Source organism: Zingiber officinale, chromosome 5A (assembly GCF_018446385.1).
Source record: "Zingiber officinale cultivar Zhangliang chromosome 5A, Zo_v1.1, whole genome shotgun sequence".
NCBI classification, from domain to species: Eukaryota; Viridiplantae; Streptophyta; class Magnoliopsida; order Zingiberales; family Zingiberaceae; genus Zingiber; species Zingiber officinale.
Genome location: NC_055994.1, coordinates 23,194,127 through 23,266,215, shown reverse-complemented (window position 1 = coordinate 23,266,215; position 72,089 = coordinate 23,194,127). Strand labels below are relative to the sequence as shown.

General features: G+C 37.8%; 1 protein-coding gene and 1 pseudogene across 2 annotated transcripts; one reads left to right on the top strand and one right to left on the bottom strand.

The window, feature by feature from the left end:
* Positions 1-41,618: 41,618 nt before the first annotated feature.
* On the bottom strand, positions 41,619-71,166 carry LOC121980318 (probable serine/threonine-protein kinase At1g54610). Of its 2 annotated transcripts, none has more exons than XM_042532309.1 (8): positions 70,493-71,166; positions 67,894-68,178; positions 67,400-67,717; positions 63,824-64,051; positions 57,818-57,918; positions 46,727-46,841; positions 43,761-44,204; positions 41,619-42,159 (listed from the first exon to the last, which is right to left on the bottom strand). In XM_042532309.1, exons 1-8 carry the CDS (start codon positions 70,943-70,945, stop codon positions 41,890-41,892), a joined length of 2,214 nt encoding a protein of 737 aa, XP_042388243.1. In that variant the 5' UTR covers positions 70,946-71,166; the 3' UTR covers positions 41,619-41,889. The 2 variants fall into 2 exon arrangements, with proteins under 2 accessions (XP_042388243.1, XP_042388242.1); XM_042532308.1 differs by having other exon boundaries at positions 41,619-42,162; positions 70,493-71,165.
* LOC121982553 lies at positions 55,539-57,363 on the top strand (annotated as a pseudogene).
* Positions 71,167-72,089: the final 923 nt, after the last annotated feature.

The window sequence follows — 72,089 nt, the reverse complement described above, 5'->3', positions numbered from 1 at the left end:
AGTTGGAGAATTCGAAGATGCCAAGGAGCTTTGGAGCAAATTGGCCAAGCTTCATGAAGAGATCCCCTCCACTGTACAAGATCATGAAGAATCCAAAGAGGGTGACTCTTTGGAGCAAGACCAAGAGGAGGACCCCGAGGTTGAGAGATACTCAACCTCCGAAGAAGAGGAAATCCAAGAAGCTTCATCCTCAAGGGAATGCACCGAAGGGAACAAGGAGGGAGCATACTCCTTGTTTCACATTCAAGATGATGAAGCCTCCACCTCTAGGATTGAGGGGGAGCAATCCTTGGTGACGCCGGATCAAGAAGAAGGAGAAGCTTCTACATCCGGGTCAAGTGAAGAAGAAGAAGATGGTGCCACCTCCGAAATTCAAGAAATAGCAAATGGAGGAGCAAGTGCCATCCCTACACAAGAAGGTATAAATGTTTCAATTAAAAATAAAAATCATATAATATGTTTTGAGTGTAGGGAAAGTGGGCACTACAAGAGCAAGTGTCCCAACTTGGCCAAGAAGAAGGGTCAAGTGACGCAAAAGGGCAAGGAGAAGCCCAAGGAGACCACCCCCGGGACAAAGAAGAGCAAGGAGCACATTGTGTGCTTCTTGTGTCAACAAAAAGGGCATTACCGAAGTCAATGCCCCAAGGGGAAGAAGATGGTCAAGGCTCATGGAGGAAGCTCTAGTCAAGGGGGAGCCTCTAAGGTAAAGAAGAAGGTAACATTTATTGAGCCTACTCCTCTACATTATGGTAAAAAGCATGATAGTTCAAATTTATATCATTTTAATGCTATTTACCATGAAAATAGAAAGCATGATAGTGTTAAAGAAAAACATATAGCTTTTCATGCTAAAACTACTACACCTAAGGCTAGGATTGTAGGTAAAAATCTAGGCGTAAACTCTAAGGATTTTAGATACAAGCCTAAAAACAAAAATGCTCATGGGTCAAATACTAAGGACTTAGTGAGAGAAAATCAAGTCTTGAGGTCAAGACTTGATAAAATGGAAAAGACCCTAAAAAGGATGGAAAATATCCTATTAGGGCAAAATGAGCATAACCTAGGTCTAGGAGCACAAAGGTCATCTAATGGCCATAGAGGTTTGGGATACAAACCAAAGGCTAAGAAGGATGTGCCCTCTTACCATAGAGTTCCATATAGCTATGGAACAAACCCTAGGTCTAGTGGTCAAGCCAAAAATACTAGGGAAGTCATCCCTAAGAGTATTTTTGCAATAAATGTGACTAAGACTTCTAAGAAGTCTAAGAAAGTCACAAACAAGGTCACAAGGGAGGTTATCCCTAGAGTTGACCTAGAAAATGTGACCAAGGCTTCTAAGAAGCCCAACAAGGTCACTAGGAAGGTATCTAGGGAAGTTATCCCTAGTGAGTACCTAGAGCATCCAAGGAGCACCAATAGGTGTTGGGTTCCTAGGAGCATCTTCTCTACCCCATAGATGGGTTAGAGAGTGTCAACTCCGATTAGAAGGGTAGTTAACCCAACTTTGAGGAAATTGACACTCAAGGAGCATTTTCAAGGTTTAGTTAACCTTTGAAAATGAAATGGACCTATTATTTACTCCTTGAAAGAGTAAAATGTGCCTAATGGTGGAAGATTTGATTTTAATCTTAAATGGCACATATTGGAAAATTAATAAGAACTATCAAGTTGGGTTTTTGGTATGTTCTTAGGCAATTTAAGGTAATCCGGGCCTTAAATTTAAAAGTGCTGCTCTTGAGGAAAAATGGAATATGCCAACATTTGAGGACATGTTCATTTTAATAGGCATAAATTAATCAAGGGAATAAGAAATGCAAACTTAAGCTTTGGCATTTTCTTGAAGCACTTTGGGCAAGCTAGGGTTTAAGTCTTAGGATTAGCTAAGATTAACGATACTTAGATAGGTAATCTAGGTATATTTTATTTATGCTAAACCTTGCCATGATTGTTTGCTCATAATATGCCATGACATCATATTTTATCTTATTTGTATTTTGCATTCATGACTTATCATGAAAAATACAAAAATACCATGTCATGTCATACATACATCATGTAGTTATAGGAATCTTTCTTTTGAAAGCTATTTTATTTTGATGTATGCCATAACATTATCATGCATTATGTTTATTTCCTTAAAAAAAAAAAATTAAGGACATATGGCATTAGTTAAACAAGTGGCATTTGTTTACAACAAGTGGAATAAACAAGTGACATTTGTTTAACAAGTAAATCAACAAGTAACATCCTTTGTGGATGTCTACCTCTCAAAATGCCTAGATAGATATGCATGATCCCTAGAATAGGGCAAAACCAAAATCTTACATCTCACAAAGACCTATAAGGTGACTTATATGTGTTTTAGTGCATATTATATACAAGTGAGATGTTAGGATGATGAACAAAACTCAAGATGTTGATTTAGTGCATTCTTTTGAGTTTTAAGTTCATCAAAACACATAGTTATGTGTTTTCCCATCATTGGGAAAGCTAATGTACAAGTCATGTGCATTATGCCCAAGGAACATGATGGGATATTGGTTTTGAAAATGTTTTTAAAATGTTTTTGGAAAACCTTGGTGAAGGCTATCTTTTGATAGTAATCACCATTGAATAGTTAGACACAAACTTGAAGAAAAACACTAAAGTTTTTGCAAGCTTTCAAGTTTGTGTCAATCTTTGAAAATATGATGTATTTTCGTAGAAAGCTATTGTTCCATGCTTAAGTATGCCGTAAATAATGTCTACACGAAATTGCATGATTTTGGATTTTGTAGAATTTTCTAAGGGTTTCGAGTTGGTGAAATGGAATTTCAGCAACTATCGAGCTTCGATCGATCCATGGATCGATTGGAGTGCCAATCGATCCATGGATCGATTCAAGCACTTCAATCTGAAGCTTGTGGATCGATCAGCCGATCGATCCGGAGTCTGAATTGATCCGTGGATCGATTGAAAGGTTCAATCGATTGGAACCCAACTCCATCGATCCAAGTTGCTGATTTTGGCTGGGAAGGCCTGATTTCAGCATCTTTGAACCTCTTTGAGTCTAGGTAACCATCCCAAACCCCTTAAATACATTTGTATACATACAAAGGGTGTTTTCATGTTGAAAACAAGGATGGATTGGTTAACGAAGACTAAGTAGAAGTTTAGGTTGAGGTTGTTTCAAATTTTGAATATTTGAACCTCAAAACTTCTAAATTTGGGTTTCCTAAAGGTTTAGGGATTCCAAGTCATTGTTGGTGCAATGACAGAAGTTACCACCATGTCTTTAGGGGGAGGGACTCTTTAAAGACATGAAAATTATTTTTCATGAACCTTGGAAGGTGGTTAACCTTCTGTTGTGAACTTGCTCAAGGTTGAGCATTTAAACTTGAAATGGGGAGAAATAGGGAGTGGATATCCTCATTATTTCAAGTGGACACTCAAGTGGTAGATAATGCTCAAGGTTGGGTAGTTGTCTACATTGAGGGAGAAGTCAAGGATAAATGAAGGGTATGGGACCTTCATTATCGTGTTGATCACAACGAGTGATGTTGTGAACAATGATGAGCAACTCTTCAGGGGGGGAGTCTTCAACAAATGGATTTGTTGAAGTGTGCCCAGAATTGGAGCATAGGTTGATGTGTGTCCAACGATGGGTTGATGTGTGCCAATAGGGGGAGAATGTATGGTTAAGCTTAGTCCTTCATTACCTATGGGAAAGTCATAGGGGGAGAATGAAAGGACTCATGAAAGGGAGTAAGTTAGGCTTTCATTACCTAGAGGGAGTTTGCCCTCTTAGGGGGAGAATGAAGAGCTTAATTTAGGCTTTCATTACCTAAAGGGAGTTTGCCCTCTTAGGGGGAGAATGAAGAGCTTAATTTATGCTTTCATTACCTAGTGGCATGAAGAAGGAGGCTATGGGATTAGCCTAACTTACATATGGGATTGTAAGTGTTATTGTGGTATTGTCAAACATCAAAAAGGGAGAGATTGTTGGTGCAATATCCCTCAGGTCAAGGTTGACCTGGGTAACCAAGCTGAGTCTTGGTTTAGGTTTAGATGTTTGACAATAAGATATTGATTGAAGAAGAGTCAAGTAGGTCAAGGTTGACTGGATACTTGACTGGGAAGTCCTAACTGGGATGTTAGGCAAAATGAAAGTCCTGGTGAGTGAAGCCAGGCAGAAGAAAAGTCCTGGTGAGTGAAGCCAGGCAGATGGAAATCCTGGTGAGTGAAGCCAGGTGGAAATCCTGGTGAGTGAAGCCAGGTGAAAATCCTGGTGAGTGAAGCCAGGTGAAAGTCCTAGTGAGTGAAGCTAGGTGAAAGCCCTGGTGAGTGAAGCCAGGCAAGGGAAAATCCAGATGGATCAAGGATGATCGGACATCTGGTGCTGGGAAGTCCAAGTAGGTCAAAGGATTGACTGGATACTTGGCATGAAAGAAAAGTCCAAGTAGGTCAAAGGGATTGACCGGATACTTGGCACAGAGAAAAGTCCAAGTGGGTCAAAGGGATTGACCGGACACTTGGTAAGGGAGTCCTAGCAGGTCAAGGGAGTGACTAGATGCTAGGCATGACATACCAACAGGTCAAGGTTGACCGAATGTTGGTTAGGGATGTTTGGGACTTGGTTTTGGACAAAAACCAAGTGCTGGATCGATCCGTGGATCGATCCAGATGTCCCAATCGATCAGTGGATCGATTGGGACGCAGCTGCTTCGCGCGATAAGCGCTGGATCGATCCGTGGATCGATCCAGGCGCGTTTCCAGAGCACAGAGGCGCTCTGGATCGATCCATGGATCGATCCAAAGCCTCCCCGATCGATTGGGAACATTCGAATCGATCGGGATCCGACCGTTGCGTCGGGTTTAAAGCCGCAGGCGAGCGTGGTCTTCGGCATCTCTTTACGAGCTCTTCTCAGATTCATTCCAGCTCCTCCACAGCTCTCTACAAGCACGTGATCGCCAGTTCTTGAAGGTTCTTGGAGGCTTTCCAAGTCAAGAGGCGGATCTATTGCAAGAGGAAGAAGTTAGGGTTAGGGTTTTTACGGCACATCTTGTAAGCTTTTGCTTAACTTGTATTTCCCTTTCTTCTTCTTGTATTGAGAGTGTTGTAGGGCTTCTCCGCCTTTGGTAGTTACCATAAAGGAGTGTTATTCATAGTGGAGGGTGTGTGCGTTGGTGTGGATCCTTGGATTAGTCACCTCTTGTGAGGTGGATACCAAGTAAAATCCTAGTGTTAGCGTGTTTGTGTTTGTTTCTGTATTTTCCGCTGCACATCCAAGAAGAAACAAGCAACGAAGAGCATCGAGCGAACGCGACGAGCTATTCACCCCCCCCCCCCTCTAGCTACTTTTGGTCCTAACAGTATGAACATGTCAGAATAATAAATCCTTATAAACAACATGTCCTTCCAAGAATATGCAAATGGAAGTGGCTAAGCTCCTGTGTGGAGATAATAAAGTCTAGGATTACAAAACTACCTACTGCTAAAATAATTGTTGATTTAAGTTCATCGGTTCTAGAGACACATCTGCTCTCAAATGATTCCCTAGAAGATGTTGTAGAGCATATAAATCAACAAATTGCTGAGAGGTTTATATAATCAATTCTCAAAAAATTCTTGAACAAGTTCTTGAGCAATTTCCTAAACAAGCAGTCGAAGCTCAGGAACATTTTTTAGAATGTGTTCAGGGGAAAGAGTCTTGTACATTTTGCCAAGCAAGGGAGGATGATATTGTTCATTTGGAATCTTTGGTTGAGGGTAATGTCTAGCTTAGTAAAAAGATGGAGATCAAAATTAGTGAGTTAATTGATGAGATTACAATCTATGCAGTGATTCAGAAACTACACTACCTGTCAAGGACAAAATAATTAATGCAAAGGGCAAAATTATATCTGTAAAAGATACAATTATAGTATAACAAGCGAGAATAATCAAAGACCTTTAAAGTCAGTTGTTTATCAAGGATATAGAGGCATTACTTGCTAATCGTCAAATAATAATGGCAAAGAGGACTGCTACAAAGAGAATCACACCCCCACCTGTAAAAGTGATTGAGGGAGTGCTCGTGCCTAAAATAATTTTAAAAAAAGTCAATTTCTAAGATGAGCATGAGACATAGGTGACCAAGGGCAAAAGGAGAGGAAATTATTGAGCATCATATTAAAGTTTAAGAAGCCCCTGTCTCATATGCGGATGTAGCTGCCATATTTTCATTATCTAAACTCTTGTATATGCTTATCAAACATAAATCCAAAATCATGAAGGTATGATTTAGGTTGGTTAAATATTTTATCTTTTATTCCTATATCACATATAATTACTCATGGAGAAAATTTTTTCTATGTATTTATTCAGCAAGCGAAGTCATATTTTAAGAAAAATAAAGATGATTTGGTGGTAGAGACATTATTGAAACTAAGTCAGCTAGAAGTGAGTCAAGTGTTCATTGAGTTATACACTTATTGTAATGCAAATATATGATGAATTATGTTAATAATTATATTGTAAATATAAGAATAAATTATATTGGAATTGTCTTCTTATTGTATTATCAAACAAACATTTTATAATGTTGAATAAAATTAACCGTGTATATTTAAAAGTTACTATAACACATATAATTTTTGTAGCTACTATAATTGTAGCAGCAATAGGCACTAGTGTTGTAAAACATAATTTATGGACATGTTTTATTTTTTATTTATGTAGGAGTACGACAAAGGTAATATGGTCCAACAGAATGATTTCATTGAATATGGCATCTTTCATGACTATTTTTTATTGGACCATAGCCATAGATGGTAATTGCATAAATGTATATTTTGCAATTATTGCAGAGGAAACCAAAACCTTTGGCATACCATATTGGCATAAATGTATAATTTCCTCACGTGTAATTGACTGACAGATTCTCCTTCCTATATTTTAATATTAAATAATTTATTTAAAAATAAGTCTCTTTTTGTTATCTTTACGTCGTTGGTTCCTTCATGTAGTTCTATGAGCTTATCTCATAGCTCCTTTGCGTTTTCGTGTGGACCGACGCAGTTCAGCTCCTCCTTTATTGAAGTCGATCTGGGCCTTCTTCTTCATTTCTGGATTCTAAAATTTTGGGTCCATTGGAATTCTGGCGTTGTCGACGAGACTCCTGTATCCTTTAGTGACGCTAAACCATTGGTCGAAGTCAATTTTCAGGTACACCTCCATCCGCTTCTTTCAATATGAAAAATCATTTCCATTGAAAAGTGGTGGATGAATGGTATTGTATCCTTTATTTTAGTCTATTTAGAACTAAAATAGAAAACTAGAAGAAGGTACCAAGACTTGGTCTTGGATTAGCAAAGTTTTAAGAAAGAGATATCGAGGAACTCGATGGTGTTGCATTGCCTTCGAGTAAAAACTGAACGAGAAGAAATTATTTGAAAAGATAAACTTTTACCAATTCAAATAAAATGTGAAAGACTGAAATCCAAAACTGAAATAATTGGCCCCTGGCTTGATTGGTGATTGCATCAGAGTAGAATCTACTCTGATATCACTTGTTGGATCGAGTCACACGTGAGAGGGAGGTGAATCATGTGGTTTTCAAAACTTGTCTTTTCTTTTCAAATTTAAAAGCAAAGTACGCAGTGGAGAAAGAAAGTTAGAAAGTGAAGTAAAAGAACAGGCAAACAAAATACACAACTCGGTCGGTTTACTTGGTTCAGAGCCTTCAACGACTCCTACTCCATGACCCAGGTCCTACGGACCTATCGATGGGTAATTCACTAAAATACCTTATATGGTACCTTCAAAAAAGAGAATCGGGTACACAGAAAGATGGAACAAGTATAACACACTGCACTTGTCCTTTTGCAAATAATTAAGTACACAAATTACAAGTTTGTTACCTAACACCTTCGAAGATTGTCAGCTTAAGCTCAGTGTTGATCTACTCCTCGACAGTAGTCAAGTGCAACAACATCATAGCAGAGTCACAGCAGGAAGTTGGAGTAGTCAGAACCTCAAATGGATGTGTGGAAGCTTGTATGTAAGTTGTTATAGAAGCTTAGGTTGAGAAGCCCTTATAAAGGCTATGGAAGGTACCTCCAACCCGATAAATTTGATCCCGAACAAACTAGCACTTATCCGTGATGAGGTATGATTTTTATCCTGCAGAAGGTACCTTCCATACATTGAAGGCGCCTTCTATGAACAGTGACAAGGCACCTTCCACTGCTTGAAGGCGTCTTCCATCCCTAGAAGGCACCTCAGGTACTATTCAACCGAGACTTTTTGTGCTCTTCTTGCCCTGTAAAAAACATTAGTCCCATAGACTAAATAATAACCTACAAGACAAGTATTAGCATAATGATACTGAGCAGTAATTAGACTCTATCTCTCCTGAAACAAAGATCTAGTCAAGATCTCAATTTAGGAATATGAAATGGACCTAAACTGGACTGACGTCTATTATCTCATTACCGGGAAGCATCCTCACCGAGTCACTCTCCTCCAGTGACTTACCTTCACTTACTAATTTGCAACCGATTGACTAACCTCACGGTCCATTAGGTCTTCATGCCAATTGTTAGGTCTGCAGACCCAACTAGACTTCTGCCAGTTGTCCACCGGATTTCCTGCAAGATATAAAGTTGTCCTGTTGACCTATCTGGACTTCGCATCAGCTATCTGATCCTGTGAACCTAGCTGGGTTTTAGCCTAGTGTTAGGTCCTCTAGACCCATCAATTCTTACACACTTGGTAAAGTACTTAAATCACAAATACACCTAACTTAACTCATTTGTCATTCATCAAAACCTGAGTTAACTCCTAAGATCAGGGCTCTATTTATAACCTATTGCTTGAATTTATTTGTTGACTAACATGGTAGCTTCAGACACCTAGAGTTTCCACGTGCACCCCCAGCGATGCACCTTATCCACTTTGCAACGATTCTTCAACAGTTTGATGATAATATTTTATCCTCATCGAGTGTCTGGATTGGCGCTAACATAGATTCCAAGAGTTATCCTAGCCACAATAATCCAAAGAGGCGCATGCGTTGTACCAGGCTGGTTCGGGCACATGATTCCCATGCACCTAAACTTGGTCCAAGCACATGGACAAGTCAACTTCGTGATGACTTGTCCAGCTGCTTCTCTGGTCGTTTGTGTGATTCTCCAGCCATCAAGAGTTGAGCTCACCCAAACCCAACTATCACTTCTCCTCAAGCAGTCTTCTGCTCTGGTTTCTCGACCCTCAAAAGTGTCACACGCATACTTCTTGTTTGCCAGTGTACTCTTCCACAGCACCTTGTCCTTTGGATGTACCGAGCTTGTCGACACACTTCCCATACCATCCTTCTCGCTAGCTGTGTTTTCCGCTAGACTTCTTGTGTTTCTAAGTTCCTACATACTTAGACACAAGGATCAAACATAATAGGACCTAACTTAACTCGATTGACTACATCAAAACTATCTCGGATTACTTATAGATAATACTAATTGAACACCCTAATAGACTCTGGATCATTCTGTTCATTATTTGGCACATCAGTCGATTGGTATAATTCACTAGTCGACTGATGAACGATTATCACATTTTTATGGATTAAAATGAGATTGTGAACAAAATTAAATCCTAGGTTTTCTTATGCCAAAACTCAACGAACAAGGATCAGTTTCACTAGTAGATCAAAATCTAGCATAAAATATTGAAATTCGACGAAAGCCCTAACTTGATCACTATAAGATCGATGAAATGACCTGTGACTCTGATATCACTTGTTAGAAACTAGGCTCATCATGAGTTCTAAATTAAGATTCTATAAACCTAATGAATCCAAAAAAGAAAACATGCACCGGATCTAGTAACATCAAAATTTACAATAGAAAAGGAAATTGTATAAACTTAATCACGAAGAACCTAAATACAACAGAATTGTCATTGTTTTTCGTGTCGTCCTCTTGATCCAATGATCCTGTGGAGAAACAATAGGCACGGATCTTCCATAGGAATCTGGGTGACAATTCCATACTCTACTCACCAATGGATAGTAGAGAGATCTCGAATATGCTCAATCCTACAGGGACCACGCCCTATGTATAGATGGGCCTCCGCTACCAGGCCATCAGTAATAATGGATCAGGTTAACGTGTTCTACATATATAAAATCACATCCAATAATACAAACTCATAATAAACATTAGTTATATCACTTAATGGCTTTGTTTCTTAATGACATAAATTCGTATGTTACAAAATAACATGTTAGCCCACCTAATAGAGGTAATAATCTAACAATTACTACTTTATAGAGTTTTAAAGGTGACTCATAGCCCCTGAGGCAATGGTGTGGCAGTAGTGTGCCTTCTTAGTTTCTTAGGCATTTAAGAATCGAGTCCCAGCTTAAGTGAATTAATAGATAAATTTTCCTTAATGGGCAGTTAACTTAAGAATGTTGGGTTGATGGATCGCTTACTATGAGCACTTTTCGATTTATGCTAATGGCTGGTGGAAAATTTCTGTAGGGTCGAATCGGTCATCCTAGGATTAATCGAAATAAGCTAGATATTTGATGCCAACTAAAAAAATATGATTTCATATGACAAGAAAAAAAACATATAAGACTAGATTGCACAACGCATTTCAAAATATGATATAGTGGAGAGATCTAGGGGATCTCCCTTTCTGCATACCACTATTGCAAGGTCAATTACATACATACTTGACTCAGGTGAAGTTAGATATATAAATTAAATAACTTTCATGTGTGTGCAAAGATGGGGCCAATCTAAAAAAGTAAAATCACTTTGGGGTTTTACTTTATATTGTCAGATGAACTAATGGAGTAATCTCTCTTTAAGACATAGATTTGTTGGTTAGTGAGTGTGTCATCCGAGCCACTTGCATAGTTGGCTCTTTACACCTAATGTTGTACCAGTTGAAATTTAGATGCAAAAAAACCTAATTTTGTTGATTTTTTTAGTATGTTTTGGATTGTGTTAGCTAAAATTGTCAATGCTTTGTGTGTTTGGAGACTAGGAAAGACCAAAATCATATAGAGAAGAGATTTTTTTTTCTTCTTAGAAAGAACTTTTAATGTCTTAGAAGCACTAGAGCTTGAGTTTTCCACTTTTCTTTATCAATATTGAAAAAGGAGTTTAGGATGGCTTGAGAAGAACAATTTCTAAGGTGTGGACATCAACTTGACCCGTGTACGCTTCTCTCTCATTTTTACAAACTCAAATTCCCTCTGTGGAGATATGCTTATACACAAATCATATAAATTGTTTATTTTCCTTTGTGTTTATGCAATTCTAGTAAGGAAGACAAATTTCATCAAGTGGCCTTGTGATGGAAGTTGTTTCACACATTTTAAGATATATTAGATTTGAATCTACAAGTGTGGTGTGGTTTGGGACACCTCCATTCAGTATCAAAGATGCTTGTGATCCCAACACTATCAAGCTGCACCACTGTTTCAGTTAATGGAGTACATGTTCCTTGTTGCTGCTAATTGTGCAGAGACAAGTTTCATACCTGGATGACTGATGAATCCTAACCTCACTTGTTTGGCCACTTATGACACAAGTGGACCTCAATTGTTCTACGAGCCTTCAGTTCCACATCTTTTTGTTAAAAATCATCATTTGGATGAGGTTATCCTGCAAAGTGGGTGTCTCTTTTGAAATACAAGTGCTATTAGTCTGCACCTTTAGCTGAAAAAGAAAGTTCCAAACTGAGATGCTTTGTCTCTTCGTAGTATGATGAACGAAGTGATACTGCATCATGTCTCTGTTCACCTTAAAATTGCCATGAGAGAGTGGCACAAGGTCCCATCAGTTACATGAAATGGATTCTTCAGGAATGGACATAGAACACATGAATAAGCCAATGGATTTGCCCCACGAACTTTTACAGGAATTGCTTCTCCCCTAAATCGAGATAAATACAACAACAACAATAACAATCAATTCTTATCCGACTAGATGAGATCGGCTATATGGATCTTTTTACGCTATTGAATTCTATCTCCTATTATATCATCATCTATACTTAAATAAATTTTATCTTATTTTATTCTTACTAACCAAGTTTTTTTTGGTCTTCTTCTTTCTCGTTTGATATGTGTGTTTATCCTAGTTTCACATCGCCTAACTAGAGCATTTATTGGTCATCTAAGTACATGCCTATACCATCTTAAATGTGTCTCTCGGAGTTTTTCCATAATTAGTGTAAAAAGATAGGGACTTAGAGCTGATCCTTGATATAACCCTATCTTTATTGAAAATGCTTTAGTTACTCCACCTAAAATCTTTAATTTAGTCGTTACTGTTGGATCGAAAAGAACGCTAGAGGGGGGGATGAATAGTGATCGTCGAAAATCGAGAATTAAATCGAATACGTAGCGGAAAGATAACAATGAAAACAACACTAACAAACTAAGTTTTACTTGGTTTAGAGCCTTCGTCGACTCCTACTCAAAGGCCCGCACGTGAAAGTGCTTTCGGTGGCAATTCACTAATAATTCGCAAATCTTTTACAAGAGAAATACAATGAATGTATCATTTAAGTGCAAAAATAAACAAGTATACCAACAACTTCTTAGAGATATGGAAGGTTGTGCTTTCAGTTGTTGGAGTCGGGTCACTCTGTCGTCGGAGTTGTGTTGCTCAGTCATCAGAGCAACATTACTTGGCCATCAGAGTCGCGTCGTGGAGTCGCAGGAACTTCTTTGGAGCAGCGCGCAAGAGGGCAATCGCAGAAGAAAGTTATGTTCTGTGCTCCTGGTGGAAGGCTACTTATATAGGCATTTCCGAGCGCCTGGACCGTGACATTAGCCAACCAATCAGCGTGCTCCAAGCTGGTGAGCAGATAAGCCTTGGGCATTCCGAGCGCACGGATCCCTTCTGGGTGCCCGGACCACCTTTTCTAGCAAATCATTTTCCTGCAAGAAAAAGTTAGTCTGAGGTAAATAAAAATTATACTACCCTACAAAACAAAGTTAACACAATATATAACAAGTAGAGTAGTCATTAGATTCTATCTCCTCGAGACCAGAATCTAGTCAAGATCTCAACTTAGACTTCCAAAATGGATCTAAGTTGGATTGGCGTCTATTGTTCCCTCAAACGGGAAACGGGTCCTCACCAGGTCACTCCCCTCCAGTGACTTACTTTAACTTACCGCTTTGCCAGACATCCGATCAACCCGTCGAGCTGTCTGAACTTCGTGCCAGCTATCCGATCGGCCCGTTGACCTAGCTGGACTTTGTGCCAGATATTCGATCAGCCCGTCAACCTATCTAGACTTCGTGCTAGCTATCCGAATGGCCCGTTGACCTAGCTCGACTTCATGCCAGATATCTGATCAGTCCGTCGACCTATCTGAACTTCTCCTGCACACTTAGTTAACTCGTTAGATTACAATAAATCCAACTTAACTTACTTTATCATTCATCAAAACCTGAGTTAGACCGTTAGTGCAACCTACACCAACAATCTCCCCCTTTTTGATGTAATGACAACCTGGGTTAAGTTAGAAAAAATATGCAAAAATAAATGGCATGGTTAAATGACATGGCTTAAGTGGTCATAATGTATTTTTCTAACTTAATCCACCTAACCCTCCCCCTTTGACTTTCATCAAAAAATAGAAATAGATAATTCATGGAAAAATTTGCTAAGTAAAGTAACCAAAAAAAATTTGACAATAGAAAAAATTTTCAGGATTACTTGGGGAGTTAACTTAGAAAATAAGTTAATTAACTTTAACGAAATGTTGAAAGGCATCTTATAAAGTGATTTACAAGAGCAAAAACTTTATGTCAGGATTTCCAAAAATAAGATGATTTTAAAATTATTTTCAAAATCTACTAAGTTTTCCAAAAAAATAAGATTTCCAAAAGATATAAAAAATTTGATAATTCTAAATTTTACAAAAATAACTTTAAATATTAAAAAAATTGAATTATTTTCAAAATCTACTAATTTTTCACAAGGTTTTCAAAAGAAAAGCTTTTGCAAAAATAACTTTAAGGTTAGAAATTTTAAAATTATTTTTCAAAAAATATTTTGAAAAAATAGCTAGGTTTTTAAGATAGCTTTTGAAAACATTTGAAAACCTTTTTCAAGAAATGTAATTTTTGAAAAAGACATAAGGGATGAATAAAATGGTAAAACTAAAGTAAGGCTAAATTCCTTGAAAATTGTGCCAAGTTGAATATCTTTTAAAACAATATTTCATAAACTTAAATAGTTGTCAAATTGATTTTTAAAAGTTATCTTTTTAAAACACTTCTGAAATTTGTAAGGCTAAAACTTTATAATTTTGAAAATGCTAATAAAAAATGAAGCAGTTTTTAAATAAAAATTTTTCTCTTAAAAAAATATTTAAAGATATTAATCCTCCCCGTGAACCTGACATTATTTCAAAATAATCAACTAAAAAGTGTCCTTAATTGTCTAATCATTTGTTACTTACTAACTATCAGAAGATAGCAATTTTCACTTGGTTAGTCAGGTTAAGATAATTTATCCAGTTAGTGTTTGACTAAGCTGAAAAACTTAACTTGATTACTGTTAGTTTGGTTTTTTTTAACACCCAGGCTTGTATTGATGTACTGAAATTAGCATCTTAAGTCTAGGCAATTTGCCTATACATCTCACCCCTTTCTAAGTTTAGTAATACACAAACAAGGTAGCCCTAGTGTTGGTGAGATGTGTTAGGACCGTTGGCCGGCTAGAAGGGGGGTTGAATTACCTTGAACAAAATCAAAACAAACCCTTCTCGAACTTTAAAAGAACACTTGCATAAAACTAATTAAATAAACAAAAAAGGACAAAGGCTTAAAGGATTTACTCGGTTACAACCGGGAAGATTGTTAATCCAAGGAATATAGTAGCACTAATTTCTCCATCAGGCGGAGAAGCCTCTTTACAGCAGTGTAAGCACAGAAAATGAGAAGCTGAATGAAAACTAAGATGTGTACAAGTGTTGATGTAAGAATGTTTGTTGCTCTCTAGCTTCTGGACCAAGGCTATATTTATAGCCTTGGTCGGGGCGCCTGGAAGCGTTCCAAGTGCCTGGAGTGGGATAGAATTCTATCCCCGACACAACAGTCAACATCCACGTCGAAATGGATAAAAATGAGGTTCCAGGCGCCCGGACCCCAAAAGTCAATAGGGTTGACTTTTTCGATCCAGGTCCTCTACTTCGGTGCTGCTCGCCTTGGTCTAGGTCTTCTGCTCCGGCTCCACTCACTTGGGTGATTTAGACCATCCGGAATAGGGTTTACCCGAACTCAACTTCCAACCTTCTCGAGCAACCTTCCACTCTGGCTTCTCGTCCCTCAGAAACGTCACGTGCCTCCTTCTCGTCCGCCCGTGTACTCTTCCGTAGCACTTCGTCCCTCAGACGCACCAAGCCCGTTGGCTCTCTCCCGTGTCATCCTTCACGCTAGCTATGTCTTTTGCTCGACTTCATGTGCTCCTAAGCTCCTGCACACTTAGACACAAGGTTAAACACAACAAGACCTAACTTAACTTGTTTGATCACATCAAAACAACCTTGGGGTACCAACAATTTCTCCCTTTTTGATGTGAGCGACCCAGGTTAAGTTAGGGTAAACAAATATAAAATAAAAACAATAAATTTGCAATTCAAGTACAAAAAATAAAAAAATAATAATAAATCTACCTCCCCCTAGACTTAATCTTCCCTTCTCCCCCTTTAATCACATAAAAAAATGGGGTACCAAAAAAAAAATCTAAGGGTAATGTTTATAAAACCCTAATTTTCAAATAAGTTTAAAAATTCTATCAAGATTTTGAAAATTTTGAAAATAATTTTGATAGAACTAAAAATGTAATAATTTTAGAAAAAATTTCTAAGTAAGAAATTTTTTTGAGAAACAATCAATAATTTCCTCAGTTAAACAAATTTTAAAAAAAAAACTAATTTTGTAGAAATTTTGATAAAGTAAATCTAATACTTAAAAAAAACTTTAAGTTTTAAAAAAAATTCTAAGTAAGAAAAAAATTCTTAAAAAAAAAATCTAAATTAAGGATATTGTAAAATATTTAAGTAACTATTAAAGTATTATTTTATAATTAAATACTTTATCAGTTATTCAATTAAATATTTTATTTCAATATTTTACTTCCAGACTGTGGTGAGGTACTAGGCCTTCTTGGTTATTGGAGCAACAACCACTTTCTAGATAAAGCCTCATAAGGAAATTAAACGTCTAATTTTCTCTCTGAAAGCGCTAAGTCTAATTAAAATTCAAGTTAAACAAGACTTTGGAACCCAATATATGTTCCATCCAACTGTATTAATTAAGAATTTCATTGGAATATATTTCTGAGAAATTTTCCTAATTTTTCCTTTGTGATATTTAAAATACCAGTTCAAATTATATCTGTAACGACCCACCTTCTGGGTACTGGCTGTAAGGCCGGTCGCTACAGTTTCTACTGTCTATATGCTGTGCGGAAAACTGGGTTTATTAAAATTTTGCTAATCTAATTACTAGGAACGCTGAAACTGAATGTTCTACATGTACCTAATAGTTGTACACATGCTAGGGGAGGTATTTACCACTGCTACCAGACTTCTGATCGGTCCACGGACCGGTCCACTGACACTGGCACGGGGAAGAACCTTTGGATCGGTCGGCTGACCGATCCATGATTCACTAGAGTTTCTGCACGCACCTGGATCGGTCTGCCGACCGATCCAGGACCTCACTGATCGGTCGGACTGACCGATCCAGTGAGCCTCCGTGCGTCTGATGCGTTGGGCGCAGCTGGATCGACTACCGACCGATCCAGCTGTAAACAGAGAGTTAGGACTGCCGAAACCAGCTCCCTGATCGGTCTACCGACCGATCCGAGACCCCCTGATCGATCTGCTGACCGATCAGGGGTTTCTGATTTCGTATCCGAAACTCTGATATCAGCACTGCTTCGTGCCAAAACCTCACACACAACTATCTAATGCATAATAACTATTCTAATAACATGTAGTAACAATTCTAAACCTAAGCTTAAGCAAGGTTTACTGGTTCATGACATTTTAACAACTTAAAGTGCATGAAGGTATAAATTCTAAAAGTTCTAATTGTTTAAATTTGCTAATGTTCAAAAGTGCATAAGACATGAAAACTGAAACTAATAACTGTAAAGTGCTAAAGTAAATGCTAAATCCCCAGAGGGTCTTTTATTCCAGTTCCTTCCACCCACATCTTGATCTGCATTGACCTCCAGCCTCCACTGCTAGTCCACTTTCCTTTTTCCTGTATGTGCAGTATAAGGAAAATAGTATCTGTAAGCTAAAAAGCTTAGTAAGAAACCATCTACCTCACTAAAACATGCAACGATACCAACATGCTTTTAAAGAATGCTATTTGAAAACATGTACTGGCATAGCATGCTATGGTTGCAAGCATAACTGAAATAACTGAACATGTAAACTGAAGCATGGCATAGCAACTAATCATATGAATCAATAAAGATAAACTGAACGAACATATAATAAGCTAAACTGATACTGAATTTAAACTCATCTAACATAACTAATTCTGAGTTTTGAAAACTAATTCATAATAAGTGAAAATACATAATCATGCTGTTTGGGCCCGGCAACTGTACTTGCTGTGCGCGCATCCCTAACTAGACCCGGGTTTGCAAGTCCCGAATTTAGTAGGGTTAACTAGGTTATCTAAACCTAGGGACGACTGTGGGAGTCCAACCCATGGATATCTGATCCAGTACAGTGCCACTAAAAATAAAATACTGAATATAGCTAACTGTTTTAACTTGCTGTTTCTAGGTTATCTGAACCTAGAGCTAGGTTATCTGAACCTAGAGGCGACTGTGGGAGCCCACCCATTGGACCGTAGTCCCATAAAACTGAACTAAACTAATGTGCTATTTTAAATGCTCCTAATGCATTTAACGGAGCTATTAAACATAACTGAGGTGGCATTTAGCTACGCTAACGTTTTACCGAACACTTAGTGTGCTCAAACTCTCTCCTCTAATAGGGAGATCACCTCTAGGCACCCGACAACGTCTAGAATCTCCAACTCAAGGAGAACAACGTGTCCGGCCCATCTAGAGGCGCTCAACTAGATCCCTAATCCTCGAGGAGGGTTAAAACACACCCTATGTGCCGAAAAAAACCTGCATATAGCTAAAACTAAAAGTATGCAATCAAACGAAAGCTATTATACTGCAGGTGAGGGGTTTCTTACTTGTGTGCTAGATTTCTTACAAATCTAATAGCTAGAAATTCAGGTGGAGGTGCCCCTTTCGAGAGACTTCTTGCGTCTATGCGTTCCTCTCGCGAAGGAGTGCGCCCTCGTGTCGAAATCGTCGCCGGAAAGTGTCCTTGGGGCCCTAGAGAAAGAACCCTAGGTCTTCATTGGTGTGGCGCCGAAAGAAGGAGGAAGAAAAGGGAGAGGTGGCGTGAGAGGGTTTCGGTGGAGAAGGATGTGCCGAACCAAAATAAAATGAATCAAACCCTCTTTAAGTTTCCTATTTATATTAAGTGGGTATTTTGGCCCAACTTAATTATAATTATCTTTGGTTCTCCTTTCTCTCAGCACGGCCCTGCTGGGTTCACCGGTTACTAAGGCTAACTAAAGGTTTAGCGGACCCGAGAGGTCCCGGGTTCGATTCCCGCTGAAGCCTTTTTATTCTTATAATTATTTTTGCTATTTCTGCTACTCGAAAAATTCCGGAAAAATATCTAAAAATTTCAGAAAAATCATAGAATATTTATAATGCAAGTTTTAGAATTTTCGGGCATTACAATATCTTCTAATACTTGTACTATATGTGCATGTATGATTTTTCAAGTTTTTTATTTATTTTTGTAAATTATCATTTTCTAGCTTTAATTTATAAAAAAATTTTAATGGACAAAATTTTGCTAGAATTACTTTTAATTCTTTAATTTCTTTTTCTAATTTGCAACAATCTTTAGATAATAATTTAATGAATTTAAATATTTTATCGGAAGGAAGAGATCGTACCTGACTTACCTTGTCGATCTTGTTGTCCGTGGCTCCCCCTGAATTGTTGCTTTCTTCCGATGTCGCTCCCCCTTCATCGATGCTCTCGATGCTCATTTTGGAAGAGCTTTCTTCATGTTCGTCTTGATGACTTGCCATCAATGCAAGTCCGGAGAAAGCCTCAACTTCCGATTCGGATGACGTTTTGTCCCACGTCACCTTTAAAGTCTTGTACTTGTTCATTTGGACAGGCTTCTTTCCTTTGTCATTATCCTTATTCCTTAACTTAGGACAATTGTCTTTAACATGTCCTTCTTCATTGCAGTGGTAGCATCTGATTGTCCTTTTCTTTCTACCTTGCGGATGGTTAATTTTTCTTGATTTAAATAACTTTTTAAAACACCTTACCATTTCATCGTCGTCGAGAGAGGATTCTGACTCATGTTCGTCCCTCGTTGCCTTGAAGGCGATGTTGTGCTTCGCCTCCTTCATACCTGCACATCTCGATTCATGCACTTCAAAAGTTGAAAATAATTCTTCTAAGGTAATAGATTCTAAGTCCTTAGAGATATAGAAGGCATCTACTAGTGATGCCCATTTTGTATTTCTAGGGAATGCATTAAGAGTGTACCTTAGCGAATCTCGGTTGCTTACCTTTTCTCCAAGATTCGAAAGTCCGGTGATGGGCTCCTTAATCCTCGAGTGAAGATGTGCAATCATTTCATCTTCTTCAAATCATAGGTTGGTGAGATGGTTACGAGTAAGTCTCGTCTCGCGAGCTTGGCTTCGGATGTCCCTTCGTGTAGCTCAAGGAACTTCTCCACAAGCTCCTTTGCTGAGTCGTAGGTGCCGATCTGGTTGACTTATTATGGCTGAAGGATGCTCAGCAGATGGAACCCTGCTTTGTCGTTTGCCACGTAGTCGGCCTACTCCTTCATCCACTGGTATTCCTCCTTGCCCTTGGGTGCTACAAAACCAAACTTCATTATTAAAAGTAATTCAAAGTCGATTTTAAAAAATACTTGCATTCGGTTTTTCCAGCTAGCAAACTCCCCCGTGAATTTCGATGGGTATATGCTCGGTCCGGCCATTGATTCGATGCTTCGATCGGCGGTTAGTCCTCCTGAAGCGTCCTGGCTCTGATACCACTTGTTAGGACCGTTGGCCGGCTAGAAGGGGGGTTGAATAGCCTTGTACAAAATCAAAACAAACCCTTCTCGGACTTTAAAAGAACACTTGCATAAAACTAATTAAATGAACAAAAAAGGGCAGAGGCTCATAGGATTTACTTGATTACAACCGGGAAGGTTATTAATCCAAGGAATAGAGTAGTACTAATTTCTCCTTCAGGCGGAGAAGCCTCTTTACAGTAGTGTAAGCACAGAAAATGAGAAGCTAAATGAAAACTAAGATGTGTACAAGTGTTGATGCAAGAATGCTTATTGTTCTCTAGCTTCTAGACCAAGGTTGTATTTATAGCCTTGGTCGGGGCGCCTGGAAACATTCCAGGTACCTGGAGTGAGATAGAATTATATCCCTGATGCAACGGTCAACTGTTGAGATGTATACTATAAGCCTAGCTTTTGTATGAACATATGTTTTGAAATATTTTGAAATGAAAATCACTTTGGTCAAATGTCTGCATTTTATATTTATATATATGTCAATGCAGTTATCCATTTAATTTATATTATAGATAATATGGTGTGTGGTGCCACACAGAAGATCATGTTATCAGTTCCTTATAAATTATAAATAGTAGCTCACAACCAAGATGGATTGGGACAAACCATTAGAGCGGTTGTAATGTAATTTGGTATTAGTTTGTCTTGACTATAAAATTACACTAGTACACTATGTGTGTATTGAGCAGGACCATTTGAAGTTGTTCGATTTATACTGATTATATAAAAGAACAGAACCTCTGTTATTATGGATGTGTGTCCTCTTAATCCCTATATAATAACAAGCACATATACTTAGTATTTATTTCTTTAACTTATCAATGGGTGAGATTTATTCGTTAAATCAATAGGCCCAATGAGTTAGAAGATAGTATTATTTATATGGTGTGTTGTTGATTATAGAAGGAATCTATATCCTAATTATTTAGACTGATGATGTCCCCTTGAGGAGCTCATAAGGATTATCATGTAAACCCTACAGGTAGACTTAGTCCGGCATGATAATAAAGTTGAGTGGTACTACTCTTAGACTCAGATGTTAATTAACTGAGTTGTCAGTAACTCATTTAATTAACAGACATACAATATCTTAAACACGGGGAGATTAACACACTCATAATAAGAAGGAGCCCATATTGTAATATGGGATTGGTGCGGTAGTTCAATGATAACCCTTTAGTCGTATGGGTTATTATTGATGGACTTGAGTTGGGTGTTCGGGGCGAACACGGAAAACCCAAGCCCATCGGGAGACCTAAACCAGTTCCTCCTCTAGGTCCCTATTATAGCCTCTATATATAAAGTCTCGCATCCACCCATCCATAACCAGGTTTGGTTTAACTTGGTTTGGTCTAACTTAACTTGGTTTGGTTTAACTTAACTTGGTTTGGTTTAGTTTAACTTAACTTGGTTTGGTTTAACATAGTTTGTTTAGATTTTTTTTCTAAACAAAATTTTGTTAATTTTTCTTTCCTTGTAACAGACGACAAGTCTATAAAAAGGAGTAGGATGTGACCCCTAAAACCTAACTTTCTATTTCTCCACAATCTTCATCTCTCCTTGTGGTCGGCGCCCCTCTTCCACCTAGTGTCGGCGCCACATCCACCTCTTCTTCTCCTTCTGGTCGGCGCCACCTTCAACCCCACCTAGGGTCGGCGTCACCTCCACCAAGGGCCGCCCTCTTTCCTCTCCTAGCTAGGGCCGGCGGCACTTCTTCTTCTTGGTGGCCGGCGGCTTAAAGAAATGGAAGAAGAGGAACGCAAGCAAGAAGAGGAAGGAGAGGAAGGAGAAGAAGAAAATTAGAAGGTGTCCCATCCTAGAGACTCCGTTTGTGGCCGGCGATTTTGGAAGAGAAGAAAAGAAGGGTCGTGTTGTCTTGGTAGATCGTCGCCCACACGACGTCCAATAAGAGGAGAGGAATACAGCAGAAGATCAAGAGGTCTTTAGCTACAAAGAAAGGTACAACTGGTCCTTTAATTCCGCTGTGTTATCTAGTTTCATTTTTCTTTGTATCAATTTTGCGTATCAATATTGAATACCAACACAAGAGGCCAGCGATCTTGTAATTCGATCAAGGTGTGATTAGATCATTCAAGAACTTGCTTGTTTGATCAAACACATGTTTGATCGAAAATGCGGGTTGCTAGGAAAAGTTCTGTTCTTGTACAATTTTTTTTTACAAGGAAATTTAAACAGAACGGAATTCCAGCGCCTTTATCAACATTCACGTCGAAGTGGATAAAAATGGGGTTCCGGGCGCCCAAACCCTAAAAGTCAATAGGGTTGACTTTTTTAGTCCGGGCCCTCTGCTCCGGTGCTGCTTGCCTCAGTCCAGGTCTTCCGCTCCGACTTCGCTCACTTGGGTGATTTTGGCCATCCAGAATAGGGTTCACCCGAACCCAACTTTCGGCCTTCTCGAGCAACCTTCCGCTTCGGCTTCTCGTCCCTCGGAAACATCGCACGCCTCCTTCTCGTCTGCCCGCGTACTCTTCTGCAGCACCTCGTCCCTCAGACGCATCGAGCCCGTTGGCTCTCTCCCATGTCGTCCTTCACGCTAGCTGCGTCTTTTACTCGACTTCCTATGCTCCTAAGCTCCTGCACACTTAGACACAAGGTTAAATACAACAGGACCTAACTTAACTTGTTTGATCACATCAAAATAACCTTGGGGTACCAACAAGATGCTCAAGTCCTAGATCTATAAGAACATGCTTTCTAAGGATTTGATCTAGACTAAGGCTAAAGTAATTTTGAAAATTCTAAAAATAAGAAAAGTTTTGAAAAAATAAATAAATAACAAATTTTACCCTAGAATTTTAAAAAAAATTGAAATCAATTTTGAAATTAAGATTCCTAGTCTATTAAGCACATTCCTAATTATAACTGTGAAAAACTTACTGTAAATAGTAAGTCAAAAATGTACAATAATCAAGGAAAATACAAGTAGACAATAGTAACCTAATCTACTGTGATGATGAGGAGGGTGGTCTAGAACCCAGAGAACGCAACATCTCTATCAACTCAGTGTGACGAGTCTGGTCATCCTCGCGAGAGCTGGACAGGTCCCGTCGAAGATCGGAGACATCTTGCCGCATGTCCCGTCCAAGATTAGAAATCTCCTGTCGTATATCCCGTCGAAGATCGGTGACATCCTACTAAAGGCTAGTTACAGCTAAATCAAGGCCAATAACTCAGTCAACTAGAGTGCGAGGGGTGGGACATATTACAAGGGGATCGCCAAAAAGCGCAACCATGAACTCATCCACCCCTGCCTCCTCCCCCTCGACATCTGGCTGTGGCTTGATGTCCAGGTCAAGCTGCTATTGGGGCCCCCTCTGCCAGGACAAGACACCCTCATCATCTGTATAAATACCACCTAAAGAAAAGTTCCTAGATCCTACCATGTCAAAATCAGTCAGGGCTCTGACATCACCTCTAGTGACATCAATACCTAAAGAGGCAATGTATGCGGTCAAGATGTGGCAGTAGGTCATGTGAACCCATCTGCTGATGATGAGTCCAGTTGAATAAATAATGGCATGAAAAATATGTATACTAATATCTATATCTAATCTATGATAGAAGGTATACAGTAAGAATGAGTGAAAGGGATGCATCATCATGACATCGTGAGTGGTCAACGGTAAAATGCAAGAGACTAAGACCCTATAAAGGGCATAGTCTTGAACTCTAAGGAAGACCGATCTAAATAGGGTAACTGTGGGTACTCGCTCGCCTCTAAAAAATACTAGTAGATCGTGTCTAGTGTAATGCGCAAGTAAGAATCACCAAATGGTGGATCCCTAGGGGGATAGCATTGAAAAGTGCATGCAAATGGACGTAAACCTAAAAAGGTTTGAATGATAGTAGGGGATAGCATGATATCAGTCCCTGCTACCCTAGTAGTGTATGTAAGGTCATCTACTCTAACTAGGTTGTTGTATAGTTTAGCACATAAACCTATGTTAACTGAACTGGTACAGTAAACCAGACGCTGCAAGTTATAATAGTCAATGATCTCTACAGCAGGAATACATGAACGCATAAAAAATTGTCTATCTAAACACCTAGTCTATATAGGCATGTAGATAGTAGTAGCAAACCTAATCCTAAGTTCCTCAGTAGGAAACCTAGGGTCAATACTAGCAGTAGAAGACCCAACACACTGATTAGAACGTTTCCTAATTTATCAAAGAAAACTAGACTAAGCATAAAATACTAAAATTAAACAAATTAAAAACTTAGGAAGGGAAAGAAAATTTATCGAGGCATCGTTAATGAAAATAATAGAATTGATGACCTCGGTTGTTCCGCAGCGGTGTAATAACCGGAGAAGGAAGAAAAAATTTAAAGTTTTATTTCTTTTGCGTTAAAACCCGGTGAAGGCCTTTGTAAAAGAAAAAGGTGGAGATGCAAGTCTTTGGGAGTGCCCCTACCGCCCCTTTTATAGGGCGGTCCGAGCGCCCAGAGCAAGGTGGCGGGGCGGGGCGCCCGAAGCATGTTCTACTAAGCCAAATACTTTTGAAGGGTAGCTTGGTCTAACTAGTTAGGATTCATAGGGGGTAACTTCAGTTGTAAAGAACTAGGGCACTAAACACGTAAAAGCGCAGCGAAAAACATCTAGTTCCTTATCAAGAGGATCCATGTGAAGGGAAGAATAAATAACCTATATACTAAGTTTCATGATAGTTATACCTTTGGTGCGTGCACACGATCTCCCGACAGCTAGGATCTCAACACGATCAAGCGTTCACGCTTCTGACGGTATCCACACGAACAAGTGTCTCCGTTTGTCTCACAAACTCTCAAAGTGGAGAAGAAAACTACCTTTGGTTGTGCTAGCAACCAAGAAGGTGAGTTTCGGCCAAGATGAGGAAGAAGGAAGAAGAAGAAGAAGAAGAAAAGTTTTTCATCTAATCATTATGAAAATTATCATCCATAATTTTCATTTATATCCATCTCATGAATAACAAAGGGTTTTGCCCTTTCATCTTCCAATCCAATGGCTCAAAATTAACCATTCAATCCAATGGTTCAAAATTGACTAGTCATCTTCCTTAGTGACTATTCATCTTCCTTGGTGAACTCAAGTTCACCCAATGAGTTTAACTCATTAAACCATCATCCAATGAGTCTAACTCATTGAACCATATCAATCTAAATTAACTCCATGAACATCAATCCAAATTGGCTCCATGAATCTAATTCAAATTAGACTCAATCCAATAATCCAATTGAGTCTAACTCAATGAGTCTAATTTAGATTAGATTTAATCCAATGATCCATTATATATGAATATATCTAAAAATTAACTTATTTTTTGTGTGTGACCCAATAAGTTCTTGTAACATTGGCAATGTACCCAAATCAACATTTAGATATATAAGCAATGAGTGGCATCTAGCAAGGCATCATTGCTACCCAAGTGACGAGAAAGTCGAGATCCGACCTAACCTGTCTGTGGCTATTATCTTGTATGACTTGGTCCCTCTATCCTTGATATCTAGATTGATCAATGAGGCATAGACCGTGTCATCCTCTTATCAACCTTTGTATTTCTTGATCTCTAAGTAGACACACTCAATCAAATAAGCTCAATATCTCATTTGATTCAGCAGAACTTGGCAATAAGTTCTTCTTTCTCCTAGTGAACATTTTTCTTACCAAGTTCACCAGGTATTCTTCATCTTCTGAGTCTTGGTTAAACTCACCTTCAGGTTCAAGTTTCGTTATTGACTTTTCCTTTGAGGAACCTACAAAAAGGGCAATACCTTTCTCGACCTATTTTGAGTTAGTCTGCTCATGGAGTTCGAGTTCACAAAATAATTCGTCAAGTTTTGATTTAGAAAGATTCTTTGAAATATTGTAAGCATCCACGATAGATGCCTACAGTGCATTTCGAGGAAATGCGTTTAGAGTGTACCTTATCAAGTCATGGTTCTTCATTTGGTGGTCGATGGTGTGGAGCCCGTTGAGGATGTCCTTTATCCTCGCGTGGAGTTGACTCACTGATTATCCTTCCTACATTTTTATATTAAATAATTTATTCAAGTAGAGGTATCTTTTGGTTACCTTCACGTCGTTGGTTCCCTCATGCAATTCGATGAGCTTTTCCCACAGTTCTTTTGCATTTTCATGTGGGCTCACACAATTCAGCTCTTCCTTCATTAGCCCGCATTATAGTGTGTTGAGAGCTTTGAAGTCAGTCTAGCCTTTCTTCTTCATTTCCGGATTCTAATGTTCCTGGTCCATTGCATTTCCAGAGTTGTCGACGGGAGCCTTGTAGCCTCTAGTGACGCTGAACCACTAGTTGAAGTCGGTCTTCAGATAGACCTCCATTCGCTTCTTCCAGTATGGAAAGTCGTCGCCACTGAAGAGGGGAGGACTGACAACATTGTATCCCTCAGTTTGGGTCATTGCTCTTGCATACAATAAAGACAAACAGAGATGGTCCCAAGACTTTTGGTCTTGGATTAGTAGTGTGGGATAAAAATAAAAATATTAAAACTGAATTGGTGTTGCACCAATTCAGATTGGTTTGCTACGAGAAAATGTTTCCAATGAGATAATGGTACCAATTTGGATTATGTCCAAAAACTTAAAATCGAAAAAAAAAAAAGAGAAAATAAAAAATTTTACCCCCTTTGCTTGATTGGTGGTTGCACCAAATTAGAGCGGTATCAGCTCTGATATCACTTGTTAGATTTGAAAGAAAGCTAGAGGGGTGAATAATGATCTTCGAAAATCAAGAATTAAATCGAGTATGTAGTGGAAAGATAACAATGAAAACAACGCTAAGAAACTAAGTTTTACTTGGTTCGGAGCCTTCATCGACTCCTACTCCAAGTCCCGCACGTGAGAGTGCTTTCGGTGGGCAATTCACTAATAATTCGCAAATCTTTTACAAGAGAAATACAATGAATGTATAATTTAAATATAGAAATAAACAAGTATACCAACAACTTCTTACAGATCTAGAAGGTTGTGCTTTCTATGTTGCTCGATCGTCGAAGCAGCGTCACTCAGCCGTCGGAGTTGCATCGTGGAGTCACAGGAACTTCTTTGGAGCAGCGCGCAAGAAGGCAATCACAGAAGAAAATTGTATTCTGTGCTCCTGGTGGAAGGCTGCTTATATAGGTAGTTCCGGGCACCTAGATCCCTTTCGGGTGCCTGAACCGTGACGTCAGTCAACCAATCAGCGTGCTCCAAGCTGGCGAGCAAATAAGCCATGGGCATTCCGGGCGCCCGAACCACTCCGAGCGCCTGGATCTCTTCCGAGCGCCTAGACCATCTTTTCCAACAAATCATTTTCCTACAAGAAAAAGTTAGTGTTGGGACCGCGTCGGCCAGCTAAAAGGGGGTTGAATAGCCCTAACAAAACACAAACACAAAACACCCTTCTCGAACTTATAACTTAAACACTTGCATATAATTAAATAAAGAAAGCAATAAACTAAAAGAAGAGGCTCACAGACTTGACTTGATTACAACCGTGGAGGTTGTTAATCTAAGGAAAGAATCACATACTAAAAGATTTCCTTCAGACGGAGAAGCCTCTTACAGCAGTGAAAGCGTAAAAAGAAAGAAGCAAAACTAATAAGGAAGCGCACAAGTGTTGAATGCTAGATTTTCTTGTAGTTTTCAATGAATCAAAAGCTTTTGGACGAAGACTGTATTTATAGCCTTGGTTGGGGCGCCTGGAGGGTTCCAGGCGCCTGGGAGAGGATAAAATTTTATCCACTTCACAATGGATCGCGGTCAAATGCGATCCGGTCAAAAATCGGGTTCCAAGCGCCCGGACCATAAAAGTCAACCTAGTTGACTTTTGGTCGGGGCCCTTTGCTCCGGTGCTGCTTGCCTTGGTCCGGGTCTTCCACTCCGGCTCTACTCGCTTGGGTGATTTCATCTAACTGAAATAAGGCTCACCCGAATCCAATTTCGGCCTTCTCGAGCAACCTCCCGCTCCAGCTTCTCATCCCTCGAAAACGCCGCGCGCTTCCTTCTCGTCCACCCGCGTACTCTTCCGCAGTACCTCGTCCCTCAGACACACCGAGCCCGTCGGCTCTCTCCCGTATCGTTCTTCTCGCTAGCTGCGTCTTTTGCTCGACGTCCTGTGCTCCTAAGCTCCTGGACACTTAGACACAAGGTTAAAACACCACATGACCTAACTTAACTTGTTGATCACATCAAAATAACCTTGGGGTTCCAACAATTAGTCTGAGGCAAATAAAAATTATACTACCCTACAAAGCAAAGTTAGCACAATATATAACAAGTAGAGGTAATTAGATTCTGTCTCCTTGAGATCAGAATCTAGTCAAGATCTCAACTTAGACTTCCAAAATGGATTTAAGTTGGATCGACACCTACTGTTCCCTCAAACGGGGAACGCGTCCTCACCAGGTCACTCCCTTCCAATGACTTACCTTAACTTACCACTTTTCCAGACATCCGGTCAGCCCGTCGAACTATCTAGACTTCATGCCAGCTATCCGGTCGGCCCTTTGACCTAGCTGGACTTCGTGTCAGATATCCAGTCAGCCTGTCGACCTATCTAGACTTTGTGCCAGCTATTTGGTCGACCCGTTGACCTAGCTGGATTTTGTGCCAGATATTCGATCAGCCCGTCGACCTATCTGGATTTCTCCTGCACACTTAGTTAACTCGTTAGATTACAATAAACCTAACTTAACTTACTTTGTCATTCATCAAAACCTGAGTTAGACCATTAGTGCAATCTGCACAAATAGCTACATTCTCATACATATCCTTAATTAGTTCAATATATGTTACATTAATACCTCTCTTTTCTAGAATTCTCCATATAATTTCTCTTAGGACTCTATTATAAGATTTTTCTAAGTCAATGAATATCATGTGTAAATCTTATTTTTGCTCCCGATATTTTTCAATTAGTTGTCTAAGAAAATGTATAACTTCTATTGTCGCCCCTCCAAGCATGAATCCAAATTAATTTTTAGTCACCGTGGTCTCCTTCCTTACTCTTTTTTCTATTACTTTTTCCTAAAGTTTCATGGTATGACTCATTAGTTTAATACCCTATAGTTTGCACAATTTTATACGTCTCCCTTATTCTTATATAAGAGAACTAGAGTACTTACACTCCATTGATCAGGCATTTTTTTGTTTTCAATATTATGTTAAATAATTTTGTAAGACATTTAATACATTGTGTTCCTAAGCACTTCCATACCTCTATCAGAATATCATCTGGTCCAATGATTTTTTTCATTCTACATCTTATTCAAAGCTTGTTCTACTTTTGAAGTTTGAATTCTATGATAAAAATTTAAATTTATATACTCATTTGACCTACTTAAATTACCTAAGTTGGTCACCAAAATCTTCATTAAAAAATTGATGAAAATACTCTTTCCACCGCTCTTTTATTTCTCCATCATATACTAGTACCTTATTATCTTCATCTTTAATATATTTTATTAGATAAGATATCTTGTCTTCTTTCTCTCACTTTAGCTATTTTATAAATGTCTCTCTCCCCTTTTTTATCCAGTTTTTGATATAATTATTCAAAAGTTTTATTCTTTGCTTTATTCGCTACTTTCTTAGCTATTGTATTTTTTTTTTTGTTTTCTTCATTCTTACAAATATATAATTTCTTATAAGTATTTTTTTCACTTTCTCTTTTACTTTTTCATTCCACCACCAAGATTTTTTACTTAGTAGTGTATATCTCTTTGACTCACTGAGTACACTCTTAGCTACTATTTTAACTTTGATACCATCTTATCTCTTGTCGTATTAGAGTCACTATATATTTTACTTAATACTTGTATCCTACCTTCTTTTTAAATATATTTTACTTTCTATGTTTTAACTTCTACCACTTAATTTTAGGAGTTGTATATATTGGATCGTGAGAGAGGGTGAATCACGATTTACTTATTTAAATTTAAATCAAAGTAAAAAATAAAATTACAGTGAAAAGATTAAAGAAAGCAACACACACGGACAGCTCAGTCAGTTTTACTTGGTTCGGAGCCTTCGGCGACTCTTACTCCCAGACCCAGGTTCTGTGGACTTATCGATAGGTAATCCACTAAATGCCTATTTTGGAACCACCGAAAGAGGAGATCGAGTACAAGTAAAAAATAGAGCAGTGTAACAACCTACAATTCCTTTTTGTCAATATGAAAGGTAAAGAGTAAATTAAGATTGTTACCAACACTTTAGTAGATAGGACTCTGAATAGGCTCGTGTGTTGATGTCGATCTACCGGCAGTAGTCGGATATCACGTAGTAGCAGCGCAGTAGCAGCATATCGTAATTGAGGCAGCAAAGGAGTCATAGAAGCTCGGTATCAAGTTATGTTTCGAATGCTGCTCGAACAGCCCTCTTAAAGGTTGTTGGAGGTGTCTCTAATGCCCATGGAGGCGCCTTCAACCTTGAAGCTTTATCCCTAGAAGATCACTTCTCCTCCACAACGAAGCAACGTTCTGATCCTCTTTAGGGTGTCTTCCATCAGCTCTAAGGTGCCTTCAATCCACACGAGAGGGCGTCTTCCATCAGATCCAAGGTGCCTTTAGCCCACGTGCGAGGGTGCCTTCAACCCGGTCTGAGGCGCCTTTAGCCAACTCGGAGGCACCTTCAGAACTATTTATCCAAGGTGAATTTGTGCCAATTGATCTTGCATGTCCATGTTAACTCAAAACAAATAATAATCAGCAAAACAGAATTAGCACAATAAATATAAGGAGCAGTAATTAGATTTTGTCTCTCTAAGATTAGGATCTAGTTAAGGTCATAACTTAGATTTCCTAAATAGACTTAAGCTGGACCAACACGTATTATCCCCTCAACTAGGACGTATCCTCACTTAGTCACTCTCCTCCAGTGACTTATCTTTACTTATCAATTTGCAATCTATTGGCTTGCCTCTTAACCCACTAGGACTTCATGCCAATTGTCAATGTTAAGACTAAAAGAATTTAGATATCTTCATAATAGTATGATATAATCCACTTTAGGTCTAAGCCCTTATGGTTTACTTTTGGACTCTATCCAAAAGGCATCATGTTAATGGAGATATCTTTTTCTTATAAACTCATAATATTTCCCATATGTTTTCAATGTGAAACTATATTTACAACCTTGCAACCTTAACAATCCGCCCCCCCCCCTCCTAATACAAAGGATCATAGGGTCCCCCTCATGTATCGGGTCACTCTTGACCTGCTCAAGACCTCCCCTCAAGTATCGGGTCACTTTTAATCTGCTGAGCACCTCTCCTCAAGCATTAGGTCACTGACTTGCTCAAGGCCTCTCCTCAAGCATTAGATCACTGACCTACTCAGGGCCTCTCCTATTTCGTTCAAAGTTTCACCCACATGGTTCAATTTTGGATCATAGTTGTGGCTCATGCTTCTTCCGGCAGTTAGTCCTGTGAAGAACGACTTCACTCTGATATTAATTGAAGGATCAAAAAAACTTTAGGTATATCCACATGGTATGATATTGTACACTTTGGGCCTAAGGCCTCATGATTTTATTTTTGGGTTCTATCCAAAATACCTCATGACAATGGAGATATTTTTTTCTTATAAACACATGATCTTTCCCATGTGTTTTTAATGTGGGACTATATTTGTAACCTTGCAACCCCAACAGTCAGGTCCGCAGACCCAACTGAACTTTGATCAGTTGGCAGATCCCGTGAACCTAGCTAGACGTCCTACCAGATATCAGGTCAAATCTTTGATCTATCTGGGTTTCGTATCAACTATCGGGTATTCAGACCTAATTAGGTTTTATCCTGATGTCAGATTCTCTAGACACGTCAATTTCTACACAATCGATAAATATATTATATCATAATAATACTCTAACTTCGATCTCCTAATCATTTATCAAAACTTAAATTAGATTATTAATATAAATTATATCAATAATATATATTTTTAATCTATTAATATTATATTTAAGACATAAATCAATCTGAATAGTACTGTAGGATAAGAAGCAGTGCTGTGATCGTCACCTGTCAATTCTGCAGCTGCACATAAAGAGGAGTCTCTGTTCCATGGTGGTGAGCCATGACATAGTGTACAAATACCTTTTTGACTTTTGAAGTATCATTAAAAACAAAGTGGGGAAATACTGAAAGATAGCAAAACAAAGAAAAAGAAGAGCAAAGAAACTTCAATCAACTTCGTCCTATAGATCATATACCGTGAGGTCGGGCTGGATGGATATATGTGTTTCATCCAACAGAACATCCAAAATTGTCAAAAGAAGTGGCACAAGTTAGTCTCCATTTCCAAAAGCAAAGATAAGACGAGACGCGTATAGCTTGCTCCGATTGTCAACGTAGAGACTTTTGCTATCCATCATCACCCATCATCTCTGCTTCACTTATCCAATTTCTGCAGCACTAAATCAAAGTCCATGCAATTGACAGCATGCTCCACAATGCCCTCCATTATTCCCATGCACCTTAATTGGTCCAGGTTGCTGTCAAGTTTTTGGTCCTTGTCCATAAAAACATTAGGCGAGTTTTGGATCGTAACGCAACCAAACCATTTAGTATTTTTTGGGGTCCTTTATCCACTTATTTTGCTAGTGGAATATACATTCATATAGTTTTTTTTTTTTTTTTGTTTTTTCACTCGCAATTGGTGATGTGGACCAGTTGAGATGGGGTAGCAATGACGGGTGATGGGTTATGTTACAGTCGTAAAGAAGCACTGAACGTCGACCTGGCTGGCCGGGCTGAAGTGGTGGCTAGTAAGGGGCTGCGTCAGCGACGACGACGGTGAGTGGCCGTCGATGAGCCTGCGGTGGATCGGTGACTGATCGACTTTTGCCCTCCTAGTGCATCGTCATCAAGCTTTAGATGGATAGGGAGATGTTGCGTGCTCTGTGGAAGATCAGAATGCAGTTGATGAGTTCAATAATTGGTGCTTGAGGAAGCATTATGAGAGATTTAACTTGGTGCTGGACATTATGAGCATGGATAAAGAGTAAAGAATTAGGACTCTACGTTGTGGAAAGGGTTCATGGCCCTCACCAGTATCGATCAAAAGAAGTGTACGTGTAACTAGAGTCATGCCCACTCGAGCACTCCATGGGTGCTAGCATTTGACGGTCGGCTATAAGTTGAAATCTATCTATCCAAATAGTTTGGTTAGATATATAAATTCCCACTTTTTATAACTAAATATACAAATTTTAAAATAAAATTTAAAGAAAATAGAATAACTATTCTTTTAAACTGAACACACTATATCAATACAACTATAAAACTAAATTATCTTGAAGTTGGTCACCTAAAATGCAAAGCCCATGAGATGGATATTGGGGCAGCTCTTGAAGTTGGGGAAAGCTATGCATTGATAAAAACAGAGGTGCATGGAGTTTTACATATTTTCACTTGATGATTCCAAATTAAAGAGATAACACTGTTTATCTTATTTCTTCCTTAATGACCATTGATCTCAAAGCTATTAGCTATTATGTTTACTTACTTTTTGAAGCATTTATCTATTCATTATAATATGGGCACTTTCTTCTATCCTACTCTTTCTCCATTACTTTTTTGCAGACCTACTGATGTTAGATTTCTTGGTGGAGGAGGATGTATTTGGTCACTTCATGAGCTTGGCAATTATGCAAAAGTCTAAGTCCTGATAGCTTTAAAGTGGAGACTTCATGGCTTCCGAGGATGTGATTGAAGCTACTTTGTTGTCTTTATTCTAAGATTTGGACAAGACCCCTCCATAATGTATTAGTTGCTTCCATACCTCTCGTTACTAAGTCTGAAAGGGATAGTGGAATCAATATTCTCAGTTTTTGTTTATACAGGACAGGGGTGTCACCAATCATTATGGCAGTGAGCTATTTCTAACTATAAATTGTTGTTAATCTCCTTGAACCTTATGTATCTATGTTAATCAATGAACTTAATATCCACTCACATCACTTTTTATGAAAGAAAATAAGTTTTTGAGCTAGGATCCTTGTGTTAATTCACCATTTTTTTGTAGATATTTTCTCTACTTTATTTGTAGGCTTTTGGTTTCTTTTATAAATGCAATGGTATTTTATTGTAGATTGGATGAAAGTTGATCTGTCTTCTATACAAGGTTCAATGCATTGTTTGACGTTCCTGCAAGAGAATTCTTTTGAGGAATTAAGCTATTTTGTCATCTTGTTTTCCCATTTAATAAATAAGGAATTGACTTCAATAATCTATATATATTGTTGAAGTCAATCATACACGCATAAATATATATATATATATATATATAATTTAATCTTTTCCCATGAATAAGTAAGATTGTGAGTGCCATTAAGTTTGGGGCAGTGTCTACATCTTGATTGAACGTCAAGATGTAAAAGAATAAATGACAAAGGAGTGTAACTTATATGAAAGTCAAGATATGAAAATGGAGATTATAGTGGCAATTATATAAGCATATTTGTGATTTTTTTTTCCTTTTTTTTTTTAACTTGTATGAATTGTTTCAATGCTCTATATATTGTGATTGGTTATTAGTTCAAATTGGAAAGAATTTTATATTTTGCTATAGTGCTCTATTTATTAATTTGGAATTTTATTAATCTTGGGTCTTTATTGGATAATATATAATTTTGAATTTTATATTTTATTTGTGATAACTAATAATTTGATTCATAATAATATGCCTCGTATCTAGAATATAAAAACCTCTACATTAACAATTAGAAATCAGATTGATGTTTAAGTTAGTAAATTAAAAAAAAATAGAATTAATTTTAGTCATGGTATGACTCAATGAAGAGGACACAAATTAGGTTCTTACAAGAGGTTCTATCAGTCTATTCATGCTTACGTGTGTAAAAAGAATAATCAATATAATTATATTACGCAACAATAATCATCATTTTCTATAATTTATTCCATGGTATCACTTAGTAAAACTTCTAATCCAATAAAAAGGAGTAGATATGAAAATTGACTTATTAGGATTGATTCAGATGGTAGAATCTTACGATCCAAAAGTCTCAAATCGTTTTTAGATTGTTTGGAATCATATTTTATGATGGAGTAGTAGATCGTTCGAATTGTTTAGAATCGGTAAAATTGATACCATCTTACATTAATAAACGATTTTATATATTTTTTTATTAGGGGTTGCTTTGTTGGCTTTTCCTTTTTTTTTTTTTTTTTTTTTGCCTAGAGTCCCTAGATGTTAAAGTATTATATTTGTATAGTTTTTTATTTTGTGCTATGAAAATATAAATATTATTGAGTGTTATTATATTAAAATGATAGTTAAATTACTAGTTAATTTAAACATGTACATATAATAATGTCATATTTGTGATATCAAGTATAGATCTGTAAAATTCTTAATCCATTTATATGTAAATGATCTTTTTAATTTTTTTCTAAATCTTATCTAGGATCACAATCCTATGAACTATACTTAAAACCTTGAGAGTTAAGAGACAAAAGGATGAAAAATCTCCCCCAACTAACAAAGATACTAAGGCACAGTGAAGGAAATTTTTTTAAGTAACAAAGATACTAAGGCAGGGATGAGAGAGAAAGGACAGCGGACCTTGCAAGGGAACATAGGAGATGAAATTATTTTTCATTTTTTTTAGGTACACTGTCTTAGGATCTTAATTCACTTGCACATTCAAAAGTTAATTTTTAAAATATTCATTTCTATTAAGATTTGAATTAAGAAGTGAAATTGCTTAGATGTGAAGAAGTGAGAGACGAAAAGAAAAAAAGTTAAGTTAGAGGAGGAAAGAAAAAAGAGAGATATAAACACAAAAAAAAATGTTGGTGAGTTGTGAAATAGAAAGTGATTTAAAATGTAATTCTGATACTATTTATACAATATGAATATTAGTAAAATACAAAGGGCTTGACTCTCTTTTTATTGGCTAAATAATAGTGTTACAGACTATATTTGATAGGAAATTTTTTAAAGAATATAGTAAAGTAAAATCAAATAAAAACTAAAGCGACTTTCGTTTTTGGACCAATTTATATCAGTAGGTCGATTATTTTTTATCCATCTCTTTAGTCTTTGTTAGCTTCATATGTGTCCCTTTGGTATCTTTAGTCTTTGTTAGCTTCATATGTGTCCCTTTGGTATTAGTGCGGTGATTGAAATATAGAGTGTTACTATATTAGATTATAAGGTTAAAATTTGATGTATCTGAACATATCTTTTCTCATGCCCTGGTCATTACACTAATAGTTAGTAGTCACCTATGATTTACCTCCTCCGTTGACCTAGAGACAAATTGATGGAGACGCTGAGACGAACAAATTCACCTTTTGCCACATTTATTAGCTGCATATGTGCTTCATTTGTTTAGACAAAGAAATATCAGGCAAAAAACATATATACTATTGGTGCAATATCCCCTGGGTCAAGGTTGACCAGGTTGACTAGGCTTGAGTTGGTTCAAGTCTGAGTCTTGAAGCTTGGGTTTCGATATTTGACAATACATGGAGATTGCAAATGCAATCGTCCGTTTGGGGAGATTGTTAATACAATTTCGCTCTGGTCAAGGTTGACCAGTTAGATGTGAAGAAGAGTCAAGTAGGTCAAATGATTGACTGGATACTTGATTAGAAAATTTCTAATATGCAGTTAGGAAAGTGAAAGTCCTGGTGAGTGAAGCCAGACGGATGAAAATCCTGATGAGTGAAGCGGGGCAATGGAAAAATCCTGGTGAGTGAAGCCGGACAGTGGAAAAATCCTGGTGAGTGAAGTCAGGTGAAAATCCTAGTGAGTGAAGCTAGGTGAAAGTCCTGATGAGTGAAGTCAGGCAAATGGAAAGTTCTGGTGAGTGAAGCTAGGCAGTTGGAAAATCCTAGTGAGTGAAGCTAGGTGAAAGTTCTGGTGAGTGAAGCCGGACAGTGGGAAAATCCTAGTGAGTGAAGCATGGTGAAACCCCTAGTAAATGAAGCTAGGTGAAAGTCCTGGTGAGCGAAGCCATGCACGTGGAAATTCAGGTGGGTCAAGGTTAACCAGACACCTGGTGTTGAAAGTCCAAGTAGATCAAAGGATTGACCGGATACTTGACACAAGGAAATCCAGATGAGTCAAGGGTGACCGGACATCTGTTGGAAAGTCCAAGTGGGTCATGGAGGACCAGACACATGGCACGAGACGGTAAGTCCAAGTTGGTCAAGGGTGACCGGACATTTGGCACAAGGAAAAAAGTCCAAGTAGGGCAAAGAGATTGACCAGACACTTGGTGAAGAAGCCCTAGTAGGTCAAGGGTGATCGGATACTAGGCATGATATCCCAATAGGTCATGGTTGACCGAATGTTGGGTTTGGGAACCTTGGACTTGATTTAGGCAAGCCAAAGGTGGGTCAATCGATCAACCGATCGATTGAACCGTAGTCCAATTGATCAGTTGATCGATTGGATGTGTGTCGTGAAGAAGGTTTGGCCCAATCGATCGACTGATCGATTGGGAGCAATTGTCGTGAGCACAGAACCTTTCCCAATCGATTAGCCAATCGATTGGGCATCTCCAATCGATCGACCGATCGATTAGAGACAGGATTTCTCGCGCGTGCAGACGCGAGAAAGGCTGGATTGATTGGTCGATTAATTCAGTCATTTCCAGATAGCACAGAGGCGCTCTGAATCGATCGACCGATCGATTCAAAGCCTCTCCAACCGATTGAGAGTAATTCAATCGATTGGGATCCGACCGTTGTGCAGGTTATAGTCATTGGTCAGCGTTCTCCTCAGGCATTCCTCTCCAACGACTACAGTGTGATCTCAGCGAGCTTCTCCACACTTTCACTACCAATTCTTGAAGATTCTTGGAAACAAGTGTAGTTACACTTCCATGGTTCAAGAGGCAACAACAAGTAATAAGTAAACAAGAAGAAAGAGTTTTCATTTGTATCTTTTGTATTTTCTTCTTGTGGGTGTTTTATATTGTTGTGTGAGTTTGTACGAGGCTTCTCCACCTCCGACTACGATCGAGAAAGAGTGTTTTGATTAGTGGAGTGTGTGTCGCATGTGAATCCTTGGATTAGTCATCACTTCTTGAGATGGTAGCAAGTAAATCTCTTGTGTTAGTATTGTAAGTTTGTTTCTTGTTCGTTCCGCTACACATCATCACTAAGAAGCAAGTAACGAAAAAAGATGTCCCCTCGGATGGGTCTAGTAGCTAGCGCATGAGGTGTTGTTACCATGAGGTCTGGGGTTCGAATCTCGGCAAAGCCGATGTAAATGTCTCCTTTATGTGCTAGTCACTATTCCAAAGGTTAGTAGTCGTCCGTAGTTTACCTCCTCCGTGTTAGCTCTGGGACGGATTGGCGGGGGCGAACGTATTCACCTTTTACCCCAAGTAACGAAAAAAGATTAATCAATATAGAAAGTATGAACATTGTAAAAAAAAAAATGATGTATTTTTTAGTTAAAGATTGTTACATATTATACCTAATAAGAAATATAGATAGAATTTTGATTCAATATATTAAAGATTTCATTATTCAATCCGAATCAATTTATGATCTTTTAAATTTTAAATCCTGAATACAAAACATACACATAAAATATTTATAAGGTTATTCAGATATGGAGTCCATTACCTAATATTTGAATGCACCTAAATCATAAAAAAACATTTAAAAATTTGCTTGAGACGATTTTCAACAGGTTAGCTTCACTGCAAGGACCACGATGGGTCTCTTTCGTGGTTGAGTTATATCGCATTGTAAATGCGGCTGGGTAGATAAAATACCGAGTCTCTCTCGCGGATTGAGACCCTTTATCTTAAATCCGTTTATTTGTTTCTTAATGTGTTATCGGACCTAACACACTTGATTTGTGACTTGCTCATAATTATTGTATTTTGGTGGTAAATAATGAAGCCGTCATCTTAATTGCATCTTTAGACGGCTCATACATTCTGAAAAAGGATAAATCACGAGGACTTTGTCGAGCAGCTTTCCTAAATGGGGTAAGTATTCAAATCTGGTCTGCGGATTCCTGACTCAATCAATTATCTCCCTCTCCCTCCGCCTCTCTGCTTCCTTGGTATTTAAATATCGAGGCACAGCACTGCACTGCACATCCATCCCTTCCTTCCCTTCCTTCGAGTTGCCACGGTCATGACATGGCCACCACCGCCACCCTTATCCAACCTCCGGCCCTCAGCCCCAAACTGGCCCTGTTCCTCCTCTTTGTGCTGATCGCCGGCGGCGTGTCCTCAGCCAGGCCCAGCCCCGCCTCTCCCCTCCCGGCCGGAGAAGCTGATCTTCGGGCGCCGCCGCACGTGGCTGTGAGCGAGGCCGGAGCGGAGGCCGTCTTCCACGTGTTCGTCAAGAGGCGCGTCCCGCCGTCGGGCCCCAGCAACAGAGGACACCGCGCCCCTGGCCGCCACCTTCTCCGCCTGTAGCCAAATCCTGAGCCAATAAGTAAAGCCTCACTTCTTGTTCTTGTTCCATTTCATCAATTTTTTGGCGACGAGATTTGTGGTACCATCGATGTATAGATTAAACTCCGAACGAGCAATATATATACATGCTTCAGCTTGCATTGATTGGGAAACGCCATTGCTCTGTTCTGCAAGACCTGCAGATGATCTCACACAAAATTACAGCAATAATATATATAATCTAGTCCCCTATATATATTGAATTCAGCTCTAAATTATCTACAGCATTGGCTGTGAAAATGGTGGGGAAAACGAAATTCTCGAACCCCTGTTTGAGATTCCTAAACATGGGAAATGCAAGTCATATCGGCACTTTCTTGTTCCACCATTGCACTCGCGATTGAAGAAAATAGCAAGGTGACAAAGAAAGCGGCGCATGACAAAACCGCTGTCTTCTTCTTTTGCTTTAATGGTTCCGTTGGCTCCACGGGTTGAGAGCTGAGTGAGCAAGTTCCACAAACAAGTTCAACCAAAATGTTGACAATTATAAGGCCTCTCAATTATTTCTTTCTTCCTTCCTTCTTTCTTTGTTGTCCCCCCCCAAAAAAGGCCTCTTGATGATTAACTAAAGCATGAAACTCAGCACAACATTTTTCGTGAGGCAAACTTTTCTGGGAGCGTATGAGTCTGGCTTTCTTTTGCGGAGAGTACAGACAGGATTAATCATGCGCAATTCAGGACAAAATATTTAACTAGTGACGAGGATGGAATGGCACAGCTGTGAGTTCGTAGCTTTTCCAATCTACATAATCTGTCAGGTATTATGCCCTATCACTTGTTTAGTTGATCAGGCCAGTGAATAGAGACTCTGCTATGCATCCAAAGTTCACCTCTAGATTAGTCAAAATAAAAATCTGGATACCTAGATTATTAAAAAATAAATAAATTGCGGGCATATTTGAATGTGAGATGAGGCATGAGTATTTATAAAAAAGGTTAATTTTTTTTAATGAATTTGGAGTATTTTGATAATTTTACTTATGAATTTAACTTTCTTTTCGCTATTTTTTTGATCATTTTGAACTGCACCATTTCAAACCAATATCGGGGTACTCATGAATCTGGCTAGGACCTTAGTGAGAAACGAGTAGGAGTAGACATCTTTCTACCAATAGATTCAGAACGGTCGTGCATATCAATCATCAATTTTAAAAATATATATATATATATATATATGTTGATGATTAGTACTTACATAACAGTATCTAATTGGATTCAAATATTATCCATGTGGATAGGATCAAACTTATAAGGACAAGGGCATACAGCCTCATTAGATGCACCTACACGCCTGTCAGAGAACCAAGAGCGGCACTTTGGTCAAGAACTTGAGAAACAACACTCAATGCCCCCATATGGGAGTAGGTGAATTGATATTCGGATAACAGAATTATTTCATTGGACAAGAATATTCCTGCAGAATTTATTTCCATCAGAACTAAATATCCTCCCACTTAAGATGTGGCTTGGTACCATAATGTATCTTTCTCCATCTTATTATGAGAGCGGCGATGAAGAATATTTAGGATGAGCGAAATTACTTTTTGCCTAGTTGAGAAACAACAATCGATCCAGATTTGCCCGGAGTAAATAAATAACTAATGTTTTGTTTGTTACTACTGTTCAAACCCGAGGCGACTTAGAATAAACGCTGTGGCATCGTCTCTGAAATAGGGGAAACAGACCTGAAGTTAGATCCAACCTTGACGCTGCTCTGGGCCTTGGTACTCTTATCACTGTCAACAAACACAGCAAAATTGTTGAAGTCAACCTGAGACTTATTGCTTTAGACGATTACCAAAAATAAAAGGGTCAACAAGATAAACAAGATAATTATCTTACCAAATTTTGACATATCCAATTAATGCACTCATCCGTCCTCACATCCATCAGCACTGACATAATAAACCATAGCAAAGTTTGCAGCCTCTACTTTTAGAGCAACTAAATGGATGTGCCACAGCAGTTTTTGGTCAGAGTAAGTGGTGGGCGATGTCAACATCCAATATTTGGAAATTATCAAAAGTTTACAAGAGCTGCATTACAACAGGCCGTGGGTACTCATTTCTTGTATCTCGGAGCAGTATAAAGAAAATTACACATCATCTACCCTCAATATTACATCGACATTGTTCTCATAAAGCCGTATTCATCCTCGCTATTCCAGTCGGCATTTTTTTAAAGTGATCCAGAATATTCATAACCATTTTTTTTAAAAAAAAAATAGATGGGCGTGTTCCAGCTTGCTAACCAATCACTCATTTCCACGGCTGGATGTGAAAACTGGTATCGACGAGCCACGAGTAGAAGGGTATAATGGCATGGGAATGAAGTTGCTAGGCTTCACTCCAAACTGGTTTCCATCACCTTGAACTTTCCTAATCTTTCTTTTGTTGATTCGAGAGCGTCTAAATACCTCTTGAATTTGACGGTCATGTTCCTTGAGCATCTGATCAACATTCCCAGATGGACGCAGCAGTGGCCCAGAGTAATGAATCTTGTTTCCATTTGGCCCATAACCCTGCTGCTGCAGATGATTGTTTTTCAAAATATTACAAGTTAGTGCTCATAGAAAACAAAGGAGTTCGAAGTGAAAATTTCATGAACCAACATGTATATTTTACAGCATATAGCAAAGACTACAGTCAATCTTGATATAAGCAAGTTCAGTTGTGAACATTGCTATTTATAGTCATACACTGTTGAACAGGTAGTTCCAGCTAAGATGGGCTTTTAGCTTTCACCTGAAATTGGTCATTTCCCTAACCACTAGAATTTTGGAATAAATGGTTATCTAATCAATTTTATCATAGTGTTCAAATTTTAATTGTGACACTAAATGTTGGGCTATGACTCGAGCGAGCAGAAGATATAACCGACCCCATCTAGTGAGATAAGACTTGGTTGTTGTTGTTTGTTGTTCAAATCTTAATTGTGACAACATTATCTTATTGATAATTTGGACCAATCACATCCACTCGCATATGAAGAGTTAGTGTTAAGAACAAAAATATATAAATTGATCTAATAATATAAGATATGACATTTCAGTTGCGTATGTCTAGTTAAATAAAGGCAACCAACTTTTTTTTTCTTGTGACATTCTCTGTTCACCAGCCTTAGATCATATAGCAGCCTCATAGTCGCATGCGGCCTATGTAGGCTACCTATGGAGTCTTGTGGGGAAACTAAAATGATTTTGAACTAATCTCATTTACTTAAAATCCTAAACTATTCAATTCGGTAGCTTATAACTCAAAAATGTAACATAAGCATTTGTTTTGCAAGTAATAAACACTATTGTACAATTGATATTTTTTTATGTGAAGTATGAATTGGACCTTGCATAGAACTAAATAGAGGATAAGGTTGAGATAGCTAATCCCATGTAGTTGAGACTAACACGTCTTGGAGATGATGATAATGTACAAAATGGACATGTTGATTTATATACTTTATCGTATAGATCTTAGTTATTTTTGTTAATATAATTTATTTTTTTAATATTTTTTTAGTACTGACCTCATATGTTCCTGGATTACTATATATGTGATATGCAGTGAGTTGATGCAGCATATTGTCTAGATACACTTTCTGAAACCTTGCTCTTCATAATAAAAGGTTTAATATCATTTTATCCTTGATTAAGGATGCCTCTAACTCTCAAGTATCTAGAATGGAGAATATCCGGCAAAAATGGTGTTTCCCTGTATTGAGGAGTGTAGAACTGTGATAGTTAAAATAAACAATAATAGATCATTATGGTAGAAACAACTAACAGTCAGAATAAACCAATGGTTATCTGAAACATATATGATAAATGACCAAGGAACTTGGATATCTAGCTATTTTGATATTGCAAAAGAAAGAACATGGATATCTGGCAGTTTAAAGCACCAAGCATCAGATATTTAATAGCTAGCTTTCATTAATTCTATAATTACAAACACAATGAACTCAGAATAAGGAATTTCCTTTTAAACACTGTAACATTCTATCAATTCACAAGGCAACTATCAACTTGCAAAGCAATTATACTAAGTCAATGAACTGTGTTGTTAAAAAGAAATATGAATAGAAATAGATGAAATAGTTAGAACTTAGAAAAGCCCACTGGATACTTACAGTTTGTTGATCTATCTTGCTGCTGCTCTCATCAACTCTCTGATGACAAATCTGATCACACTTTCTAGAATTTGAAAATTCATTTCCAGATTCAGACAATCTACCTGCCGGAGGACCTCCTAAATGGGTGATCAGATCATCATCGCCATCATCTGATAAAACTTTCCTCCTCGCAGTTGCTGGTTGTGGTAACCCTGATAAATCTGCAACAGCAAAAATCTTAGGCAGATCTTCCTCGTTTTTCCAAGCTTTTGGCAATTGATTACGATGAACCAGTGGTCCTGAATGGAAGGACCTATTAGAGAATTGGTTCTGAGGTTCTTCAGCTACTTCCAGCACTGGAGCTACATGAGGTGGTTCGATTGGAAACCCAGAAGCTATTTCCTCCTTACACGGATTGAACTTCTCACTTCGGCTTCTGGTTTGGGCCTGGCTTTGTCTCTTCTGGTGTCAGAAAAAATAAATGAGAATTCCATTTAACTGAAACTTGTATAAGAAGTCTATCGGCATACTAAAATTTAGACATTAACATGTACAAATGTATTAAGCGTACTCTATTCCTGTTGCCTTATCTACGAAAAGATTTCAACAATGCTACCATATGACTTCAGTTATGGATCTTGAGTGATGGACACTCTCCATGAGACTTAGACGACAACATTTTTCACATCAAGTATGAGCCTCGTTTGCACATTTCTCAATGTTCTTTTTCTGATCAGATTAATCAAATGATTAAATAACTCATAAGAATGCCTTCCAATCCAAGCACATGAGGGTGAAGGATTTATTCCAAATCTGGATGCCTTAATTTTGGATCAGTTTCTTCCAGAAATGTGGGCACTAAAGCCAACGTCACTCAACAGATCAAGATGATAGAATGATTAACAAAAGCAAGAAAGGGAGTACTGGTGCAGCCTCAATAACTTACCAACTAAAGCTAAAATTAACATATTTTGGTAGTTCAGCTTGTGTGATATGTAATGTCACATACTTGGGCACCAAAATTAGGACTTTAATAGAATGCCTTCCAATCCAAGCACATGAGGGTGAAGGATTTATTCCAAATCTGGATGCCTTAATTTTGGATCAGTTTCTTCCAGAAATGTGGGCACTTAAGCCAACATCACTCAACAGATCAAGATGATAGAATGATTAACAAAAGCAAGAAAGGGAGTACTGGTGCAGCTTCAATAACTTACCAATAAAGCTAAAACTAACATATTTTGGTAGTTCAGCTTGTGTGATATGTAATGCCACATACTTGGGCACCAAAATTAGGACTTTAATATGTAGGAAGGACATGGCATGTGATCCCTCGGTGGAAAAATTAGTAGTCATACTCTAGTCAAGAACAGAAATTGTTTGAATCTTATGTAATGCAGAGTTGTGGCCAACCACCAAGAGATATGACTCTTTGAGGACCAAATTTAAGAATGTAGCTGGATGGGAGATTGTAGGTTACTTTACATTGGTCTATATTTGGTAAATCACAAAGTAGGTAACTAATTCTTTATGATTTCAAAATAACCATTTGATGAGTAGAAGCAAGCTTTGAAATCTCTTTCCCAGCCAAGGTTTTAGTCCCTGCCTGGAATGAGACAAGCCGACTATGTAGGGTGTTGGTGCCAAGTGTCAGCACGGGTGACAGTGTTGAGCATTAATCAAAGGAAAACAAGGTAAAGGAGGGGAGAAAAAGGTGGTGAAGGTGAGAATGAAGCAAAGGAGGAGAACAAGGATCGTGTACCTCGTCGAAGCTTCACAACATTGGGACTATATCAGGAAGGCTCGAGAAGCCTCAAGGAAGCATCTTCATTGCCAGGATTATCTTGATGAAGCCTTGCCACATTGTGGCCATCTCAGGAAGCCTCAATGAAGCCATGTTGTGTGGGGATCATCTTGGTAAGACTCACGAAGCCTCATGAAAGCTTCACCACTCTTTGCCGTCATCACAAACCCTGGTGGAAGCCTTGCCATCATCGATGGGTGGAGTCATCACGGTGGTTATTCCATATTTCGGTCCCCCAAATGACAAAAAGTGTTTCTTGTGTTGATCGGCACAAAAAGAGTCTTCAAACCTCTGTTAAAAGTATGGGTTCTGGAGACAAGGGCCTTCATTAAGTCTATCAGATGATTATTTGTATCTCTACATGCAGTTTCAAAATCTGGTAATTTAACATCAAGTGAAGCCAAGTAGTTACCAGCACTAAGAAACGTATATTTTTTATACGGTCCCATGAAAAGCACACAGGAACCTGCACTAAACACATGCTACAATTTTACTCCATATATGATGTATGACATCTACAATACTTGGACGATTTATGGGAGCATATTCATGAAACAGACCTCACTCATAGGCAGCACAAAGAATACAACAACCAGGCCTTACCCCACTAGGTGGGGTTGGCTAAGGCAGCACAAACAATCTCATAGGAAAATAAGAATGAACATGTCTACATCTTGAAAATAGATGAAAGAACCTATGGAAAAGAATGACAACAATAACCAAAACTCAAAAACCTGGAGGTTTTTATGCATAATACCTATTTCAAGAAAGATTTGATCCCCGCAAAAGAGCAGACAAATTAGTGAGTTAAATTTAGGCAACTCAATTCCATTGAAGTACAAACAATTTAATGAGAAATTGCTAGTCAATACCTACATGAAATGGAAAAAAAAAAAAGAAAAGGGAAAGGAAAGACAATGGAATAGAGAAACTAAAACCAAATTCCAAATCCATTAACTTGCATCTGGAGTACAAACAATTTAATGAAAAATTGCTAGTCAATACCTACATGAAATGGGGAAAAAAAAAACAGAAAAGGAAAAGGAAAGACAATGGAATAGAGAAACTAAAACCAAATTCTAAATCCATGAGCTTGCATCTGGAAGGAAGGAAAGAGGCATCAGGTAAAAGAACACTGGCTATGAACAATAACACTAACATAAAGAGTAGGAAAAAGAACCTGCAGTGATGTTGTTAATTCAGCATTGGCATCAGGTACAGGAATAGCTTTAGATTCCCTTTGTCCTCTCTTTTCATGGTCAAGCCTATGTACATTGCCGCCAGTAGCATATTGCCTGCAAATAGCAGCCATGAGCTGTGAAAGACAAAAGGAATATCTATTATTTGGACTCCCTATATCCAATATAGGTAGGAATCCGTCCTCAGTTTATACAAATATTTTGCATAGTATCAACGATGATGCTGATGCTTGACTCAAAGCGTCAATGTTGGAACGTTGAGTGACTGATACAGGTACATCAGGTATATACTAATGGTCCAGGTAACATTGGGGAAAAAATGTTCCAAAGCTTAGCATACTAAAAGAAATGACAACGTTTAACCACAAAACTTTACTACTTATTTAGAAATAGCAAAGAGTTTTGTGATTGAATAGAATAGTAGGTCATGCAGAACCTGAGAACTGCCTAGTAACAAACTAAACATACTGGACTCAAATGGTGTCAAAGCTTCAGTGTTTGATTGGATTGACATGGTTCCAGTACCATGCCGGTAACCTGTGTACTAACGTATTGTCTGTGGCAAATTGGGAGTGAAAAGAGAAAGGAAATAAAAAATAAAAAAGAAGAGGAGATGTTGTATACCTAAGAGTGGGGTCTAAAATAATATTTGATACTCAACTTTTTGCCCTATATATAATGGTATAATTTTAATACTGCTATACAACAAAAACAATCAAGCTTTATCCCACAAGTTTCAATACTGTCATGCAAACAAAAAATTATAAACATTACTTGAATTCAACTTATCACATCGCAGAAGCCTATGAGTGTTGATTGTCAATGTGACACTACTCATCAACAAGGTTTAAAATTTCAAGTTGTGGTAGTTTGGTTTCTGATTGGAACATGATTTTGGTACCAAATCGTGATGTGTCAATACAATTTTAATAGTTATTTAATTGAATTATTAATAATAACATAACTAATTACTCTTAATATAAATTGTAATTTTTAATTGACTTGTCATTGCATTTAATTGTTTGCTTGATAATTAATTAGATTGCTAACACATGTTTGATCGTCTATTTATATTTGTTAATTAATTTGATCGCCTCAGTGTTCAGATTTAGAAGTACTTGTAAACATTTAAGTTTTAAATTTTAGCTTTAGTCACTAGTATATTATATACTTTTTGTTTTATAATAATTTACACTTATAATCTATTCAAGTTTTGTATGTACATTGCTGGAATGAGTAATGAGAACATGAGTCATTCTCTAGTACTCTATAAAATGAGACATGTTTGCTTTCGAATTCTATAACATTAGAACGATGTTAGATTTGAAGACACAAGAGACTATGCTATCATTGTTGATGTAATTTCATTTAAAATGAGCATATATTTTATTGAATTTATGTAATTATGTTTGAAAATTATTTATTTGATAAGAATTTTGAACATTAAATATCCTTTATCTTATATATATATATATATTTGTTCGATAAAACCTAAATAAATCTCTTGGATGTAGTGAAATAATTCAAAATTTTATAGTTTAGTTTTAGTTTGGTTTTGTCTCTTCAGTGTAACTAATAGAGAGATCAAAGATTTTTCAATTTTAGAATGTAAAAGGTCATATTTTAGGTTTAGATTAGATTTTAAATTTCATAATAAATCGATTTAATCTTATAAGTATAAAATTTCTAATAAAAATATTAAACTTGACTTAGACTCAAATCAATTAAGTTTAAAAATTTCAGATTCATATTTTTTTTTCAATAAAATCACATTCAAATTTTAAAAATTCATTTTTTTAAAAAACAATTTAATCTTATTAACACACCTATTGCAATCATAATGTATCTTAAATGATATTTTAATGAAATAAATTTAAAATAGTAAAAGAAAAATAAATAAATTATTTTAAAATTTAATCATATAAATTTTTATTTAATGAATATGTTGTGTTGTAGCCTAGTTGTTTCTGGACGCTCAAACCAAAGTTGAGAGAAAACGAGGAGGAGGAGGAGGAGGAAAGGAAGCTTAACACCATTTAATTACACTTATAAGCATAATCTCTCTTGGTCTCTTCCAACATCACAAAAATTAAAACACACACCAAAAAACCTTCACTTATGTTAAATACCAAATTTTATCTCATTAATTTTTATATTATAAATTAATTTTTAAAAATCTCTTAGCTAACTAATTGAGCTAAACCAACCTAATATTTTGTGTTTTTTTAGTTGGCACCAGGTATCCAACTTACGTCGACTAATCCTAAGGGTGCTCAGCTCGCCCCACGAAAGTTTCCTGCCGGCCACCAAAGTAAATCGGTAAGTACTCGACCCATCAATCTAGCGTTCTTAGGTCAACTGTTCATTAAGGAAAATTCATCCGTTAATTTACCGAACTTGAGACTCAATCCTTAGATGCCTGGAAAACTGAAAAGGCGTCCTACCACTACATCATTACCCCAGGGGATACTATTAATAGTTTGTGTTTTGGAATCTAGTGTAGGTTGGTTTAAGGATTGATTGAGCTTATCAAATAGAGATAGTGATTAGAATTAAGTGGGTTCAAATCAGCCTCAATTTGATTTATTTTACCCTTTCTAAAACTAAAATAATTTTATATATATAATAGTTAACTTCAATCTATTTAATTAGGCTAGTTATATTTTTTATAAGATTTGGAATTTCCGATTTTCTCTCCTTGATCCTTAACTTGACCCTTGCCTTATTGCTTGTCCAAAACAATTGTTGCCACACACTATAGTAGCCCATCCTACCCTTCACTCCTGCACTCCTCTCCCTTCTCTCTTCGGTAGCTTCTTTCCTCTCCCTTGATCTCTCTTCTCACCCTCTCGGCTTCCATCGCTCCTATGTTGGCGTTGATGTCGAGCATTTCACATGCCCAATCAACAAGTGGAATAGTAAACTCTATTCACGTCAACCGGCTTGGTATCAAGCAATACAAGAAAGATTAGCTTATTAGTATCAAATTTAAGTAATTTATCAAAATGATACATGTTGACGACATGGTATGAAATTTCAAATCATGATTAGACAAGTTGCTTATATAGTCCTACAAATAAATTCAATCAAACTTCATCAGCATATGTTACACATCAACCATTCACGATATGATATAGCATGTACATATTATAGAGCTCTAGGGCATAATACTTTTATCTTAGTCGTACAGAAAAAGCCAGGATAGGAAATCATTCACACTATCCAAGTTCAGCATGGTTGGCTAAGAATAATAAGATACTTGGTGCCAAAACAAAACACATTTGGGACAGTGATGCTAAGAATTAGAATTAGTTAAGAATATAATTCAACAACAACAACCAAGCCTTTTCCCACTAGGTGGGGTCGGCTGTATGAATCCTTTTACGCCATTGAGCTCTATCTCCTTACTATATCATCTATATTTAAATAAATTTTATCTTGTTTTATTGTTACTAACCAAGTCTTTTTTTTGTCTTCCTCTTCCTCGTTTGATATGTATGTTTATCATAGTTTCACATCGCCTAACTGGAGCATTTATTGGTCGTCTAAGTACATGTTCATACCATCTTAAACAGGTCTCTCAGAGTTTTTCCTCAATAGATGCAACTCCGACTTTCTCTCTAATACTCTCATTTCTTATTTTGTCCATCCTCGTATGTCCACACATCCACCTTAACATCCTCATATCTGCAACTCTCATCTTCTGCTCATGTGCTCGAGTCATAACCAACATTCAACTCCATATAACATAGCAAATCTAACTGCGATTTTATAGAACTTACCTTTAAATTTAAGAGGTACTTTACGGTCACATAAAACACTTGACGCTCCCCTCCATTTCAACCATCCTGCTTGTATTCTATATAAGACATCTCTCTCAATCCCTACATCGTTTTACAAAAATGAACCTAAATATTTAAATCTCTCAGTTCTGGGCAACTCGTCCTCTCTTATCTTAACAATTGTCTCATGATTTCTAATATTACTAAACTTAAATTCCATATATTCTGTCTTTAATCTACTACGCTTAAAACCTTTCCCTTCTACTGTTTCCCGCCAAGATTCTAGTTTAGCATTTACTTCTTCACGTGTTTCATCTGCCAAAATAATATCATCTGCAAACAACATGCACCACGGTACTGTCTTAAATGTGCACAGTCAGTTCGTCCATAATTAGTATAAAAAGATAGGGGCTTAGAGCTAATCCTTGATGTAACCCTATCTTTATTGGAAATGCTTCAGTTACTCTGCCTGAAGTCTTTAGTCGTTACATCCTCGTGCATATCCTTAATTAGTTCAATATATGTTACGCTAACACCTCTCTTTTCTAGAATTCTCCATATAATTTCTCTTTGGACTCTATCATAAGCTTTTTCTAAGTCAATGAATACCATGTATAGATCTTGTTTTTGCTCCCGATATTTTTCAATTAATTGTCTAAGAAGATATATAGCTTCTATTGTCGACCTTTCGGGACAGAAGCTTAAAAATAAGGTGGTAAGAGAGAATGCAAGACCCAATGCAGTTTGTACAATATCAAACCATATAATCAAATGTGCACAAGGTAGCATTATCTACATACACTTACAAGTAAAACCTCTTAAGAAATACACATATATCTGGAGCATATTATTTTATACCATGGACCAAACAATCATCCCAAAGCCCTAGCATACCGTGACTCCATATAAGTATCAGCAGCGTTGTTGTGTATTGTATCATATGAAAATCGTATGCCCCATAAATAAGCTTCTAACTACTATATTACCCAATCTAAAACCAGTACACATATATAAAGAACTGAATTAATGTCCAAAGTTTAGGATCTGAGACAAGCTCTAGGTTAAGGTACGGACAAGGGGAAAAGGACATACAAGGAGTTAAGTTGAAATCATTGGTTCGATAGCGATGGTGAGACAAGAAGAGGGAAATAAGATAGAAAGAAATATGGAAGAAATCAGGCATTGTCAGGGTCGATGGAATGGAGGTTGCGTTGTCACATTAAACTCATGATTGTAAGTGAATCGAAGAAGAAACCCACCATTTTTTTTAGGTAGAAGAGAGCAACTTAGCCACTATATGAGATTTTGACATAATATGCAATAAGTAGATTTCCATGTGGGACTAAACCTATACTCATATAACTAATAACTACAAAAATGACAGGGAAAAATCCAAACAGTGACAATTCAATTGGAATTTGAATTTGTGTAATGAATCAAAAAAAGTCAATGCAACAAGCATGAAAATAGGTTTTGTATGTTGGAAATATCAAAAATGAGCCATCCAAACTGATTTTGTTTGCTGCACAATTTCAAATAGCTAAGATATTTAAGCATCTTTTTTTCATCCTAGCGGCGAGCGGCCTAGAAACCCAACATCCCTTAGTTGTAAGTCCCATTTGAAGGAAAAATCCCAGCAAATACGCCATATCTGGGAATCAAACTGTAGATACCTGAGAGATCAAGCGCCCTTACCATTGCATCATAGCCCTAGGGCCACTATTGATTAATAAGCCTATACTGATGCAGGAGGATCTGGAGATTTTATTACTATTTTTTGATAATTTTCATGTTTTGGATTTTTTTTTTGGTATTTAGAGTATTTTTGGTAATTTCTATCATTTGTATTTTTGAATTTTAAGTCTGTTTAGGAATTTTAGGATTGCGAGTCTTTTTCCTTTTTTTTAGAATTTATTTCCTTCTTTGTCTTAGGATTGGAGTCTATATAAGTATCTTGTTTAGGTAATGTAAGAGAAGATTTTTAGTTTAATAATATTTTTGGCAGTGTCGTTATTTTTCTATTTCATGGTATTTCACTTCGAATCAACAGGTTTTATAATATTGTTTATGGTATTCGTGCGCAAATCAGCAGATTCAATAGTCCGTAGGATAATTGCTATTCTACCAGGCGTCAATTGGCATCAGAGCTCTCTAAATGTAAAATATCGAAAAATAGGCGAATATTAATAAGGAAATTTTCCGGAATTTTTGGAAATTTTTCGGGAATTTTTCGGAGCTCGTACGGACGAGTTGACGGGGATAAAAACGGGATCCGGAAAAGCCTGTTTAGGCTACCCCATTTAAGTGAGGAAAAGTTTATATATTTAATTCTTTTTCTTTTAATTATTTTTTCCTTTTTCTTTCTTTTCTTCCTCTCCACAGCCGAGTGACCTTGTGCCCTAGCGAGCCGCGAGCTTCCATTTTTCCTCTTCTTCTTTCCATCCCCGACGCCTCTGCCCTAGCATCTCGCGCCACCACCACAGCCGGCCACCGCGAGCCCTATCTCCGATCACCTCACATCAGAGACGAGCTTTCCTCCATCTCGAGTGCCCTAGTCGGCTCTGACGCCACTGCCGACCACCACCTTGTTCCTTGTTTGAGCAGCCGGTGATCGCATGGATCTTCCTCACTAGTGTCGTGCCCTAGTTTTGCTTTTCACAGTGGTTCTGTCTTCATTGTTATCTGCCCTAGCTGTGAACGAAGAGGTAAGGGAGATTGTGTTGTGTTGCGGGATTTTAGTGGTATTCTTTCTTTGGAGTTCATCTGTTCACTAATTTTGGATGTTGGTTGTCTGGTTTGATCAGTGAACCTTTTCTTGAATTCCGGCAGTGAAGTTTCAACAGGAGGTCTTAGCTGTGGAGGACCTTTAGTCCAGCAGCCACTCTAGGTCCATCAACAACGATCTTTGCTATTGACCCACAATGACTGTGGTTGAGGTATTGTGGAGGAATTTGATTTTTCATTGTAAATGATTGCTAGTTGAGTTAGCAATAATTGCTAACTTAGGTTTAGAATTTATTTAATTGTGTAATTAGGGTTAATGAAATTAACCCTAATTGTTTAGTGGGATTAGAAATTAGTTTGGCTAATTGTTATATTATAGAATTAGCTAAAATAGACATTTTGTTTGATATCGCAGGACTTTGACACGAGACGAGTATCTCGGAGTCGGTATTGAACCTTTCTTTTATCGGAGGCGGGTACTTTTGACTTATTGTCTTTGATATGCATAGTAGTGAAATTAACAAGTTGCATTAATTATGTTCCTCATTTGTTTCGGTTAATCACTACCCGATTACCTGTTGCCTGCTTGATTGATTGCTTGTTTGCATCTCGTATTGATACTTATCTGATTTCACATGCTCATGGGTAGTGATATAACCATGTTTTACCATGTCAGGACCTAGGTTTGATACCTTATTTGATCAGTATACCTTGATATGATTTATTCACTATGGTGCCCATTATTATATGTCCAGAGGTTGGTTTAGTATATTACCATGCTTAGTGACGATAGATTCGCTCCATTATTGTTGAGCACTTTGCCAGTTTTCATCACTGTTCGGTTTGGCTCTTCGGAGCTCCATTGGTCCGCTCATGGGTAGTGTGTACGTTAGAGATCCCTCCCGTCATAGCGTACCGGAGAGAGCATTGCGCTCCCCATTTATGATTTGGGGTAGAAGTACGTGTGTACTCCGACGGCATCCGTCCACTCGGTCACTCATCAGGGGTAGTGCACGGTCGTCACAGGTCTACCCACTCGGTCCCACTTTTGTTGTGAGTTGGCTGACTAGCGTCATCACATGATGCATTTATTGCTGTGTTTGCTGCATTATTTATATGCTGCATATTGTTTGATACCTATGTTTGACATGCATACAGGATTTATCACTTCCGGTCTGACGATCTGAATAGTTTCTCTCTGTTTACTTGGTTTGCATTTACCTTTATTTTATCAGAAGACTGTACTTTGCATATCAATTGTACTGCTGAGTGTTGGACTCACCCGCCTCCGTTGTTGTTATATTTCGGGATGATGCCCTGAAGACCCGAAGACTTACGGATCTACTGGTTTTGTTTGTTTTCTTTTTTTACCATGTTATAGACTTGGTTTGTTTGGATACTTGGACTTTGTATGGATTTTGAGATGTTGATGGATTTTTGGTATGATTTGGATTTTATTCTACTACATGCTTGTCGGATTTGAGCTTTACGAGTGTAGTGGAGTAGGGTGGATTTCGAGTCAGGGTATTATCTTTCTGTTTACTTATATAAACTGCGTGGTGATGGTTTATTTTGTTGTTATTATTCCAGCCGCATGTGGCTGAGGTATTTAGTGCTTGTAGAAAGTTTCAGATTGTCCACCGTACAGGGGAGATGCTGCCGAAATTTTCTCGGACAGGGATTCCTCTGGGGCGTGACACTAAATCCCATGGATGATCGTCATGGTCGTGATTGTGGTCGTAACAAGCAAGTTCCGGCTCAGAAAGCCTCGCACTGTGTTCGTAGCACGACAAGATTCAATATCTACAGAGACAAGTCACAGTTATTTTAACGTCTAGCGGCGCAAGATCGTAAAGATCAAAAGTTCCTTTATTCTCCTTTTGAAAAATCCTTAATTTTCAATCAAGGAAAGATGTTGAAACGCAAGTTTGATGTCGAGGGATTTGGGATCAATCGTCCCGTCACTTACAACTTCGAGAGAACTCTAGCTCCATAGTGCCTCTATGTCCCTCTTTCCTCTCGCGGTGGTGAAGACAACCATGAGGATGCGGACCTCAACAACATCAAAGACTTCAATAGTGAGATCATAGGATAGATCCACGCCCACTTCAACTCTCCCAATGCTCCATCCATTTCTGTAGCAGGCAGCACCTCATCATCCTTGTTGACACCATAATCTACAGTAACTACCCCAACCCCTGAATTGGGGGAGACCAATACGTTCGTGCTTTGTCTTAGAGATCCAGCAGTGATTGAAATAAAGGACTCCGTCTCTGCTACCGCCGACATGTCCGTCACAAAAGCCCCAATTCAATTCAAAAACAGCCCTAGCTACAACATGCTCACCCAAAATCCTAGCTCTTCGGTGCAGATCCAGAAACATCACCAACAGTTGCAGCACCAGAATAACCCTCAAACCAATGTTCTTTCTTTTCCAAACACTTCAATGTTTCTGAGTTAAACTCAAATCCATCCATTGCACCCAAGTCGTTCAAGCCGGATAAACTCGAATCCGTCCATTGCTCTTCAGTCGTTCAAGCCGAATTCCAACGAAATCCTCAATTTTCCTAGTAGCAAGATGAATCCCTCACTCGGCCAGTTATGGTTGCAAGGGGCCTCTTCTCCCATCCCCAAGCTATTATCATCCCCACAACCGCAATGGACAACAAGAAGAGCAAGAAATGAACCGAGGTGGTATCTAGTGTTACCAACAACGACGAGGCGATGCTTTCCTTCAACTAGACCGCCCTCCAATGGTCAACTGACGACCCAGATTACGATCATTCCTGCTCTCCCAATCGTCCGATCATAGGAGGCGACGGAGACGACAACAAGATTGAAATATTTGATGATCCAATTTAGGGCGAAGATGAGACCGAGTCAACTAGCGAGCTAGTTTATTCAGATGACAATTCTATGCAATTGGAAGCAGTTATGAACTTTCATAAATTACTATCAATAGAAAGAATCCCTCCAATCGAAGAGGTGGTACAATCTAGGGTAGTTCCTCAATTTGTTGAGTTCCTTATGAGGGAAGACTATCCTCAACTTCAGTTTGAAGATGCTTGGGCTCTGACCAATATTGCCTCTGGAACTTCCAAGAGCACAAAGGTTGTGATCGATCACGGGGCAGTTCAGATATTCATTAAACTTCTCAATTCCCCAAGTGATGATGTCCATGAGCAAGCATTATAGGTTTTTGGGAATGTAGCTGGTGATTCTCCTATATGCAGAGATCTTGTCCTCGCCAATGGAGCATTATTTCCACTGTTGCAACAGCAGAACGAACACGCAAGATTTTCCATGTTAAGGAATGCCACATGGACTCTTTCTAATTTTTGAAGAGTCCAGCCTCAACCAGATTTCAATCAGGTTAAGTCTGCTCTTCCAACTCTGGAGCGATTAATTCATTCAAATGACGAGGAACTGCAAACAGATGCATGCTGGGCATTATCGTACTTGTCTAATGGTAACAATGATAAAATACAAGTACTTAGGCTGGTGTCTGTCCTCATCTCGTAGAACTACTACTCCATCCATCACCTTCCGTGCTTATTCCAGCCCTTTGCACTGTGGGTAACATTGTGACCGGAGATGATTTGCAAACACAGTTTGTTATCAATCATCAAGCGCTTCCTTGTCTCCTCAACCTCTTGACTCAGAATCACAAAAAAAAGTATCAAGGAGGAAGCTTGTTGCATCATATCAAATATCACAGCTAAACAAGGAACAAATACAGGTTGTTAAAGCTGCAGGTGTCACCAGTCCTCTGGTGAATATAATGCAAATTGCGGAGATTGAAGTTAGGGAAGAAAGAGAAGCAAAAGTGCAACAGTGGCCAATTGATTTTATCGAGTTGACATCAGAGACTATTAAACTCGACGAGCTTTTTTCAATCCGGGATGACTACTGTAGAAGGATCTAGAGATTTTTATTACTATTTTTTTTTTTTGATAATTTTCATTTTTTTTGGTAATTTTTGGATTTTTTTTTTGATATTTAGAGTATTTTTGGTAATTTATATCTTTTGTATTTTTAAATTTTGAGTCCGTTTAAAGATTTGAGGATTGCGAATTATTTTTCTTTCTTTTAGGATTTATTTCCTTTGTGTCGGTTTGGAGTCTATATAAGCATCTTGTTTGGATAATATAAGAGAAGATTTTTAGTTTAATAATATTTTCGACAATATCATTATTTTTCTATTTCCTAGTATTCTTCTTCGAATCAATAGGTTTTAGAGATTGTTTCCGGTACTCATGCGTGAATCAACCGATTCAATAGCTGATAATCGTCATCCCGTCCGGTGTCAAGGACTAACTTGTTTGTGTAAGTATAAATAAGATTGAAAAGCTCAATAAACAAGCTTGAATATTACTGAGCTTAAGCTTGGTTTTGCATAAACACAGCTCTTCTACAGCACTATCTATCACCCAATTCTTGAGATTTTGGGCGTGGACAGTCTCTTTCATTCAAATTGTAAAATTCCAATCAAAGCACCAGAACTTAAGGTGTAAATACCAAAAGAATACGGTAGCATATAAATCTATATCAGCAGGGGGTACATACTTTCGAGTTTCCTCTTCCTGTCTCTTTGCATCAAACTCTTTACTAGGAGGATACTTAGGCAAGCTTGAAGGATCACAAGCAAGAGGCTCCATTGTAAAGAACTGCAAACAAACAATAAACTCATGAAGGCATTACTCCCTACTATGGATCAACTACATGGATATTATTCCACCTCCATAATATATGTATATTAGATGACATTGAAGAAAATAATACTTCTAGCAAGGCAAAGAGAGTTTATGCACCAATTCACGTAGAAAACAGAATGACGCTCTAGAAATCAATGCACCTAACAAGGTAAAGGTAATTTATACACCAATCACTTAGAATGACAGAGAAAAGTACAACCCATTGAAAAGTACATACAAATCTGTGCTCTCTAACCGCCAATAAGTTTGTTTGCTTACAGGAGAATTTTTAAATTTTTGAAATTTCAAGTTGTCTTCCAAAAAAGATTTTGAAAATGAAAAGAAAATAGAGAAGTCATTTACCACAATTTTTTAGCTCTTTTCAAAGTAACATTTATTTTTTGTGAAAGATGCTTGATCTTCCTCAAAGACACAAAAATTTACTATCGAATATGTTGGGAAACAAACAATTTTCTTAGAAAAAAGAAAATTGCTAAAAACCTGTAAACAGAGACACCCGTTCCAAAACAAATCTACCTCATCCACACAATATATATTTCATGCATGATAAATGTTGTGACTACTAGGTTATCTCTAAACAGCATACCACAAAATAAAAATCAATCACAGAAATGTAAAGAAGATTAGCAATTGATCTCCTACATAATTCATATAGATTCTTTTCTGATTTCTTCTAGATTGACATCCACCACCTTCTGTAAGTCACTAACATGGCAATTGTGAACTCCCCTCCCTACTTTTGACAGTGAATCTCTTAATACTGATTTCCTCCTTTGTTTCAACATGTACACACTGTAAATTGACCACAGTTTCTATCTCCAATGGTGCTCAAAGTCAGACCTCTCAGGTATTGTCATCTCCACCTTAGTGCATGCTTCCATGCATCATGGTTCGTTGCTACTCTAGCTGCTCCAGATCTCATCCCACTTAAATACCGCACCTCTAGCCCACAAGATCTGTGCCACATTTGTTCTGTACAGAAGTTCATAGATCTTCTCTACCCCTTTCCTCCAAAATTGACTTTAATCGGCCACATATTTAAATGGAGCAGCTTCTTCCCTTCTCGTTGTAGTTTCCACCTCTACACAGACAAAGCAACTAACCTACTGATTCCTTCCTGCTTTACAGCATTCTTCCACCAGTGTGTCAGTCTATTTGCGATTGATTTTGCCTCTGAAATTCTCCTTTAGCGACAGATGCAGTGAACTTTGATATGGGTCTTTGCCTCTGTCACACCATCAAGTTGAGAAGTTGTCGCTAGCTAGATAATCCATGATGGCACTTTTCTTGCAGCAGTTTGACATTTAGGTGCAAAGCTCCCTCCCTACCTCTTGCACCTAGATGGGGGAGAGGTGTCAACGTTGACTCCTCAAGAGGAAGTCAGTGGAAAACATCCTCTGCCACATTCATCACAAAACAATCACCTCTAACTCTTACATGGTGTAGAATGGGGGCTTCAATCTGCACATGCAACCACTTATCCTTCCACCCACTAATTACCCTCAAAGCGGCAAAAATGTCACCATGCTAGCACTCCACAGATTTGTGATTCCTACGTCCAGGTTCTTGAGGTCGAACTCTTCCAAAATCCAAATATCTGCACCAAGGCAGATCCCTATTAGTAGCAGCCATCTCTAGGGCTGTAAACAAGTCGAGCCGAGCAGAGTTTTGGAGTGTTCAAGCTTGTTTGATAAGGTAACCAAGCCGAGCCGAGCCGAGCCGAGCTTAAAATGAACCAAGCTTTTGAAATGAGTGTTCAAGCTTGGCTTGGTTTATTTTTTATGAGCTTGAGCTTGTTTGAAACTTGGCTTGAGCTTGGTTCATTTAGATGTTATCAAGCTCTCAATTCAAGCTTGTTTGATTGTTTGAAACTTTTAGTTGTTTGATTGATTATTGATCTTGATAATTTAAATTTATTTATTTATTTTATTATTTATTTAGCATATTGAAAAGAATTTTATTAATGAATATAGTTCGTGAACATTGTTCATGAACGTTGTTCGCGAACATTGTTCACGAACGTTAACTAGCTGAACATATATGTGTTGAAGCTTGTTTGTTTAGCTTAACGAGCTGTTCAAGCTTGTTTGTTTAATTAATCTTATGTATATTGAACGAGCATAAACAAGCTCTTACCAAGCCGAACACCAAGCTTGTTCACGAACGCTTGGTTCATTTACAGCCCTAGCCAACTCCATCGACGTCACCCACCTCCTCTAGTCCCATGTTCTGAGAACCTAACAAATTCCCCTCGCCTATCATCCAATCAACAAAGCCCTTTGATCGCAAGCGTTTTCCTTTGAACATCATCACCCGTAAGAGCAGGCCTAGTAGCAAGGTTCTAAAATTCGCTAGGCACTAGTCGGGCGTCAAACCAGCGCCTAGCGCCTAGGCCACCTAGGCGGGAACCAGGCGTCACTAGGCGGATTCCACGGTATTAACATATATGACATAATAAATCATATTCTATTACTCCAACTCAATAACATTAAATTGAAAATGAGTTCAAAATTATATAATTAATAAAATATCACAAATTTATTCTACTTCTCCATAATTTTCAACGAATTGTTCTTTATGATCATTATTATGATCCTCCTCTTCTTCTTTGGATGCAAAATTATCTACATGAAGTTCTCTCACTCTAGAGCTTTTTTAGACTTGTCTAATGAAATGACTTTTCCAAAGGATTAGGCTTTGGCCAACCTTCAATTCAATCTCTTTCAAGTCAATCAGTTGAGGAAAGATCAGACAACAAATTTTCTTCAAATCGATTTCTCCAGCCTTTTAATTCTCTGATTTCTCCAAAATGTAGGTTTCTTCATTTGTTTTGATGAAGATGAAGTCTGATGCTAGCCGTCAGGGCAAGCCAACAAATCGATTTTCTTATTGGACAAAAGTTTAGGGCTTATAAAGCTTAAGCCCAACACAAAAAAAAAAGTTATATTTCTATTTTTTTTCAATTGGACTTTAAATTTAAAAGCCTAAACTAAAAGAAATCATGAAAACTCTACACTATTTCCACGGCGCCTAGACGATTCGACCGATTAGTCGACGCCTAGGGCCGCCTAATCCCGCCAAGGCCGCCTAGGCTAACCGACTAGCATGTTTTCGGTGCGACTGGTTGGCGCCTAGTGCCTAGGCGGCCTCCTAGGCCGATTTTTTAGAACATTGCCTAGTAGAAAGCACCAAGCTCTTTGCTGGGAGAGTTACTCCAACACAATCTCTAATTAGAGCCGTCAATTTGGGTTGAGCCCGTCGAGTTGGCCTACCTGTCAAACAATTTATGTGAATTGGGTTGAAATTTTATCAATCCATTTAAAGGCAGATCCAGGCGGATTGGCCCACCCGGGCGCAACCTGTGGCAAGCTTAGGTTGGCCGGCAGGTTGAGAAAAAAAATCCTAAAACATAAAACTAAACTAGAAAATTGAATGGGCTCATGGGTGTGACTTAGTCAACTCTAATGATTTCATCTTGTTGGTATGGTGTAATATATTTTTAGTCTTTGCCCCTCTTCTTCCACGATTCTTGAACCAACAAAAGAAAGAATACAACTCTCCTCTCTATGGACCCAATCCACCCCTTTCAAGTTTCAACTCATTCACTTTCACCTCAAGTAACTCGACAATTATCTTAATTATAATTACTATCAAATCATCTAAATCCTTTGGCCTTCGGGTTCAACAGTATTTACCAAACTTATATTAGCTACAATTCAATTATAAAATAATTCACCCCACATATATTTTTCCTTGTTTTATGGTTTGGTACCTAAATTACATATAAAACATTTTGCTTAAATGATTAAATCTCTATGGGAGAATTGAAATTCATTTGAAATTCTAACTAGATTTTGATTAAACCTTCTATTTTTTCCCCTGCCTATCTGTTATAGAACAAAACTCAAAACTTGGATGTCATCCCTTTTCTAGTCTATGTAAAAAAATGTATAGGCAAATCAGTTTTCCAATGAGTAAGTGCTTCCGTTTTACTAAATTAAATGCAACATTTTTTAGATGCGCCTACAATAGAAGAATAAATGAACTAAACAACCTCCAATGAAAACACCAATGAAGAAGAGCTACATCTAAATTTTAAACTTTTCCAATACTTAATTGGCTCGTCTAATCCAAACTTAAAATGTTTAATCTTATATTTTTTTTATGGGTCCATGGGTTGGCCCACCTAACCTGCCTTGAGTTGGGTTAAGAACTTCCCAATCAGCCAAAATGACGAATTAGCCTGCCCCGCCAAATGGCCAGCCCACAACGGACCAACCCATCCCGCCATAGGTCGCCCGTTTGACAGCTCTATCTCTAATCACTATTTTACACAAGGATGTGTTGGTCTCTTGCGGCCGACAAGAGGGGGTGAATTGTCCTGCACAATATAAAACAAAAAAACACCTTTCTCAACTCGATTAGGCTTTAAAACAATTACACACTTTAAAGAAATATAAAGGAATAAAATAAGTATGAGACAAAGGAATTTTTTTACTTGGTTTGCAATCAAAGGATTGCTACTCCAAGGAAATTAAGCTAAGTAGAAAAATCTCCTTCTCAAACAAAACATCGAAGGCAGAGAAGCCTCGTACACAAAAATAAAGCTCAGGAATGAAAAACTGAATAGTTATCGAAGTACAGAGTGTGTTGTTCCAAATGGAAAAGACCAGGGCTCTATTTATAGTCCACTGGTCGAAAATGACCATTTGTTGACGTGCCATAGTCCGAGCGCCCGGACCCTCTCCGGGTGCCCCAACGTGGCAAATCTTATCGTCTCGCAAACAGCTACGCAATGGGAAGTAGATAAAATCTTATCTGGTCCGAGCGTCTAGAAAAGCTTCGGGCGCCCAGACCGCCTTTGAGCAGGGGAGCCTCTGCGAGGCGCCCCTACCCGGACCAAAGTGGCTCAGGCGCCCAGAGTTCGAGCACTTGGAATAGCTCCGGACGTCGAGGTGCCCCCGCCCGGACCAATTTGGTCCAAGCGCCCAAAATCCGGGCGGTTAGACCATAGTCAACTCCAAGTTGGCTTTCTATCCTGGTCTTCTGCTCCGACTCCACTCGCTTGAGTGATTTCAGCCATCCGGAATAGGATTCACCCGAACCCATTTTCCGGCCTTCTCGAGTAACCTTCCACTTCAGCTTCTCGTCCCTTGAAAATGTCGTGCGCTTTCTTCTCGCCCGCCAGCGCACTCTTCCGCAGCGCTTCGTCCCTCGGACGTACTCAGCCCGTCAACTCTCTCTCGTATTGTCCTTCTCGCTAGTTGCATCTTTTGCTCGACTTCCTGTGCTCCTAACACAAGGATCAAACCACAAGGACCTAACTTGACTTGGTTAATCACATCAAAACCACCACGGGATACTTACAAGATGGGCATGATCTGATCTAGTGGATAACCACAAAAGGGGCAAGTCATTCAAATTTGATTAGTAGAATGATCTGATTTACAAATTTGTTTTCTCTGTGCTTCTATTTACAGATCTCCCATTCAACATCATCCAGCTACCACATCAGCCATTGGCCAGGTCATCAATGCTTGTCTCAAACCAAAGCAATGCACGTTATCAACCACATTGACACTCAATTGCCATGAAAATCAGGGCAAGTTGTGGGGAAAAAAACCCTTCAGTGATGTGTCACCAGAAATGAATTTAACATAAACAAATAATGAAAGAACTACATCATCCATGTAAGATACAAATCTAAAATCCAAAATAAGCTGATTATGAAAAAAAACTGCATCAACCAAATAGTTGTAATGTGTAAACAAATGAAAAGAGACCAAAAATAAAATACTAGCTTATCTTATACGATGACAAGATTAATCACAGAATTTTTTTTCAAGTAACAAAGTACCTCATTCTTTAGGGCAGAAGCAGCAGTTCCACGGTCTGCAGGATCCACTGAAAGAAGAACTTCAAGTAATGTAAGAGCTGATGGAGGAAATTCCTTATATATTTCAGCAACACATCGTCTATAAGGTTGTTGTGGTTTAAAAATGGTAGCATGGGGCAATCTAGATTTCCTCCAATACTCTTCAGAAGGTGAACCACAGAGTTTAAATATTTTGTGCAACTGTTCTACCTACACATATGATCACTGAAATCAGGAAACCTTTAAAATAAATGTGCCAGGAAAACATAGCTATCATTTTTCATGAAAAAATCATGAAATAAAAATTGTGTCCAATTGAAAAAAAAGGATCCAACTATCAAGCAGAAATATACGCATGGATACTTAGTTGATGTTAGGTCCCATTGCAATGCATAGTTGCGTTCAGGATTTTTTTTTCCTGGAAGCAAAGGTACTTGATATAGGAATTAAAGTTGACACCTCGCCAATCACAATAAAATATTCTTTAAAATTTAGCTAGAACTCTCTAATACTAATAAAATAGTAAAGCATAATGTTATGCTGATGGTCTTTTAAAGTTAACAGGTCAAAACTTAGTTTAAGTTGATCCAACACAATTTAAGGAGATGGTAGATATATTCCTATTACCATCCCTTTAATATATATATATACTAGGTATCCAAATCTTACGACCCGACTAATCCTAGGGTAGACGGTCGACCCACATTCCACCCACTAAGTAAATCCAAGAAGCGCGGTGGCTCCTGACATGGCCCCCCACCTTCACCGGTAGTTCAATCGGAATGGGAGTGGCCTGCGTGGGAATTGAATCCTAGTTGCTTGGGAAATGCACCTTGCCTCTTACCACCACACCAAGCCCTAGGGGACTCCTATTATCCATCTTGATTGTATAAAATCTGATATACATCCTGATTCATGGAAAATGTTTTGCAAAGCATAATTTTTCTACATAAAAATATATTTGGAAACATTAAATATAAGATAATAATGAAAAGGATGTGACCGCTTCTTCTTGCACCAACTATTGAGGAAAGGGAAGATTTTCACAGTGATGAAACCTGGGCAGGCAAGTTTAATCGAAACACAAGCTAGACCACCAGGTGTTCAGAACTTTAACTAGATATTTCTTCCATAAAACTGTGATGAATCTAGTAAGCTTTTAACGAACCATATATCCAATAAGGTCATCATGCATAGATCCACTTTGACTTTATTGTTAAGGACATTCTATAAAAATCTGCTCTGAATCAAATCCCCTCCTTTGGACACTTCAATCTTTTGATTCTTTCTTTTACAATACATGCTTAGCGCACACAACAATAAATTGACACAATATCATTGAAATCATGGAATTATTATAATTGTCCATCCATACCTTAAACCATAGTTTGAAATCTCATACCATACTGAGTGAGAAACAGTCAAAATGTATTCCGATAAATTACCAGAACTCGATATTACTCAACATCAAGACAATATCTGCTGTATCGTTGTGTCAACTATGTCATCGAGTATCATTTCATGTGAACATGACACCCCTTGTTTGCTAAAATCGAGATAATGTTGACATTTTTTAGTTTATAATTTGTTTCCCTACAAGACAATATCAAAATTGTAGCATTCTATATGGAAAACACATATTGAACTTAACTATATAGTTGTTCTATCTTTTTCCTTTTTCTTCTTCATCTCTTTCTTCCTTCCACCTCTATTGTACCACTGACACCATATATCAAAACGTCTACACAATATTGAATAAGTGTCTAGGTTAATATTGGTACCTTGGAGGTGTTTAGCTCGATTTGCGCATGTTTATTTCATTCTCTTTTAAAGTAGTGGTATGAATATAATTGATCAAGGAGTGACTCACCTTAAGCATCTTAGGCATAGAGTTGAAGTTAAAATCTACTTGTTAGCATGTGTTTTACTTTCGTATTTATTTTACGCTATATATTTAACACAAGGTCACACACATACATTTGCTATTAATCATTGTATTAGTTGTAAAAAAAAGGGCAGCTTGGTGCACGAAGCTTCCGCTATGCGGGGTCCCTGGGAAGGATTCATTGTACGCAGTCTTACCCTGCTTTTTGCAAAAGGTTGTTTCCAGGATTCGAACCTGTGACCTTTTGGTCACAAAGCAACAACTTTACCATTGCGCCAAGGCTCCCCTTCAATCATTGTATTAGTTATGTTTTAATAAAAAACATCTATTCATATCCTCTAACCAAGTTATTCAATCCCGGAGTACACAATTAAGGGTAAGGTTTGAAGCATTATTGCTTGCTAGAGTTTTGAGCACCATGTTATGATCACACCCAAGTCATTCAATCCAAGAGTATGTAGTTAGCGCGAAGGTTCGAAGCATTATTGCTTGTTAAAGTTTCGGGCACCATGTTATGATGATACTCAGCACACTGTAGAATAATCAAAGTATACTAAGATTAATTTAGATGAGTCTTATTCTTTACTTGCAAAAACATAGTAATTTAATTAATTAATTGAATTAAATTTTATCATATTATAGTGCACTAATGCTTGACATTTATCGGCATGTGCTAAAGCATGCCAAGATATTTAATGCTCTTTCAATTAGATTTTATACTTTTTAATAAAATCGTACCAAGTAGTACAACAACAACCAAGTCTTATGCCACTAGGTGGGGGTCAGCTAATTCAAGTAGTAATTAAATTAAAAATAATTTTACTCATTCTTTCTTCAATTTTTATTGAATAAATTTATAAAAAATTTACTCTAACAGTCTTCTTTCACTACCTTGTTTGCTTACAAAATAAAACTGTTGAAAAAAATCAACAAACAATTAATATAAACATAAAAAACATTACTTAAATTCATCTTAATATCTGCCAATGTGTGGCAAATGTCAGCACGACAATACTCATTGCTACAATCAACACAAGATGCATGGGAGAGATTACCCCTACCATCATACCAATCAGTTTCAGTACATTTTCAAAATTTATTGGAATGGTACGTTTCAACCATGCTACCCATGTTTCAAGATTGCAAATCATAAAAAAATAAAAAAATAAAAAAAAAAAAGGCAGCCCGGTGCAAGAAGCTCCCGCTATGCGGGATCCCGGGGAATGATCCATTATACGCAGCCTTACCCTGCTTTTTACAAAAGGTTGTTTCCAGGATTCGAACCCATGACCTTTTGGTCACAAAGCAACAACTTTACCGTTGTGCCAAACTCCCCTTCATTGCAAATCATGCCAATAGGAATTTTATGTTCATTTATTTTAATTATTTCATCAATGTTTATCTTAATACTGAAACTACATTTCATATATTTAATGTTTGTTCTATTTATCTTTAAAGCTTTAATTTTGAAAATCAAATCATATTTACAACAAATCACAAAAGATTAAGAAGGAAACATAATAATGACGTTTGATGATAATGTGGCTGCAAAGTGGAATGTAAGACAATAATAACCACAATGTCAATAAAGAAAAAACCTCCCATCCCATAAGACTCGTATGATATCATAAAAACTCAGGGATTAAGCTAGCATGAAATACAAAGTTACTTGCCTCTGTTCGTCCTGGCATTATAGGTTTGCCTGCATATAGTTCTGCAAGAATGCATCCAGCACTCCATAAGTCAACACTAACCCCATAATTAGTGGCTCCTAGCAAAAGTTCTGGAGGTCTATACCAAAGGGTAACTACACGGCTAGTTAATGGAAGTCGTTGCTCAGGATCAAAGAAACTTGCCAAGCCAAAATCTGCAATTTTTAAAATGCCACTGTTGTCTATTAAGAGATTGGAACCCTTGATATCCCGATGCAGAATTTCACGATTGTGACAATGATCAAGACCATGTAAAAGTTGTTGCATGTAACATTTAACCTGTAGAATAAACAAAAGAACATTGAGAGATGCTTTATAAATACATCTAATATTCTTTGATGAACTAAAAAGATCGAGTACTCATCCAGTAACCAAACAGTGACTCTTCATTGCATACAGAAACAATGCATATCATCAAGCATTTAGCAGATAATAAATTATTAACTCTGAGTCACCTGGGGTTCACTGAACTTTAGCCCAGGGGAAGAAGCCAGGCCAGCAAGGTCATGTTCCATATACTCAAAAACAAGGTATAAACTGCAAGACATGCGTGATGTTACCAAACCTTCCAGCTTCACTATATTTGGATGATTCAGTCTCCGCAGAATGAGAATCTCCCTAGCCATGAACTTTACACTTTCAGGCTCAAGATTGTCAAACCGCACTTTCTTTAAAGCAACAATCTTTTTATGGTCAAGATCCCGTGCTCTGTATACACTACTATATGTACCTTGGCCAATCTACAAATATGAAATGCATCATTACGACAAATATATTAATAAAACACATGAGAAAGAGTATCCAGTTAATAAGATAGGAAAATAGTGACATTGTGACAATAATAAGATGTCACAATTTCCAATATTGTAGTCAAAGATACAAACCAAAAAGATATTCTATAATAATAAAGGTCGGTTATAGTTCACCAGTTAGGCCTGCTATTTTTCCTAATCATGGTTTCTTTTATCACATAGCGCACACATGGTTTGATAAACATATAATATTTCATTCTCGCTACCTCACTTTGTGGGAAACATTAAACAGGTTCTAACAAAGTCAGGTGGCAAGATGATAAAACAAGAAAATTACAAGTATACAATCTGAAAATCAACCTAGTTTAGTAATGTGGTAACGTTAACTTTGTTAAACATATATTACTTATGTACTGGAAGTTTGTTATGAACAATGTTAATGCATGCATGGTTGCTTAATCAACATAAGTTGCATATAGAATTTGTCTGAACATTGAAAACAGTTTGCTTTCCTCAAGAAAATTTAATGGGCATGTTTCTTAGTATGTTTTTAACTTTTTTACATTTACATAATAATTTATATATCTCCAATTCCTGTAAATGTACCAATCAACCACTGAAGTCTACATTTTGCTTCTGCCCAAATCAGGCAGAAATACTATTATGGACAATTTTGACTTTTTTTTTTTTTTGAAATATTAAAAATAAATCAAGTTTTTCTATGCCTTAAAAAATTAATTTGAAATTTTTTTTAAAATTATTCTTTTTCTTTCCTTCCAATGAATCGCATACAAAGGGAACCTTTTCCTATCCATTGCTGCTAATTTTTTCCCCTACCTATTTCATTTCCACTGCTATTTCCCTTAGTTACCCAGAAAGTGACACTTTCATTTGTGGTCTCAGAACATATGGTTTCCAAGAGAATCAACCAAAGAAACATAATAGTCACAATAGCAGATTATGATAGGTATAGTGATAAAGATCTGAAAGAAAGAAAAAAAAAAAGTGCAAAGAGTACAGGAAAAATGTAGACAACTTGGTCAATCCTGAAGAGGGGATCTTGGCATGTAACCAAAAGTGGCAATATGAGGTATGTAGAATTGGAAATTCAAAGCTCATCCTCATCAGCATCACTAATATCTAGTGGGAGTCTGGGAGATGAATGTTGGGGCCTACAGCTGAGAGACCTTAGACACCCATTAGCAGATCAAACCAGTACAAAGGAGCAAGAGAAAAAGTAGAAGCTGACACTTTATCAGTTTGAGAAACATAGACAGGAAGGGAACAATCTCTTTACCAACTAAATAACCCCAAATATTTATATTATACCACAATTTAAGGTAGACAGGAAGGAAAAGATTTTTTTTTAGCCAACTTAATAACCCAAATATTTATATTACGCCAAATAAAACAGGTCATTTAATTCAATAGTTTCAGTCTACATCATGAATCATACACATTAATTTATTTAATTGGCATCGATCATAAACAGAACGAATGATGTAATAACACGGAGCATTATTATCTTTTCTTTCTCTTTCTGAGCTTCCAATCTTCTTAAAGTTGAGGTTTTCCCAAAAATATAAATTAGAATGCTGATTGTTTGGGAAAGGAAACAGGTAGAAGTAAACTCCTCATGACATGTTACAAGCAAAACTAGATGATCTTTTGCATAAATCCATGGAACACAAAGACAGCGAATATGCTGCTTTAATAAATATCTATGTTATATGTATCCCTTCATTCCATCATGATGATTTTCCTCTTAATTTTGACAAATCAATTGAGTATGACAGGAATATCCACTACAATAGAAGTGGTGACAAGAATGGCATCCGATGTCGTCTCCATTTAAAAACACAGCAGGGCAATGAGTAGGGTATAGTACATTTCTTATTAAAATTTAATGTATAAATTAGGCATACACAATTGAACTAATTTTCATTTAGCTATCGAACTATTGATACATTAACTAATCCTTCTTCCTACAAATTTTATGGAGTTCCACTTATGACTTAGACAATTTCACAATCAACCAATTATTGAATTGGCCTAAGTAGATTTCAAGTTCGTAGAGAACATACTACACAAATCCAACTAAACACACTCCACCAGATCATAGTCAAAGTTGCACAGTTCAAGCTCCAAGGATGTTTAGACCGCCTAGCAACTTTGTTACAATAGAAAAGAACAAAACTTGATGAATGACTATATATTAGAAAGTCAAACATGACCAATTTTTACTCAAGACTGACGAAAATAACGGCAAGAAGTGATACCAAGGACAAACAACAAAACTTACTTTATCCAGCTTCTCGAATGAATCGGCCTTGCGTGGCACCCAACCCATAATGGCTTCTCCAGCCACCGTAGCTAACCAAGCTGGCCACCCAGCCGCCACCTGCTCTCCTTCGACGGCCTTGGCAACACTACCGAACGACTGCATTGGATGTTTCCATTGTGCCTGTCTCTCTGCGACTCTCCTCCTCTCAGCATCCGACCAATTAGCACGAACCGGCCCATTCGCTACCTTCTTCACCGCCGCCGCCACCTCCACGCCCGCGTCCATTCTAACAGAGGCTACCTCCTCGCGCCTCAAGGACGACACGTATAAAGACGTCGCCGATGACCTCTTGGCCGGCGCATCGACCTGTAAGGCCCCTACCGCCGACAGAGGTTGGAGGGGCAACCTCTCTCGAGGGCTCCTCCTTCGACCGTCCTCGACGGCCAAGGGCTTGCCACAGGCACAACCCATGGGTTAACAGAGGGGAAGATCCCAGATTCACAGGTCACCGCGCCTCGATCGGTACATAGAGATCTCCTCCTCGCAGTCGCCCATCGGCGGCGAGGTGGAAGGCAACGTAATAGCCGTGAGAAGGGAAGACGAGGGATCGGAGAAAGCCGAGAGCGAGAAAGTGTTCCAGAGTTTCCTTGGATTCTCTGCAGGTGGGTACCGACGTAATGTTACCGGCTTAGTGCACAGTCGAGCGAGTGACTCTAACTGGAACAGAACATAAAACAAAAATACAACGATCATTTTTTAAACTATTAATTATTGTACGTATTCTCAGATAATGATTGATTTTTAAAAGTGCAAATGGAGCAACTCGATTTAATAAAGTGAGCGTTTGGCTATTAGGATTCATAAATTTTAGTATTTAATTTGAAGAGTTAGAGTTTGAATTTTGATGAAAATAAAAATTTATTGACCAAGAATGGAAAATCCTTGTGAGTAACGGTACGACTGAAGGGTCGTCGGTTGACGACATAAGCGGTCATCAGTTAGGCTACCATTGTAGTCGCCCAAGGGATCAAGATTGGACCGTCAGTTGGGTCACTAGTGTGGCCACCCAAGGGGTTGAGTCGTTACAATAAAAAAGACACCTTTTTATAACGGACTCATCTCTACAGTTGGTGGTCGGGCTAAGTAAACCAAGTAACCAACGAATTTAGTATTAATTTAGATAACAACAAAACACATAGACATTACATGGATAAAACTATTTGATAAACATAAAGTGTTATTATTTGTTAAGTTGTTTAGTGAAGTAATTCAATGATAATATTTTAGTATAATGAACTAGAGAAGGTTTAGATTGAGCACTTTCAATTAGTAAAGTGGCAAGGTACAGTTACTCAAGTATCCACGATTTGAATCTTAACTATGATTAGACAAGAGTTAGACACTTGAGTCAAACTCAAGATCTTCTAGTCTTTAAAAACACATAATTTACACTGTTGTATCAAAGAGAGGACTGGTTTAAACTTTGTCGAATCAAAAAGAGCAGTAAAACAAGCTTACATTATTTCATCTCGACTTGAAAGTTGAGATCTCTTCCCATGTCGATAATTCAATTTGTTCTAAGATTCTGGGTAGGTTTTGATACACACAGAAACCA

Excerpts from the sequence above, each read along its gene's own strand:
- LOC121980318 (XM_042532308.1), bottom strand. The coding sequence starts at position 70,945 with ATGGGTTGTGCCTGTGGCAAGCCCTTGGCCGTCGAGGACGGTCGAAGG. Across the intron at positions 64,052-67,399 it reads TAATGCCAGGACGAACAGAG|GTAGAACAGTTGCACAAAAT; the intron begins GCAAGTAACTTT and ends TCATATGTGTAG. Across the intron at positions 57,919-63,823 it reads CTTCTGCCCTAAAGAATGAG|TTCTTTACAATGGAGCCTCT; the intron begins GTACTTTGTTAC and ends GTTTGTTTGCAG.